This window comes from Phycodurus eques, chromosome 7 (assembly GCF_024500275.1).
Source record: "Phycodurus eques isolate BA_2022a chromosome 7, UOR_Pequ_1.1, whole genome shotgun sequence".
NCBI classification, from domain to species: Eukaryota; Metazoa; Chordata; class Actinopteri; order Syngnathiformes; family Syngnathidae; genus Phycodurus; species Phycodurus eques.
Window position 1 is genome coordinate 18,942,523 of NC_084531.1, and position 72,089 is coordinate 19,014,611.

At 40.1% G+C, this 72,089-nt stretch overlaps 1 protein-coding gene across 1 annotated transcript; it reads left to right on the forward strand.

Moving 5' to 3' along the window:
* Positions 1-7,054: 7,054 nt before the first annotated feature.
* ets1 (v-ets avian erythroblastosis virus E26 oncogene homolog 1) lies at positions 7,055-39,686 on the forward strand. The gene is made up of 8 exons (XM_061682012.1): positions 7,055-7,345; positions 26,373-26,492; positions 27,041-27,241; positions 27,504-27,581; positions 28,488-28,733; positions 30,577-30,837; positions 34,307-34,425; positions 35,806-39,686. Exons 1-8 carry the CDS (start codon positions 7,279-7,281, stop codon positions 36,019-36,021), a joined length of 1,308 nt encoding a protein of 435 aa, XP_061537996.1. The 5' UTR covers positions 7,055-7,278; the 3' UTR covers positions 36,022-39,686.
* Positions 39,687-72,089: the final 32,403 nt, after the last annotated feature.

A 72,089-nucleotide genomic window follows, 5' to 3' on the forward strand; every position in this document is an offset into this window, starting at 1 on the left:
GTTAAAAAACGTAAAATTTATAAGCAAAAAAACCCTTTTTTCCCCTTCAACTATATTATATTTCCCCTCATAATTGTACCCTTTTTGTCTTTTTAGTATGGCCTCAGTAATCTTTGTTCATGGTGATTTTCGTGGACGTTCAAAATGGACCCCACATGCTTCATTATGACGCATCAAGACCACTTTTTTTCCAGACAACCAGTACAAGTAAAAAATAATCATAACAATGGCTATAATGTCAAAGTGATGTCATTATAAAAGGAAACATTGCACAAAATGTCTTGTAATGGATACCAACAACTAAGGGTCAGGGGTAAAATTTTGAATTTAGTATTTCAGCGAGCGCCCTATTACAAAGTGTCACAAAAAAAAATCTAAAATAAGTGAGAAAAGGAAAGAAAAAAAAAGATTACGTGTTGTATGTTATATGTGGAAAATAATAAATAGTCTAAATATGTGCTGCTGAAGCAATGGTGAAGCCCTTTACTACCCAGCATGCTTTGCAGAACTCTATGAAAATAGCTGTACTAAATCAATCTAAATGTTGCGGTTCATTTAGATTTGTCATGCCCTTGTTGTCATGATCATAACAATATGGGCAGACACTCCAGTGTATGCCTTAGCTTACGTCGAGCAAGCTTGATACAGTTTGTGTGCATTTTATTTCATAAAACCCTGAATGTTGGTTGTGTGGTAAACAATTTGCCTTCCTGTCATGTTCTTTAATTTGCTAAGGGCAACCTGGCGATTTAGCAGCTCTGTACTGCCTGTTGCCCAGCCAGTGATGCAGCTGAATTCCAGATGAATTCAAAACATGCAATATAATGTTTCACGTTCCCGGGGTACTAGACTTACAGCCTTTAGAGTGCAGATGAGGAAACATGCTTAAGTCTTTGCCAGAATGCACGCTGGGAATGCCCACACTTCAGCGTTACTCCATTTAGAGTGCGTAAATGGCGAGAAGTTGCACAAATGACAGAATTAAGTAGACGGCAGAATGGGCGCTGTTAGAAAAGTTCGGAGCTGCTTTTCTGACTTAAGCACACAGGAGAATATGCCTTTTATTGCACTGGCAGATAATTTCACTTGTTTCTTGTCTGAAACCTCTCAAAACAAATATATATTTCTTATATTTAGACAGGCAATCTTTGCCGTGCAAAATCAAATAACACATTGGAAAACTGCTATTGCTGTTCAAAGGAGAGCATGATCAAAAGGTAGTTTTTGGTGGCGTGATGATTTATGGAAGGACTGTTAAATAAAGCTGACGTTGCTGTTTCCCTCTTGAGTGTGTCTACTCCCTCCAATGTGCAACCTTCATTCATTCAATGTGAACCAAATTAGAGCCGCAGACTGATGCATTTTCCCCTCCGCTGCTCCAGACGAGCTTTATCTGAGAGCATGTTGGCAACAATATGGGCTGGGTGGAGAGAGAGAGGGAGGGCAAGACGGCGAGAGGGAGGTCTGGGAGGCAAAAAGACTCAGAGGGGGGTGGGGATAATTGCATTATCTGCACAATGGAGTGATGGGGGGCACGTGGTGCCGCTAATGGAGGGAGAGATGTCCTTTTTAGCGAGGCTAATTGTTCAGAAAAGCCTTTATTCAGGGGGGCTCTTCTACTTTCCCAGTGCACTTACACTGCACACACACGCAAACTGAGTAGACTGTGGAATGTTGAGGCACAGGAACGCATCAAACACCATTGGAAAGTCACACACGCACACGCAAATAAACCCACTTTAAATAATGATGTGAGTCAGCCAGCTAAGCCTTAGATCTCAGCAGGGGGGGCATCAAGCCTGTGGCACCTTCAGACGGCATGCACCACTGATAGAGCTGCCACAGACCCACTAGACAGAAGCCACAAAGATCCTACTGTTTTACTGTTTCACTGTCTGCGCCCTGCGTGCGTGTTCGCGTGTCCATCTCCCATCTGTGCCGGCGTTGAGCTGCCTGAGAATGAGTGACTGATTGATTGCACGCTAAACGTCTATTCACACAGAGCACGCATTGTCAGTCACGTTCTACGCATTGATTTTTATTTGGTCTGAGCCATCGCATCACATTTGATACGTATGAATGCAGACAAAAACATGCATAGGGCGTCGCTACTCGAAATAAACAACCCAAGTCAGGCAGACAGGATTCTTCTGGCACCGTCTGGAAAACATTCCGTTTCTGTATGCATTGCCACAAACTGAATAACCTTTCAGTAAAGGCTGGTAAAAGGAGCAGGTGCACCATTTGAAGATTATAGACGTGCAGGAGACGCAGATGTGCCAGAGAAACCGCTACATCAGCTAGCTGTACCTGTCAAAACCATAGCAAGTGCCTTAAGCAGGTGAAGAAATCATAACATGCTCTCAGACTTTCAGTCCTCAAATGTACCCAGTGAACTTTTCAGGTTATTTATAGTGTACATCAATTTGCAATCCCTTTGTCAAAGCAGGAAATGACACTTCATCTTCCAACAATGGTTGTTTTCCGACTGTGCAGTACCATATTTGACATTGTTGCCACAGCTGACAATGACGCTGAATGTTTGAAGTTAAGATTTCATGGCCATCTTTGTGATCATGGAATGTATTTATTTATTTATTTAACCTTTATTTACCCAGGTAAGGCAATGTTCAACATTCTTTCCATTAAAAAAACAAGGTGGACAGAAACTTATCATTGACCATTTTGTAAAACAGCCAAGCAGTATAGTTCTGTTATGCTCCTCATAGTATGGTTAAAAATGTCTAAGCACTGTGTTTCCATTGCGGAGTTTTGGTTTTAGCCCTGTTTCAACCAAATCGTGGGATTAGGTTCAGTTCAGTATGGTATGGGTCTCTATTTATCCATTCCCTGGGTGCCAGTCTTCATGGTATGCTTCTGTACACAATGTATTTAACTAAATGGGGAAGAAAACAAAAATGAAACACACAGTACTGTACTCTGTTTCGTTTATTGCCTCGATTTAATTGCCTAATTATGTGCTGTCTCACTGGTACAGTATGCTATAATGTCAAAGCATTAACACAGGCTTGCCTACATACCCGCGGTTGGGTGTGTAGGCAAGCCCGATCAGGTTTACAGATATAATCTGTACTGAACTGCATTACTTGGTCGAAACACGCCTTACTGTATAAAAGTAACGTGACATCATAGTAACATGACACACTGCAATACACCAATAAATTTAGCACGGAAGAGAGACATATTTTGAATTTTGTTTATTACAAAACCAGAAACAGAAATATTCTTTGGTATGTCCCGTTCTCAGTTCTTTCATTTCATGTCACCCAGTCAACAGACTTTCAACGTTTTTAGCTCCAGACCACACAGTAACTTATCCATGGCAACAGTACTGTAAAAACGTGGACCAAAAAGCAATACTAGACTTTTATTCTGACACACTTCAGAACTTTTGACTGCGTGTCATACCAAACTGATCCAAGATCTACCCTTTGATGCCAGACCCTTCATTTGTGTCTTTTCTTTTTTTTAAATATTCTGCTATAAATATAAGATATAAACAAGGAAGAAAAATAGAGCCAGGCTAGTTTTGAGTTGAACCAGCCCAGGTATTAGTCAGCAGCACTGTAAAAACTCTAATTGCCACCGCAAGGCACAAATGTCCTTTTAAAAACAGATAAGAGGGAGTTCATTAACAGAAAACAAAGATGTCCACTCAGAGAGGCTGACTAAGATGAAGTAGAAGGCATTGTATCCCACCCTCATCCCTCAGTCCATTCCCCCTCTCTTCACCCCCCTTGTGAGACACCTCCCCTTGCCACAGAACCCACCAGCACTCTTCCCAAACGCGGCTCCTATCAGGGCAGTGAAACCTGACCCAGGCCTGCTAATGGAACCGGTGAAGTAGCGCTGGTTTGAAAATCCATAAGTGATCAATATCCTCGGCTCCTCTGCCTCCATTCACATCATCCCATTTAGAAATACACACATGCATTGCTTACAATGTCCTATGGATGTTCATACGCCTTAAGACGAAGTACAAACAAGGTTGTTCGTGGTGAGGGTTGATTGGAACAGAGGCTTTTATTTCAGGGGAAAGTATGAATATGCTCTTACAATACCTCCAGTGTTTCTGGAGACAGTCTTTTTCTCACAGCAGAGAAGAGATTTACTGCAGTATTTTGTAATCTTTCAATTGCCATGAACGGTGTTTCTTAATACTCGTGGTTAGCTCAGACCACACTCTTTTATTTATTTTTTGTTCTTCTTCTGTGGCATAGAAAAAGACTAGATTTTGTTTTCCAGGCATGCAGGCATGGTCTTTGTTCTTGATTATGGTCGATAAGGAAAGTACCCCACCAAAAAAACCTGAGAATTGGAACATAAATCGTTGTCTGGCGCAAACTGATTTTGATTGATTATTCATGGTCAGCAAGGCCCTACTTTGATTACTATCAATATTAGCATGACTAATCTGTTTGTAAAACCATGCAGCAGTCACGTTTCTTGTTATTTCTGTCAGTAGTTTACGCTGTACTCTTACACTGTACTTGTCATGTATTTTAAAATGTCCTCAGTTTCGATCCCATGAACAATGGATTGTATCTCAGGATTTAATATCTCCCCATTTGTTTGTTGAAGTGAAATATGCTTTTTCTCATTCATTGCTACAAGGTGAAGAGGAAATAATCAGTGTTTATGAGGCTTCAAGACATATAATGAGGACACAGGCTGATTCAATTTAGCACCTTCTTTGAACATAAGTACATCTCAACTTTTTTAAGATCTCCAAAGTCCCTGAAGGTAAATAGCTAAAACACATATAATACTGTATCCCTCCGGTAGAGGCTCACATTCAGATCCCATATTCCCAGCTATCATCGGGCAGGAGGCGGGGTACACCCTGAACTGGTTGCCAGCCAATCGCAGGATCCCATATTTCATAATTTCCAATCATTCGATGTTAATCATACATCATATTGATGAACTTAGTAATATAAAATGTTGTCCTATCAAAGAAGTGATGATGCAGATGCTCGCTGTCATGTTTGCACAGTCATTGTCTGGAAATGTAATTTCTGTCCGTACAAAAATGTTGATTGAAGTACGCTACAGTATACTGTTTATGTGGCCCTTCTAAACTCAACATGTTGTATATGTTTACAGTAATTACTTAGGGTAACTTTTATATTGATAAGCACGGTATACAAACTACTAAATTTGGCCAATGCTGCTTGGCTTATAATAACAGAAAATATATTGTTCAAGATTTATATTTACGATAGTGTTTTTTTTTTTTTAAACAAACTTCCCTCTTTGTATGTATGAAATATGATGTAATAAACTTTTTGCTTACTTACATGAGATGTGAATTCAGAGGTGGGTAATAACGCGTTACATTTACTCCGTTACATTTACTCAAGTAACATTTTCGATGAACTGTACTTGTCAAGAGTACTTTAAATGCACTGCACTTTTTACTTTTACTTGAGTATTTATGTGAAGAAGGATTGATACTTTTACTCTCTTACAATGATCAACATGCCATGCGCTACTTTTATTTATTAATTCTTGCGTGTGCGCGTCTATTTTTAGCCTCCATCTTCGACTTGTTTTTGACTCTAATTCACCAATCAGACGACACAAGGCTGTCACATGACTGGGCACGTAACCTTCGTGAGCCAATCAAAATGACTCATTTTGGGAAAATCAAACAACCGCGCGAGTGTGTTTATAGACCAAAAAACAACAGTTTTGTCATGCAGCTCTTCAATTGTGACTGCCTAAACTTGGACATTTCAGCCCACTTCTAACTTGAGAATACAACTTAAGTTGCAAAAGTTTTTGCTGTTGTTTTGGCAGTGGATGTGGCAAAATTAGCACATGCACACACACACACACAAAATCACTCAGTCTGTTAAGCAAACAGCTTCTTTATGAAGTCATTCAAGAGAATAAAGCAAATAATTTTTCTGTAGGGCCCAATGCATGTGTTGTTGGTTTTTGGACAGTTAAACATTTTAATTGGCAGGTGTGTGCCGACTCTCATATATTATTTAAACAATTTATTTGATGTTCATGCTCTGATTTAAAAACAAAATAATCAGACGTTACCCACAAATTACTCTTTACTTGAGTAGTTTTTTCATTGAGTACTTTCTTACTCTTACTCAAGTAAATATTTGGATGACTTCTTTTTATTTTTACTTGAGTCATATTATTCGAAAGTAACAGTACTCTTACTTTAGTACAAGTTTTGGCTACTCTACCCTCCTCAGTGTGAATTACAGTATTGTCTTCATACAGTAAAGAACCACTGAAAAATGTTGGTGAGAAATGGTTGCCACATGTCTGACTTAAAGGCAGACACAACTATGGTTCTGTCATGTCACCATTGGATTTCTCCCAACAAATTCAGTAAAGAAATAATGCGGTTTTAACTAATTATAATGAAAGAAATTTGCATCTATCCCTATAAGTAGGGATGTTCGACACCACTTTTTTTTTCAAACCGCTACCAGTACGAGTATTCACTCTTGATTACTCACCGATGCCGAAACACCATACCGATACCACTAGTAGTATTGATACATAAAATTTCACGTAACACAGTGCCATACAATTGTGAACAAAGAACTTTCTTTCTATCATACTGTACATGATGATTTGTTGATGTGTCACACCATCGCAGTGCATCACCAACTACTAGGCAGCAAGACATGTCACATTTTTTTGCCTCAAGCATGATACCTTGAAAGGCCAAACCCTACTTATAAGTACACTCATGATAAATAAAGTTGATGAGTGCCATTCTTCCACTTACAGTATTATTTTCTTGTTTAAAATCCCAATTCGGTCTACCAAAATGTTTTTTTTTTAAAGTATGAAAATAGTTCAAGAAGAGGAATCATTTGTGTACACTCACACACAGTGTTCTTTTGTGTGCGCGTGTTTGTGTGCGCGCGTGCGTGTGGTGCGCTCGTAATTGAATTGTGAATCAACCGGCACGCCGCTCCACCCTCCTCCTCGTCGTCCCGCCCCCCACCGCCCATCTGAGCTGCGGTCGCCGTGTCAATGCAACGCCCCTCGCCAGGGACGACAGAGCGGAAGGAGTGAGTGTGTGAGAAAGAACGAGGAAAAAGAGGAGTGTGGGCAGACTGAGTGCCGGGAGAGGCATAGAGGGAAAGAAAGCAAAGTCGGGAAGTGACAGAAACCAGAATTTTGGTTGAGTTGTAGCGACTTAGGAAAGAGGCTCCAGCTTCCCTCCCCAATATTGAGTGTTCGGAGCGGCTCGATCAAACGCGGCACACTGCTCTGATGATCATGACGGCAGCTGTCGATATGAAGCCGACGTTGACAATCATAAAGGCTGAAAAAATGGACGGTGAGTAGCTGTTCAAGTTTTGTTTGTTTGTTTGTGTGTGTTGTGCGGTCGGTAATCGTTTAGCGCGCCGCTCAGGAGCAGGAACATGACGTTCATATTTCGGTGCCACTGTTGCTCAATGTGGGACAACGCTTGAGAAAAAATGCAAGCACGCCTGCGGCTTTGATCGTGATGCAATCATAAACTGGGCTGCGTACTTGTGCTTTATGACTGAATGAATCATGCTGTGATCCGAAAGAGACCTGAAGCCGTGAAAAAAAAGTTAGCTCGTTCATTTGTACACAAGAATGAATTGAATTTTGTATCCTTAGTCACTAACTTCTTTTCCATGTTCATGTGTTGTGTTCACGCTCGCTTTGAACCCAATCTTTCCTCCATGTTTATCTTCCATCTAAACTCTCATCCTTGACCCCGCCAAGGCTGCTGTCAGCAAGGGAGGCTCGACCATCCCCTCCATCACCAACTCCCTGGTCCTGAGCCCCCTCCTCCCTCCTTTTTTTGTAGCCCCCTTCTCTTGACATTTTGAGTCAGGCTGAGGTGATGAATCTGCAGTGTTGAGGTTTGCCTCGTTACTGACCCTCCTGCCTGGAACTCTTGGCTTACTCCAGGGGCAATCCAGAGCTCATCCAGGGGAACGCCAGAACTGTTGTCAGCTGGGTTTCAAGTTTTGTGGGTTTCACTCATTTTGTGCGTGTTTATTTTTAGGTCATTGGATTATTTTCACTTATCTGCAGCTTTTAACTCTCTGTGCTTTTGCAGCTCAGGTGCTGTTCTTAAAAGCAGCATTTGTTTGTGTGCATCATGAGAAGTTGCGCCTGACTTACCACGTTAACCGGCATCTCATTGTCAAGACCTGTGTAGAGAACAGAAACACAAAGTCCCATCGCACAAGTTTTCATTGCAGTGCCGATGACAAAATTCAGCGCAATCTTCTCTTGAAAAAAAATATTCATGCCAAAAGTTGGTTGCAGTCAAGACGAGGCTTCCGAGTACTCCGTACTTGACATTACTGCTTCCCCTTGTGGACATATACTCGAGTTTAAACTAAGGTGTACAAACAAACAGTAAAAACGTCATGATATGATCGAGCCCTAAAGGCCAACATTTTAGAAGCTAAAGTAGAAGTAGAAAATAGCCTGATAGAGGCTTCCCTGTCCTCTGGACATAATTTCAAAGCTCATTTTAACAGTTTTAAAACAAAATATCATTGGTGGTGGTATTAACTTAACAAATGCACTTTTTAGATGCCTGAAAGGGACTTGTTCTGTGGCCACCTCGTTTCCCAGAACACCTGCAAGCACAAGCTGCATATCCATATCGCTAATGGGCTAAAGTGGTCTATAGGCCACCATGCTGCAATATATTTTTATTCCTTAATTTGACAAGTGTGAAGTTTCAGTTTAGCCAAGGTTGCTGAGCTCTCTCCAGGGGAGGTAACTCAAAAAGTGTCAGGATCAAAGGTGTGTCCAATGAAGGCCAACATTCCAATGAGTGTTTACTCCTCCATTGAGTGTTCATGTCATCAATTCCTTGTGAAGCAAAGTTGGAGTATAACCCAGCACAGATTTTGAAGGGCTTTACATTGGAACCTCTGAGGTCTAACACAATGTGCTCTGGTACACCTATTGAAAGACCTTACATTAAATTAATCCATTTAAAGGTCAAACTGTTACCATCACAAAAAACTTCATTAACTGTATGCAATGTTTTAAGTCACATTTTAACATCCTTAAACTTAATACAAATGTGAAACTACGTTCATTGTCATAGAATCCATTAATAAATACGACTCCTCATCCATAGGGAGTTATGCTAAGGTCTCGTCATTCTTTCACATGGTTAAGAAAAAGCTTCACTATATTGAAAGTTAAAAACAGTAAATATTTCATAGTGCATGACTGCATTTAGGATGAATGTCTAAAGACAAAACACCTCATTTTGTCATGTACATTTTATGTTAATCGATTTCTGCCATATTGTACTGAGCAGCCAGGACAAACATATGTAAGTTCCAGTTCTGGTTCTATATTAACCATCACACTTTTCCTCTTTGCCATCAACGGTACCTACCCTTCTGTGGAACATACCAACATGCTTCCCTCATTTGTGTTCAATATTCATTTAATGTATGTATATAAAGCATTATATGGTCTTGTTTAACTCATTCACTGCCAGCCTTCCCAGTTAACATGGATATTTGACTTCCAGAGCCGTCAATGGTAGCGAATGTGTTTTAAGCTACTGCTAGTGTAGATATGATATACAGTGGGTACGGAAAGTTTTCACAGACCCCCTTAATTTTTTTACTCTTTATATATTACAGCCATTTTCTAAAATCATTTAAGTTCATTTTTTTGCCACATTAATGTACACACAGCACCCCGCACCCCATATGACAGGAAAAAAATGGAATTGTTGAAATTTTTGCAGATTTATTAAAAAAGTAAAACTGCAATATCACACAGCCATAAGTATTCAGACCCTTTGCTCAGTATTTAGTAGAAGCACCCTTTTGAGCTAATACAGCCATGAGTCTTTTTGGGAATGATTCAACAAGTTTTTCACACGTGGATTCGGGGATCAACTGCCATTCCTCGCGGATCCTCTCCAGTTTTGTCAGGTTGGATGGTGAACATTGGTGGGCAGCCATTTTCAAGTCTCTCCAGAGATGCTCAATTGGGTTTAAGTCAGGGCTCTCAGTGGGCCATTCAAAAACAGTCACGGAGTTGTTCTGAAGCCTCTCCTTCGGTATTTTAGCTGTGTACTTTTTACAGTGAACCTTTGGCCCAGTCTGAGGTTCTGAGCACTCTGGAGATGGTTTTCGTCCAGGATATCCCTGTACTTGTCCGCATTCATCTTTTCTTCGATTGCAACCAGTCTCCCTGTCCCTGCAGCTGAAAAAACAACCCTACAGCATGATGCTGCCACCACCATGCTTCACTGTTGAGACTCTATTGGACAGGTGATGAGCAGTGTCTGGTTTTCTCCACACATGCCACTTAGAATTAAGGCCAACAATTTCTATCTTGGTCACATCAGACCAGAGAATCTTATTTCTCACCATCTTGGAGTCCTTCAGGTGTTTATTTTATTTAATTATTTTTTTTAACCAAACTCCATGGGGCTTTCATGTGTCTTGCACCGAGGAGAGTCTTCCGTCGGGCCACTCTGCCATAAAGCCCAGACTGTTGGAGGGCTGCAGTGATGGTTGACTTTCTAGAACCTGCTCCCATCTCCCGACTACATCTCTGGGGCTCAGCCACAGTGATCTTTGGGTTCTTCTTTACCTCTCTCACTTCTTTACCTCTCTCCCCCAATTGCTCAGTGTGACCGGACGGCCAGCTCTAGGAACGGTTCTGGTCGTCCCAAACGTCTTCCATTTCAGGATTATGGAGGCCACTGTGCTCTTAGGAACCTTAAGTCCAGCAGAATTTTTATTTTATTTTTTTTAACCTTTGCCAGATCTGTGCCTTGTCACAATTCTGTCTCTGAGCTCTTCAGGCAGTTCCTTTGACCTCATGATTCTCATTTGCTCTGACATGCACTGTGAGCTGTAAGGTCTTATATAGACAGTTGTGTGGCTTTCCTAATCAAGTCCAATCAGTATAATCAAACACAGCTGGACTCCAATGAAGGTGTAGAACCATTTTAAGGATGATCAGAAGAAATGGACACCACCTGAGTTAAATATGAGTGTCACAGCAAAGGGTCTGAATACTTATGCCTGTGTGATATTTCAGTTTTTCTTTTTTAATAAATCAGCAAAAATTTCAACAATAAATTTTTTTTCTCTCAAGATGGGATGCTGTGTGTACATTAATGAGGAAGAAAAATAACAAATGATTTTAACAAATGGCTGCAATATAACACTAGATTTTATTGCAGTAGTCTGACAATTGTGAAAGACCAAATTTGGCGCGTAGTCTGATCCAGGCATTACGTGTTGTCTGTCACACACTGCCAATGTGTTTTTTTTCCTTTTAAATAACTTTATTGGCGTTCATATATTTACAGTACAACGTCAAAAGACACGCGACAAGGCTAAAAATAAACTAGCTTTTGGATTAAAATATACTGTACACAATGGCGATGCAGAGTAAATGTCTTTTGCATAAACACTGTGAGGGCCGGTCAGACACTGTGGATGGGCCAGATGTGGCCCACGGGCCATATTTGGCCCATGTTAGCTTTCAATGCTCACTGAGCTGAAAACGTGTCTGTCATTCGTGTACTGCGGTTCAAACTCTGAAGTTTCATGCAAATTATACATTTGGGGTAATCAGACTGAGATTCCACTGTAGTCATAACATAACAAATATTTATGTTAAGATAAGGAGGGTATGTTTTAAAATGGAAGGCCTTTGATTTCTTCATTTTCTGTTATTCTCCAATCTAATATTGGTGAAAGTTGTCAATCCCAGTGTTCAGTCGGTTTCTCTTGGTTAGGCAGTAACATCAGGGTTTAGCGACAGAAAGGAATGCTCCTACTGATTATGCGACATGCATGGTGGAATAGAGGAGCAGTGACTCCAGACAGCAAACTTTTTATCTGATCAAAACGCAGTGTGTTATAAGTGGTGTGCCCGCTCATTCGTCTTGAGAGCTCAGCCTTCATAAGATGGCTGATTCTTCTGCTGTGACGTATGAACATAAAACCAGGAGGTGCTTCTCACTTTGGTACGGCCAGGAGAGTTTTGCCAGACCAGTGTGTTGCATAAGATTCAGTTTTGCTTTGTTGTCGTCGTGTCAGCACTTTTTGTAGCGTGTGCTTTGTAATATATGCCAACGTTGGCGGGTACATGGCCCGCCTGACAGCTGTGCAAACGTTTGTTCAATCAGGTTTTCTTTTGACGTGGTCCGTCAATGAATTGAGCCATTTAAAGGTAGCGAGTCTGTGTTTTTTTTTTTTTTTTTTTCTCTTATTCTTCTTCATTACCGCGTATGTTACAGTTTGTCAAAGTGGGAAATAATGGTTCACTGAATCAAAGCCTTTTAGTATAGGTCAGTATGTACCCTTTATGTCATGTCACCCACAATCAATCAATTTGTCGATCAGACAGTAACGCCAGTCAGTTGAGTGGGCAGGGTGAAGTGATGTAAAGGACACTTTAACTCTGTTTTCATTGCTGTCTCTAGGTATGTGCACAATTGATAATGTTAAGATCTGAAAGGGAAATATACCAACACACTTTCCTAATTTAGGCTATGTTCACACTGCAGGTCAGTTCCAATTTTTTTGCCAGAGTATCAGATTTGTCCATGTCAATTTCAACAGAACAATTTTTTCATATCCGAACAAGGCGACTTTCGTTTGTAGATATAATATGTGTCTATTGTGAATGCAGTGTGGACATGTAAGTCATGATCATCTGACCTATAAGTCATTAAAAGGCAACAAACGTCACAATTGTTTGACAAATCAGACACGTTACAAAAGCAATGACAGATGAAGGAGCAGAAAACAGTCTATGGTGAAAATAAGATGCTCTTGAACTGATACATAATTGAAAATATTGGCTCCGGTTGCACAAAATCCTTGAAATTGCCACAAATGCGTCATGACGAGACCTATACGAGGGGCTGTATTTATTTCCGTGAACACAACGCCTCATGTTTGTGCGCATTCACAATGTGAGGTTATGTTTTGTGCACGAGTGTGACGTCATGGGCTCATTCCTTCCACAATAGAAGACCCATTTGTTTTTGTAATGTGAATGACTACATAAAAAGGACAGCGTTAACAAAAAATCCAAATTGGACATCATGCTCGGCTGTGTGAACGTGTAGCCTTAATGTTGCAACCATTCATAATATTTTTCAAGATGTTAGTACCCGTTTTGCCCAATTATAACCACTTCTAAAGAAATGAGGGCAATTTTTTAAGAGGTTGAGATGGCATCATTGCTAGCTGGCAACAAAGAATAAAAACTCAGTTGTCCTTGTTTTGTAAGATGTGGTTATAAATTATATGAAACAACTACTATACATTACATTGTGATGTGCATGACCACTATGTTTAAAAATATGTATTCATGCAAATATAAATGGAAAATACCGGTTGTTTGCACAAAGACCCACCTTTATTTAAAGTTCAATGTTGCTGTTTTGTGGCATCAAGTTGGCATTTCCTTCATTGCGTCCTTATTCAGCCTGTCATCTGCCATATTGCCCGTATAAACATGTAATCATTACACTGAGTCTGCCCGATCTTACGTTTCTCTCATGACTACAAGACTTAATCATTGCTTATAAAACTTAGTCATAAAGCAAGGCGTGTTACGCCAACAGTTTGCTAAATAGCAAGCATATGGTGTGAGCCAATGGAAGGGGTTGCGGGGGTTGAAAGAGCCAAAGATCTTGCAAGGTGTGGCCAACTACAATGATTCTGACTGCTTATCAATATGCTAAACAATATAGCTTTTGCATGTTTGTCACACTTAGTTTGCCATCATCAATCAAATTTAAATATTAGTCAAAGACCACATTAGTAATCACAAAATGCAGTTTTTAAATGGTTTGTATTATTAAGGGAGAAAACAAATTCAAACCTACATGGCCCTATGTGGAAAAAGTGAATGCCCCCAGTATCAAAACATAATTGTGATTTATCATCCCTGAGTTCAATTTCTCTAGCCACACCCATGCCTGATCCTGCCACACCTGTTCTCAATCAAGAAATCACTTAAATAGGACCTGCCTGACAGTGAAGTAGACCAAAAAATACTCAAAAAATAGACATCATGCTGAGATCTAAAGAAATTCAGGAACAAATGAGAAAGATCTCAATTAGCAAAGGTTCTAAAACCATTTCTAAAGCTTTGGGTCTCCAGCGAACCACTGTGAGCACCATTATCCACAAATGGTGAAAACATTGAACAGTGGTGAACCGTCCCAGGAGTGGCCGGCCAACCAAAATTACCCAAAAAGCGCAGCGATGACTCACAAAAGGCCCCACAACAACATCCAAAGTACTACAGGCCTCATTTCATTTCCCTCGGTCAAGGTCAGTGTTCATGAATCCACCATAAGAATGAGACTGGGCAAAAATGGTTTGAATGGCAGAGTTCCAAGACGAAAACCACTGTTGAACAAAAAGAACATTAAGGCTCGTCTCAATTTTGCCAGAAGACATCTTGATGATCCCCAAGACTTTTGGAAAATACTCTGTGATCTGATTAGACAAAAGTTGAACTTTTGGAAGGGGTGTATCCCATTAAGTCTGGTGTAAAAGTAACACCGCATTTCAGAAAAAGACCATCATACCAACAGTAAAATATGGTGGTGGTAGTGTTATGGTCTGGGACTATTTTGCTGTTTTTCACGACCTGGAAGACTTGCTGTAATAAATTGAACCATGAATTCTGCTGTCTTCCAAAAAATCCTTAAGGAGACTATCTGGCCATCTGTTCGTTACCTCAAGCTGCAACGAACTTCGGTTCTGTAGCAGGACGATGATCGAAAACACACCAGCATATCCACCTCTGAATGGCTGAAGAAAAACAAAATGAAGACTTTGGAGTGGCTTAGTCAAAATCCTTACCTGAATCCTATTGAGATGCTGTGGCATGACCTTAAAAAGGCGGTTCATGCTCAAAATCCCTCCAATGTCGCTGAATTACAACAATTCTACAAAGATGAGTGGGCCAACATTCCTCCACAGTAAGGAGTTCCTCCTGTAAGAGACTCATTGCAAGTTATCCCAAACGCTTGATTGCAGTTTTTGGTGCTGAGGGTGGCCCAACCAATTATTAGGTTTAGGGGGCAATCACTTTTTCACACAGGGCCATGTAGGTTTGTATTTACAAACTGCATTTTGTTTTCACTTGTTGTCTTTGACTAATATTCAAATTTGATGATGAAACATTTAAGTGTGACAAAAAAATCAGGAAGGGGCAAACACTTTGACAGCACTGTATGCGCCTTGGAAGGCAAAATTAAACTAGCTTTTGATACTTTTTCCAATGGTATACACACCCACCCACTCAATCAGCTTGCTCCCTCGTGTTCCTCGGACTCCGTCGATTTCACAACCCATCTTCATGTAATTTGTAGTCAGTGCTTTGTCTCTTTACCAGGCATTGCTAGCTTGCAATCCCTGAGTCACGGCACACGTCTATTACACCTCACAGCAATTCAATGTGTCTGGCAGGTTTTTGTCCAACACGGGTGATATATCTTTTTATACAATAACAGTGAGCTGCAACCCAACATTGGTCTTTATGATTTTGTTGTTTCTGCTTCATGGCGCCACAATGAGGCACAGTTTATTCTATAATAAAGTCTTATTTGAGTGTTCACTATCTAGGAAGACAGCTGGTTTGTTTCACCACTTGGGTCCATGTTGCTCATTCTGTTCGCTGTATACATTCCAGATTTTGTTCGCTTGTTTCGTATTTTCTAAGTGCTTTCTGTACAACACTTGCTTCCAGAGTCTGCAAGCTTTTTCACAGAAGGTGAGCAAATGGGCTGATACAATGACAATTGTGCAAATGGTGCAGTCCTTAAGCATGTAAGTGGTCAGTAGTAAACAACAGCAGTTATGCAAATAAAGCAGAGTGACAAAGCTACAACAATGAGTATAGTAATAAGGAAGAAAATACTTTCACAGAGCCTTGGAGGTCAATAAATGGAAAGTGTTTTTCTATCCTTTTTTTAAGTACAGCATTGACATTTTGACAGAGGACATGCATGTGTGTGAAGTGTAAAGCCTCGGCTTGCACGCTTACCTTAAAAACACAAAAGGCAGAACGCATTGTGTAGCAAGTGTTTTTGTGTCATAACACTCCTCCAGTAATGTGTACTTGGTGCTATTTTTTGAAGTTCAGTCACATTACCTACCAAATACTTCTTTCAATTACTGTAATTTCTCGTGTATAATGCGCACCCCAAAGTTAACCTCAAAATTCTGGAAAACTCTCCTACCTATGTATAATGCATTTTTACAATGCATGATTTTGCTTCTACCCATATAATCAAAACATTAAGTATTTGATCAAAGAGTCATTCTTAAGTTAAGCACTTTATTTGAACATGAATTACTTTTTTTTATTTCCTTGCTCTTATTTTGAAATTCACAGCCTTTTATTTAGTAAATGAGAAAACACACAGTTGTGCTCATGTTTGATTACCAAGGCAGAATTTGTAAGATGGTTACGATTCTTTGAAGAAAACATGAAGGGCTAGGCTAAACACATTTGATTTGATTTTAATGGATTAAAATTAAACTGTCAAGCATTTCAGAAAAGCATTACCATTTAACAAAACAATAACCATAAAGAAATGGATGGTGGTTGTTTAAAAAAAAAAAAAAAAGAATATTTCACAAATTCTGCAAGGCTATGTAAACTAAAGAGCACAACCGCACATACAGTATATATGCAGTCATACGTACCCCTGTCATATTGGAATGAAAGTGTAGGCTACACCTTTTTCATAACCTCTAGGTGGCGGCATATTAGAATGAAAGTGTACACCTTTCTCCTAACCTCTAGGTGGCGGTGACATTGGAATGAAAGTGTACAGCTTTTTCCTAACCTCTAGATGGCGGCAAACATTTATAAAATGTGAATGCTTTTTAATTTTCCCCTATACCTATGTATAATGCGCACCGTTGACAATTTTTGGGGAGAAAAATGCGCATTACACACAATAAATTACGGTATCCCATATATGCCAGAAAAGGTTATTCAAAAGACATTTTTCTCTTGAGGCGTGTTTAATTGCTTTTTTACAAAGTGACATTGCCACCTAATGGCCTGGCATGCATATTACAGCTATTTCAGTCGTTTTCTGGGGGGTCTGTGTGAACAGGGATTGTTAGGACAATGTTGTCGTATGTCAATACCTAAAATGCTGCACAGAAATAAACTTCAATAGGTTGTAAATGTAAGACGGATTGACCTCTTCAGCAAGTTATGTTTATGAGCTGTTTGTCCACATACTGGGCAATACTCAGTCATTTCTGCTTGAGGAGAAAAGCCTTTGGCTTATCACCATGTGTTTGTTTAATGCATACTATGGTCAGGTGGTCATATTATGAGTAAACAGGCAACAATTTAACAAGACATGGTCATTTGTTTTCATCATGACCAATCACACTGATAGTTTTACGCTAATGTTACCCCCCTTCCCCCAACAAACACGTTTTGATGGGATGAGTCATAGAGAGAAAAGAAGAAGCAGATTTTATCTTCAATGATAAGTTCAAATCAAGCCCATCTCTGATTGCAAAACACAGAGTTGTAAATTTCCACTGATCTGGCGGACTTGTTTTTAAACTTTTATGAGCTCAGCTGGTCTGGTTCAAGAAAACTCAAATTAATCTTAAAGCAAGGCAAACTGAGAGATATTGCCAGATGTTTTAATGCTCTTAATAGCCACAGAGTGTACACCAAGCCTAAAATAGAAAAGTCGTTAATCATCTGGTGCTGAAGCCATTTTGCTACTTCGGCCACAAGTCACTTTTGGCCACATTAGAGGAATATAAGAAAGCTGGGTGATATACATTAGTGATTTTAAAACAGGTGGAATGTTAACCATGCAGGATGAAAACACTGTAGTATGGGGGAGGCATTTATCTATCAAGTATCCATCTGTAGCCCATAGCTTGCCTCCTGCACATGCATACTTTCCCACCAACCACTATGAGAAGGGCCTCGGTGGGACATACAAAAAACAGTTGAAAAATACATATTTTAAATGTCATCTTGGTTATGAAGACATTTCCACTGGTGATTAGCATTTGAGTATAATGTTTTTATTACTTATTACTTTATTACTGAGTTGAACAGCCCCTCTTTTGATGCAATTAATAAAAGCAACTTCAGTTGCTTTGATGCAATTAATAATCAGCTGAATTCTTCAATTAATTGAATAATTGATACATATCCCCAATTTTCAACAGTATTTTTTATGACAATGGCAAAATGGAGAGGTAAAGAAATTCAAAATTAAAGTTTCCTATAATTTGCTGCATGTTTAATTTACTTCCTCAAACAATGGTCCATCGAGCAGAGAAAATGATATGGCTGCCCCAAATAATACCCAGTTACATAAGGAACCCGGAATGTTTCATCTAAGATGGGGAAAAAAATGGGCCATTTTTTTCTGAGGAAAAAACTCAACATGCAGAGTAAACTGTTTGTCAGATGTGTCGTCTGTTTGGTTTAATGCCCAAACAGTTCCCACAGAGCATCCCCTGTTTGTTTACAACAGGGACCGAGCCTGGACTCGAACCACCTGCATTCTCCAGTGGAACACTTGAATGTCAGTTTAATTTTTTCCTGCTTAGTGTGGGAATATGCCTCAGGAGAATTCTTAGTATTGAATTCACAAGGGCGACATTGGTACTTGTACGAGACTCTGAGCTCTGTACTGTGGACAATTTGGTAACACACCGATTTTAACTTTTGTGTTTGTTAATCTATGCAACTGCCTGATTGAAGTTTTTAAAATACTTTTATTTTTTTTGTCTGATGTCCCCATTACATTAGTTTTTAATACCTATATTTTATATTTGATGAAGTCACCATTACATTTTGACCTGCCTTTATGACCTAAAATAACAACACGATTTCAAAATATCTCCAAAAACGTTGGATGTAATAACCTCTAAAACGTTTTTTGCTCTGTCTTTAAAGTTCCACTTAGAAAATCCCATTTAGCATTCAGCTATCTCTCACAAGTTGTAATTGATGGAAATACTGATTTTTGGGACATTTTATCATCTGATTTGGATAAAACTATTTACTTTTGGCAGTTAAGATAATTTGACTGTTCACCCATTAATTTTATACGTGACAAATGTCCGTGGTCTGCACTCTGGTTATTGTTGTGTTCTAACTTAAAGTAAAGAAAAAAAGAAGGGTGATGTACTGTGAAAAGACTTTACTGAAACTTGAGGCACACCTAAACCACAGGCCTTTTCACACATTGGAGACTCAGAACACTGCTCATAAGCAGTTACACAAGCAAATTGGCAACCTAATCATGCTGAAAGTATTTAGTTTCCCCACTTACCGCAAGAAAAAAGTACCTTTCAACTATTGGTGAAAATATGTTCAGCATCTTTTAGGGCTAAGGGCAGAGAGTTAAAAACCAACGGTAGTTTTACCACATCATAAGCTAATGTGATTTGAGAGCCTTAGGGAGAGGATAGAGGAAATAGAAGGACAGTATGGCAGCCGTGCTGTATTGGTCTCACTCATTGTCTACTTCAGTTGCCGGCGTGTCTGCGGTGATGAAGATTCGGGACAACTCCAGTTTCATTGCCAAAGACAGATGTCAGCAGGAGTGGCCTCATGCCGCATAGCCTCTGTACACCACCACAGGCTTGTGCTCCAACAGGGCAGCCAAAAGCCAGTGGTTGCTGTCTAAGAATAAAACTACTGTTTCAGCATCATGGTCTGCAGGAAGGATGGTCCTGGTTTGTGTATCAGATATTGCCAACACTGTCCTGCGTTAGGAGAATTCTGGCCTTCACGTTGGTTTGAGCTGGTTCTACACTTCTATTCCAGGTACTTGTAACTGAGATGGAAATCTAAACAGCTGTCTGAACAAGCAGCCCTCTCAAAACCAGACTGCCACACCGCTGTCCTACTCTCACTCCACTGCTGCCCTCAGCCAGCACTTCATCACTCTCTGGTGCTGTATGGGCCCTGTGCATATCTGGGGGGTGTATGGGCCCATGGTCTCAGACCAAGGGTCTTGATAGTATCTCTATCAAAGGTTCTCCCAGATAAAACTGTCACCTCCGGTAGGCTGTGTGGGTAGGCAGACATGCCTTAAAGTGCCAATTGTAAGGTTTTGGCATAAAGCCAAGGCGTCCGTTCCTTTTTTTCCTGCTTCAGCGAGAACTATATTCTTGGGATATATTCAGTAACACCTTAGTGGTGAATCTTAAGTATCTGACCTGTACCTGAACCCACAACTCTCCTGACTACCCACAGGAAGTGACCACTTGGCAACAGGAAATTGACTCTTAACATTTTTTTTTTAAAGACGAAAGAGGAGCATACAGAAGAAAAAAAATAGCCTTTTTGCATCGTTTCCTCATTTTTTTCCCCACGTCTGCTCCTCACACCAACCCACAGCCATTCACTGAATAAACTCTGCAGGGCTAATTATAGTGCAGTTGCATGATAAAAAGCATATTGTCCCTTTGTTTTGGGTTTGGTTTCATGCAATGCTTGTGTCATTGCATCACAAGAGTGGAGGCTGCAGTTTGGGCTTTATGAATGAAGCGAGTCTCCAACAGAGGCTGGGAGATGGCACTGATCCCACAGTGATGTCACACCACAGACACAGAAAAGTGAGGGAGCCTTGAGACCTCCCGTTCATGGGATCATATTACAGGCTGGTGACTCATCCCCCATACTTAGCGGTCCTGAAGCACCCACCTCCCCAGGATGTTCCCTGGTTATCCTATTCAACCTTGCCCTGCTCTTGCCTCTTGTAGACCCAAAGACTGAAAAAAAATCTAAATTTCACACCCACGCTCTGGTTCTCAGGCTAAGTTAGTTCAGGTGTGAATGTTTTTAGTTTAGCAGCTTTCAGTTCTTACCAGAACCTTCGTCAGTTGTTGGGAACGGGCTTGGTTGGTAAGGCTGGAACTATAAAGGTGCACAGCTTGTTTGTGAGACTCCCTTTGGGAAACCAGCACAGTCAGCAGCCTCTCCATTACTCATACTGAATATTGGTGAGAGGGGTGTGTTTATCAATGCCTAAACAACTGATTCACTTCTCAGAATAGCCAACATACAAAATGAGACCTTTCTATAGGTTCTACAGTGTATTTTCCACCCTGACAGAGCCACTCCTATGTTTTTTAAAGCTAAGTGGATAGAGTGGAAAGTGATGACTTGTGGATGCTGGAACTTGCTTGCCCATTGCGTTTCTAATGGGACTTGTAGGCATTGAAATCCTATCAGGGCATCATTTACTAGATACTGCCTAGAATGATGCTAGCTTTGCCTCTTTCACTAATGGATGTACAATGCACATTAGCTCTCTGCCGCAGATAAGTTTCAGATGGATCATTCCCAGAGATGATGGCGCTATTACCATTAGTCCTTTAGCATGGTGTATATTCTCTCTGCACTGGCGTGCCTGTCTATAGTGCAATTCACAAAAGTTCAACAAATCAATGTACATGTAGAAAATAATCGGTGGTGTTTTTTTCCCTTAAATTGCAACGTATCAACAACCAGTAACATCCATCAAAGTGTAACAATACAAATATGGATTACCGTAGTAGAAAGTTATGTCTTCATTCAGCTCAATTTTGTCATTCTAAGTTAGTTTATGATGTATACACTCAGAATTTAAGGGGAAATGCTGTATAAAAATGTGCGTAAATTGGCAACAGTTTGGAATGTGTGTGTCTGACACTTACAGTAAAATGTACACTGTAAGCACTTCAATTGTTAGTTTGACTTGAATTGTAAAATGCATGCCTACTTGCTTCATGAATGTCATGACTGACGGGTGAAAGTGGCCAGCATCCAATTGGAAAATTGCTGGTTTGACTCTGGCTTAAAGTTCGACCAAAGTCATTTTTGTGTTTTGTTTCTAAATACATTAAATATGTTTGAAGGTAAGTGCTAAAAACTGAGAACAATTTAGTCCTGAATTGTTGAGATATAGCTTAAAACTTTTGGGGGGGATTTTTTTTTTGGGCAGGGCTAAAAACTAGACCCATGATGACAGCGTGCTGGAGCGTATACTTTCTGGCATGAGGCCCTCCCCCACTATAAAACTTAACGAGCGTTGTCTATGGCTATTCCCTGGAATTGTGAGTTACCTGCACGTAATAATAGCTTGACTTGTTTCTAGTAGAACTACATTGTGCAGCTAGTCATCAGGCTATGCCTACCCCCCGAAAAATGCATCTTCCCTGAAGTGTTTTGTGTTATTTGGGCTATTGTCTGTTTTGTGGTGACCCACGTGCGGCTCACACAGCGAACCAGCGGCGAGTTGGACGGCTCCATTGCGAAGTGGTCTTCTACTAGGAGCGAGGCTTGTAGGTATTAGCTGCTACTGGAATCGTGGACTGGCATTGGCTCCGTCCACTACTCCACAGTCTTGCTCCATGCGCCTTACATCGAGCCACACAACTTAGGGGAAAATTAACTGGGGGAAAACACTTAGGGGAAAATTAACTGTTTATTATGTTTGCGAGCTAAGGAGCTCGCTCGACCATGGCAGGGTTGTCCAAAATGTTAGTGCCTAGCTCTGAGTTGTTGTGTGTGGGTCTCCCAACATAACAGCTACACAGGAAAGTTAACTATTTATTAACCAAAACCACAGCGGCACGCGGTTTTCAGCCAGTAGCTGACTACAGACACTTGAGCACACAGTGTATGAGCAAATGTACTTGATTGACAGTAGTGCCTTTAGTGGACACGCCCACACAGTCCTGCAGCTCAAGGGTGGACCTTTTTTTCTCTTCATGATTTTAGAAACTTATTTCACAAACATTGTGATTTTATTTTTTTTTGTTTGTTTTGTGTTTTTTAATTCATTCAAATTTGACTGGCCTGTTTTTTTTTTTTTTTTTATATAAATAAAAACACTCCTCTGTATCTAAACACTACAGACACTAAATCCCCAGTTGCTTATGATGCCATTATTTCCATTACTAATGTCATTATTTACTATGGGACTAATGAGGGATTGTCTTCTTCATTATCCAAATACAAACAAAATAAATCCTTGCAATTTGCCATTTACGATCACCATAGCTCATGTTTCTCTCATCAAAAAGTGTTTAATGGCAGCGCTTAGTGTTGTCTTTGATTGAGGATTTTGTGCCAAAGTGGGTTCAAGTCTTAAATGACAAGTTACAAGTTGTAAAGGCTGATAAAAGCGATAGCAAGGACAGGCTCAAGAAGTTGGAAAGTGCAGACCAACTCGACTCGATCCAGTTTAAATAAAACGGTCACACTTCGACATGGCCTTCACATCAAAGCACAGACTGTCTTAACCCCAGTCCCATCTCAACTTGCAGCAAATATAATGTAAACATTATTTTTTAAACAAATGGAGATGAGATAAGCACTTTTTTGTTTTTATTATTCTGAGACTACTTGTGTAGTTTTAATATGATAATTTATTCCCAAATGGATATATGGGTTGGGAAATGTGTGCGTCAGCTCATATAACTGTCTAACACCAGTGTTTACTCTATTTGCAGCAAATTATATATTATACTTTCAAAATTATGATCACCTACTTTGGCGTTCTATAGTGACATACCTTTTCAAGATACTACTAAATCACATACATAATGGAGTAAAATGACCACTTATTTTCTTTTTGACACATAGAGTATAGGAACATAGAGATATAAAGAAAAGAAAAAGGAAAACCTAATTTTACACAAGCTGACATGGGTTACATGGGCGAAATGAGGGAAAGCTGCTGAGAATTCCAGACTAGGTTGAGACGTCAGTGAGTGGTCATTGGCAGGAATGAAGCGTACGGTGCTTTAGTGTGCGCTGCTGTCACATAAAACCACCAGCCCAGTGGAGATGTCTGAATATGTGGGTTTGATGCTGTTGAGACACAACTTTATTTATTTATTTATTTTTTTCCCCTCCCCTCCCCCCACCAGTTTACCTTCTTGCTGGGCCTTCTATGAACTCAGACTTAAAGCAAGCAACAGTTATGAATAATTAGTTCTTTTTTAGTTACACTAACAATTTAGATAAATTGCATAGAATCTTTAAATATACATTGAGAAATTTATCATGTAATAGCGTTTGAACTTCGCACAATCCTAAAAAAATTTATTAATGGTGACATAAACATTAGCACAAACAGTACGACACCCACAAAACAGCTGAATTAATTTACTAATAGAATACTAGAAAAAAAATATTTGGCGGATATACAGTTATATACCATGTTTGGCAAGTTCAAGCATATTTGCCTGAAATAAGAAAATCATCTGTCCAATGAAAAGCTTGGAACACCAACACAAATGATTTTTGTTGTCCTCTCCCTCGCCGACCACTCCCCCCCCCCCCCACAAACCCTAACCCCAAATCTGCGGAATACAATTGCATTGATCAACAATGAAAATTGTTTTAGCAATCACAGCACACAACTGTCACAGTGCTAATGCTAACAACACAATGCTAGAGCTGTCCCATTCTGTAAACCAATGTTACAGATCCATAAAGTCAGGAAAACTATCCATCCATTTTCTTAACCGCTTATCCTCACTAGGGTCGCGGGCTGCAGGTGGCTATCCCAGCTATCTTCGGGCGGGAGGCGGGGTACCCTGAACTGGTTGCCACCCAATCGCAGGGCACATAGAACACATGCAAGCTCCACACAGGCGGGGCCGGGATTTGAACCCCGGTCCCCAGAACGTGAGGCAGATGCGCTAACCAGTCGTTCACCGTGCCGGCTCAGGAAAACTAATTAAAATCCATTCTTTCATCAAAATAACTGAAGCTAGAATTTTTACATGGTTGCTTTATCAATCATGAAATCAAACCACATACAGAACTGCACAAATGTAAACCTGTGAATTGATTATTCATCTTCAAAGCACTCAAAATCTACTTAAACTGTAACTCATATACTGACTTAAGCTTATCAGATAAGATAATGACTCGGTCTGACTGCCAGTAATAATGGACCACATTGTACCCGTCTTGGTTGTTAAAATAACTATGGCCACACTTTTGACATTAATTTGAACTTTTTTTTTTTTGTGACTGATTTGTCGAGTATTTGTCGAGTTAATTATTTGCAGTCTATCCTAGTAAACTTGATGGCCTCCGAGTCTTGCCCATTGTCCCTTTATCATCTCCCTTGTTGGCCTGTGTATTCCACACTTCTTTAGTCTGGTCAATCTAATTAGATGAGCGCGAGTCATCAGGCACTGTTTAAAGGCATCAAAGGGAGTTCTGTTCCATACTGGGTGCCCAGTGGCTGTGAGCAGAGAACAGTGAGCATAGTGTCTGACTGAGAGCCTCAAGACAGCTCACAACCCCCAAATTGGCTTGCCCTCGCCGACAGCCTAGATGACATCATCACCTCATCTCTTGACCCTTGATCCTTCTCAGGGTTTGACCCATTGCTTGGTCTGGCGACAGTAGGTCCACTGTGTCGGGGAAACATTGTAGGAGGGCTAAAACGGGGTCATGGTGTCACTGATGGGCACCAGGCATTACTCCCTCCCCACCCCACCCACATCTGAAGGTATGTGTGGTAGAGTTTAGCCTTTGGAGAAATGGAAAAAAAAACTTGTTTATTTCGAAGTGGGACACCAGGTGAAAAACATTTGCTTCAGGAGACATTTTGGGCATTGTGTGTCCTGACTAGAACAATGTTTCATCAAATTCAGTTCAGGTCTCTTCCTCGATAACGACCAAATAATACATTAATTTTCCATACGCTTATCCTCACTAGGGTCACGGGCATGCTGGAGCCGACCGATCCCAGCTGAGGCGGGGTACACCCCGGACTGGTCGCCAGCCAATCGCAAGGCACAATAAAGTAATTCATATTGAGAATCCTGTTGATTGTGTGAACGGTAGATTGAGTCGCAACTGGCATCATGCTGTGCGACAACTCCTCCAGGCAAATTTTTTTTCCTGCTCAATATGACAGTGGCATCAAAACAGGAGTTCAGAGCATTCAGAGACAGATTGTCCCATGACCCTTCCCATCAATTATTGACTTGCTAGTAAATGCCATGGGCGAAGGAAATGCTCAAATGCTCTTTCCAGTTCATGCCTATAATTTGACACATAAGATTATATTGATGTTACTGTGGCTTCAAATGTTTAAGATGGTGATGATGTAATATTGTTACAGTCAGACCTATGTTTGCAATGGATGTGTGTTCTTGTGTCTGTATGAGCGCAGTTTTTGACGTAAACTAACTGTATAACTGTTTCTTTTGCTATATCATGTGGTTACCATCCGCAAAAGAATACGTAACAATAATATGTAACAAATTTCACCGTAATATTCGCAAAATCATTCCTCCTCGTAATTTGTGCATTTGCAGATCCGGAGTGTGGAGATGTTCCCCTGCTAACTCCTGGAAGTAAAGAAATGATGTCCCAAGCTCTAAAGGCTACGTTCAGTGGCTTCACCAAAGAACAACAGCGACTGGGTATCCCCAAAGGTAGAGCTTGCTTGTACACCAATTAGTTGTTTTAATGGGGGGTTTCCATTTTAGCAAAAACTGAGCCCTCAAAACCACAATGTGCCTCATACAAAACATCAGATCCTTTAGTTGATAACAGGATATGCAAAAGATGGCGCGGCCTCACATGCGCTATGTTTCACTTCAGGCTGACTGCAGCATCCTGAGATTGTAGACAGCAAAGTAATTACATAGCTTCCTAATTGAGGCCAACTGCAGAGCATGTTCCTGCAGTTGGGTAACAGCAGGGCTGTCTGTATTTGTCAGTGGAATTGTACAGTCATAGCTCCTTTTAGCTTCTGCTTGTTTACATCTACTGATGCCTCACTGTGTGATTTAAATTGACTAATTATGGCAGGTTATATTCAGCGCATTTCTCAAAACACAACATAACACCATCATGTGCAGCAAGTTAATGCTGGAAAATTCAGTAACTTATGTTTGTGTAAAATGCAGCACACATGTATACGTAAGAGTCAAGCATGATTAAAATGTTAGTGCCAATCACTGCATCTGATCCTCTCCAGACCCCAGACAGTGGACAGAAAATCACGTCGCAGCGTGGCTAACGTGGACTGTGAACGAGTTCAGTCTGAAGAACGTAGACTTTGACAGATTCTGCATGAATGGTGGCAGCCTGTGCGCCATGGGCAAGGAGCGCTTCCTGGACTTAGCACCTGACTTTGTGGGCGACATCCTTTGGGAGCATTTAGAAATGCTTCAAAAAGGTAACACAGCCATTTTCTCACACAGTGGTTATAAGGTTGATGACTCTAAAATGTAATACGTGAGAAACCCACACGAGAGATGTGATCTTTGCTTGTACTCATTTACTCGATATTTGCTATAGTAACAAGAGCCGAACAGGAAAGCACACGTTAGCTGAGATCATTAATATTTCATAATGCTGTATGCAGTTACGTGATACATAAAATCAATGTCGAGGTCACTGACGCTCAGCAACTGATTCTTTATCTATTTTTCATGAAGAGGATACAAAGCATTACCCCAACAACGGACTGACCTCCAACTTCCAGGAATCCCGTTATACCTCAGACTACTTTGTCAGTAAGTACTTGCCACACAATTTCATCCATGTAATATTATAGGATGCTAGCTTAAAATAGGACAGGACATTCAAACTGTGAAGAAAACATTTTCCTATTTTTAATTTCCATTGACGCAAAGCATTATAGTATAAGTTTTTCAATGGTTGTGTGCTTATAAATTAGTAATCTTGCCTAAATCATGTTTCCTTTCAATCACAGTCTATTTGTTTTTGAATTTCTTTTCATGTATGAAAGCAAGAACCCTATAGAGTTTTAAAAATATTATCCAAAACAATTAGTCACAACATTTTGCTCGTCACAGTAACATCAGTCAATTCTATGGATTCGTCTGTATTTCTGATCTAATGTGGTTGCGCAATTCAAGCATCAGGATGGTTGGAAATTGTTTATATTAGAGTTCTTTCAGTCTTTGTTTTCTTCAACTTCCTGGGTTTTTAGGGCTGATTCCAAACAAGACTCATTTTGAATTATAAATGATACAAGATGATTATGTAGATGGGTAAAAAGCCAGAATGGTACACAGTGAATTGCTCCACTTGCAGGGTTTATTCTAATAAAAAAAAATAATCACGCAGATAGCGACAGGGATTATTGTGATGAACACGAGCAAGAATGATCTATACGAATTAAAGGAGATGTAAACGGTTGTCTTAAAGTTCACATTACTGCATGTTTATTTTTATTTTTTTATATTTTTTTTTGGTAGAGGTCTCGTGATTTTCCTCAATGGCTTATCAGTGAAGGGCTTGGCTGAGCCCACACAGTGTCCTCTGCCACAGTTGTTATAGTCTTCACAAGAGGGATGATGACTCTGCTTACTCAAAAGATTGATCTCACTCCTCTGTTTTGCTCTTCTCTTTCCTGCTCTGCTTTCCCTCCCATCTCTGCTCCCTCCCATCTCCAGGCTATGGCGTTGAGCATGCCCAGTGCGTTCCCCCCTCTGAATACTCGGAGCCCAGCTTCATCACAGAGTCCTACCAGACGCTTCACCCCATCAGCTCAGAGGAATTACTGACGCTCAAGTACGAGAGCGAATACCCCGCTGTCATCCTACGGGACACGCCCCTCAATCCCCTGCAGGGCGACTACTTCTCTGTCAAACAGGAGGTGGTATCCCCTGACAACATGTGTGTGGGACGTCTGAGCAGAGGTGAGGCGGTCACGCATCAAAGCATATGGAATAGATTTAAGATCGAAGCTCACAATAGTCTGCAGGGCTTTGTAGTGTGGAGATTCGTGTTTTGTTTGTATTGCGTGCTTTGTAAAATGTGCGTGGAGTGTTTGTGAGGCATGCCAGTGTTGTTTGTGTGTGTCATTGCTGTCTGAGTGCATGTGTTGTGTGTGCTGATGCCATCGGAAGAGGAAAAACGGGTCCTCTTGTTGGTTTGTGCTCTCTGCAAACCTGCTTTTCATATTCTAGGTCGAGGGAAAACATCAGCTTTTTTTATTGTCAAACTGATACATACAGACACACCATAACCTGCCTTTAAAGCCCAATACTAAAACATAAGTATGTTGTTTGGACAGCTGGACCAAAATAATAATACACATTTACATTGTCAGAATTTTTCGTAATGTTCCTTAATTTATCATGAGTCATTCAAAAAAACTTCACGCAACTGTAAGTTGTGGTTAATTGTTCTACTTTTGTAAATTTATCCTTTTATTTATCCAAGGATTGTCCCAATTGAGATACAAGAGCTCTTCTTCTAGGGAGTCTTGGCCGAGATGGCATACACAAAGTTTTCAACATAAAACGCAGGGCATGCTGTACACAATATACATGAAACAAAAAACAAACACAGTAGGCTACTAGTGCAGTGGCAAGAAGCATAATGGAGTCAGCTACAGTATCAGGTAAAACAGTTGTTTCCTATAGGGCTAGTTGACCTATCTTTAAAGACACTTAAAGTAGGGAGTACATCCTGACAAAAGTTTCTGTTGCAACTCATTCCATAAAAATTAGATGTGTGAGGTGTCATCTTTGATTAACAAGGGCAGGTTTTTTTTGTTTTTTGTTTTTTGCCTTCGATTTTCATGGTTATTTTCTCCCCCAGCCACCACGCGATTAGCAGTGATGATAACATTTATGTCTGGTAAAGCTTGGATTGTTTCCTCCACTTCCACATATGAACATGTGCCTTGCATTCTCTTCACCCAGTGCCATGTACGAGCTCCAATCCCTGTGCATCCCACGCACCACATGCGACTTTTCAGCTCCACATTGTGCTCTCGTGGGAAAGTATTTTCGCCCGTTGACTGATATCCACATGTGGCTCCAATTTGTCCAGTCAAAGATTTTGGCATCAATCGGGGTGCTGCATTATCTGTCATTTGTTAATAACTCACCAATGAAAGGCCTTATCTTTCCCAACACCAAAAATAGCCAGACAATTTGTATAAAACCATTTGAATCGAATCCAAATGGCGGTTATACAAGTGAATTGAGGTGTGAAATGCAGAGGTCCAACTATACAAAGGACTACTGTATAGAAAGTGAGAGGTGAGGTGTTGTTACTGTTTCATTAATAAAAGCCTAAAACTAGCTCAGTATGTATTAAGGTGAAGACACTTTTTAACAAGTTTATGTTGGTTTGGCCTGGTATGGTTTAGATTGTCACTGCTGATCAGGGTTCCCCCCCCTACATTGTGTAAGTGGCTTACCTCCATAAATATAAAGAACAGAAAGACATCATGGTACAGTGCCGCTTAGTGACATTATCCATAAATAAGTGATAAGTTTTCTTTTATCAAGAAAAAGTGTCAGACAAACACCATTTAATGCTCAATGGGTCAACACAGCATATAACATTTTTTTCTCTGTCCATCATTAAATTTCAACTGTAACATGGAAGTTGATTATTTTTATTAGTAGCGTTCAATAGTTAGCAGTGTCTCTACATTCAGGCATAGCTATAGGTATAGCTACAGATATACAATAGATTTTTTAGTATCTAATGGGACTTGCTTTTAAACTTCCCATTTCTGTTTAGGTAAGCTGGGTGGCCAGGACTCTTTTGAAAGTATCGAGAGCTTTGAAAGCTGCGACCGTCTGACACAGTCCTGGAGCAGCCAGTCGTCGTTCAGCAGCCTACAGCGGGTACCTTCGTACGACAGCTTCGACTCGGAGGATTACCCCACGGCCTTGCACAGCCACAAGCCCAAGGGCACCTTTAAAGACTATGTGAGGGAACGTTCGGACCTCAGCAAAGACAAACCTGTCATTCCAGCCGCGGCACTGGCAGGATACACAGGTGAGCAGGAATTAGTTTGAAAGGTTAAACACTGTATTTTATATTCACAGTGCACCTATGAGCAGATCCTTACAACCCGGCCAAAAAGGAGAGTCATGTTGCTTCCACAAACATTACCTTCGTGCTGCACTGAAAACACCGCCATCTATAAGAAAACATTTTGGCTTAATTTCTGAACTGTTGGTCGTTAGGAAAATGTGTATTACCGGAGTAATATTGAATCACTTTGAAATACTTATTTTAATAACAGCACATTTCATTTGCACAGGACCCAATTTATTGTGGTCAAAGAAAGCTTTTTCCAAGACTACCCATATTTATCGTCATACACTAGTTAATGCTCTGCAAAACCTCAGATGCAGTTCATCTCCCCCTTTTCAACCAAGAAATACAAGTAATCCAATTCATGCACATTACAAGGCACAAAATACATGGTGCTTGTGCAGTCGTTTTCTATTTGTGTCTTGCTTTTTCTTGTCTCTTTGTTCGCTTCAAATCTTCCTCTTTATAATCTGTCGCCCGCATCTCAACCTACATTTTCCAGATCGTCTTAGCAACGCTGCTGAAACTGAAATTATGCCTGCCCTTGCACACAACCAGCCAGAGTCAAATGATCGCTTCATCTCGTGTGGCATTTTCAGAGACAGAGAATGTACATTTTCAACCTTCCTCTGATGCAAATGTAGTTCAAACCTGCCAGCTTTTACCAACAGTCAGCCACATGTCCTACATGTGGTATAATAGTATCCAATCCGAGAAAACTGTTAACAAATGTTTTGAGGTTGTATAATTTCCATGCTTTAGTTAATTATGGTATTTGTCACATATTCATATCATGTATTATCTATAGATTAATTACTAACTAAACAAGCAACTTAAAACCCAGTCTATTTTTATAGAAATGTAAAGAGCTGCTAACCTGACTAAAGCATTTTTAAGAGTGGAAAATGTCAGCACTGAAAGGGATACATCAGCAGTAACTCTTTATTGTCAATTAACATGATAGCATCAGAATTTAGCATTTACGAGGTAATTGGTCATCAGTTTCAAAAGAGTCAATAATAGTTAGGAGAATATGTTTTGAGGAAGGCATTGTTAGATAATGAAGAGTGGGGTCACGCTATTCAGGGTAAAAACACAAATCCAGTATATAAAAAAGCTACACTGTCCTTAATAAGATGTCCACCAAACCCCACTATTTATTTATTTAACCCATCTTGCCCAACACCTTGTCATGGTACAACAAGCAAGTACAGTGTGATCATCTCCCAATCGGACACAGATGGAAGGATGACTGCTAAGATGTGTAAAAGCCTGGGCGAATGTTACATGTTTACAGTGCTTAGTGAGCTTTAGCATTATTGGAATGAAGGTGATGACTCTCAGCTGGGTGCAATGCAGCACCAAACCACTGCATACTCCAACCACAGCAATACCCACATCATATCTGTTGAAATGTCATGTCAAAAGTGAGCGTTATTAGGCTTTATTTTGATACAGCACTTGCATTGTAACTTGCATTGTGTTTTTGTGTGGATTTAAAAAAAAAAAAAGAAGAGCAACAAGGTAAAGTGCAAGCTTGGGACAGGCTTGTTGTTCAAATCGGCTTCTTATCACAGTGATTATGTTGATGAAGTGACTTCGTCAACATCTCCGTGGTTTCCTCTGACTAACCAACATTGAAACAACCATCTGCATGAATATCTGTCAGCCTTGCATCATCTTCAACTCCATCTATTCTGATATTGTAATGCTCACAAATGTAGCTGACCCAGTGGCGCTTTCGATGAAAAAAAAATAAAAAATGCAGCATGCCAGGAAGTCTACAGCTTGCTTTGATTCCAATTTATCGTTGAACTGCAATGTTATAAATAGCGCAAGCACAATAATAATTTTTCATTAATTGTAAACTCCACACTTGAAGACTATCTTGCAGACAGCAATACTGATGACTGCCTTTGAGGTTTAATCACCACAAATTATGAGGATTTTTTTTTTTTTTTTAACTAAATATTACACCTTTTTTTAATTGATTGTCCTTCATATCATCATAATCGCCTCATTGGCCATTTTGCAGCCCGCTAGCCTGTTTGCCAGTTATAATTTCGTGGTTCAAATTTTCCATTTGGGTGGGTCACATACTGAGAGAGTGCTGCTAATGTGAAGCCCTACTGTACACTTATTCACTACAAGGCCATTGTATGATATTTTTGGAAACATTTTTCTTTTCATGAAAATGTAGTCTGCGTTTTAAGCACGAGAGTGCCCGTCACTGGTGAAGGGCCTCACTGTTGCAGTGGCAGACGTTGGAATGTAAGTCAAAGCTGTGAAAGAGAGTCTGTTACACCCATATGCATTCTCTGCACTCAAACACATGCCGCATGCTCAGAAATGTCATGTCAAGTGTGTAACCCGCAAGCTTTGTTTCCCCGAACGCTTTTGCTTACATTATACAAAGATGCGACTTTCGCTTCTTTTTTTTTTTTGGAGGAGGGGGTGCTTTTTGCTGGGGCGGTTTGCTGCATAGGCAGGTGTAATTTCAACTCACACGCCTCAGCAGCAGGTGGGTTAGTGTATATGCTGAAAAGCCACAACATCAAAGTGTGCTGCAGTCAATCTAGCACAGACACGAAATCACTTTTTTTTTTTTTTTTTTTTTTTTTTTTTTTTTATATATATATATATATATATATAAGAACTGTCCTTGTTCTGCTTTCACTCCTTTTTTTTTTTTTTTTTTTGTCATTGTAAGCTGTCGGCCCAAAATTGGTTATTACGTTACTGTATTAAACAATAAATTTCATTCTGTTTGTATTCTGTGAGTGGATGAGTTTTACAGGCCGGTAATTTAAAATTAGTGATTTCATAAGTGTGAAACGCTCTACAGAAACTAATAAGTTTAAATAACAACAGGGCCACCACCAGATGAATGAATACACCATGGACATTTTAGGGAGGACATAGGTAGTGTGTTCCACTAACATGTGCATGTGTTCACTGTGATGGGTTAAATGCAGAGAACAAATTTCATGTGCATATATGCATGTTCATGACAATAAAAGATGATTATTATTCTTCTTCTTACTTTAACACCCTTCCGACCTATATGAATATTAAACAATCAGGCATGAAAAAGCACAATGTAATGCATTGTACGCCATCCTCCCTTTGACATGGGTTATATTGTAAATTTATGAATTTCTTTCGTAAAATGTATCCAGGCTTAGATGTTTTTCTTAAGGAAAGACGTTGCTCTTGTCGCCTACCCCCATAGCCCAAATGTATGAAGAATACAGGCGATTGTTGTCACATGTAGGAGGCAGCCAGTACTAGCTATTAATGTTATAGTGGTCAAAATACAAGGATTTCATTGAGTAAGACTGATAAAATTGCTCTCCAGCAACACTGCACATTTTTTTTGATCCACCGATCCAAAAATTGAACACCTTGTCTTTCATGTGGTCTGCAGGCACGGGCCCCATCCAGCTGTGGCAGTTTCTCCTGGAGCTGCTGACCGATAAGTCTTGCCAGTCCTTCATCAGCTGGACAGGCGACGGCTGGGAGTTCAAGCTTTCCGACCCAGATGAGGTGAGAGGTTGTGACCCCACCGGTCATCGGCACACGTGCTGGGAGGTCCTAAGTAGTTAAGCACATGAACAAACGCTGCTTTCACTTTGAAACAATTCTTGTTTGTTTCCATGACTGTAATTGGAAAAGATCTGTATACCTGTTTCCTACCCATCCTGCAAGACGTGAAAAGTACTTTCTTCTGAAAGCGCCAGTTAATTGATCTTAAAAAAAGTGACGTTATTCAAACTCATTTTGATGGTACATTTGCCTGTAAATGTAATGATCAATCATTGCTCCGATGATCCTGGTTGACCTACTTTAGTGGGTCAACCAGGGGGTTTTGTCCGAGTTTTGTCCGAGTACTCCGGTTTCCTCCCACATCCCAAAAAACGTGTGGTAGGTTGATTGAAAGACTCTAAATTGCCCATAGGTGTGAATGTGAGTGTGAATGGTTGTCTGTTCATATGTGCTCTGCGATTGGCTGGTGACCAGTTCAGGGTGTACCCTACCTCTCGCCCGAAGATAGCTGGGATAGGCTCCAGCACCCCTGCGTGAGAAAATGGATGGATTGATATTTTTGCTTAGTTTGCAATTATGAATACAAGAAAACACAAGCCATTTCACTTAAAATTAATGACCAATTATTTTTCTTTTTGGAGATAACGGTTTTATTTCTTAAACTCACATTGAGCAGCAAACTGTATTGTCTAGAAATATTTTCAGTGAGGCAATTGCAAACATACATAAAACATACATTTCAGTATTTAGCATTTTTTCTTCTTAGCATTTCTTGTAAGTATAAAAAACATAAGCTATTAATTACAAAAAGGCACAAGGAGCCTACAAGTGGGTCATATAATATTTTATTTCAAAGAACTGTTTCAACCCTTAAATATTAAATGAGAGCGACTCAACAGGACCAATGCTGGTTGAAGCAAAGTACAGTAGTACTACGTTTTGTGACTAGGAACAAATAGCGTAGTCTATCACTCGTGTACGCTCACGTTTTAGTGAAGTCACAATTACAGTAAATATTAGAATGAAAAAACTTTTACGAGATTAATAGACAAAATGCGAACAAAAAAGGACACACAATGGGAATAATCTGAATGATCAATTAAACAACTAATTAAATCCATCGTTGGTGTACAGACCATTTATACCTACATATGCTACCTTGTTCACGGTTTGTCTAGAAAGTCTTGTGCAGATTTAGTTGGCCTTCATGTTGTAGTCTTAATGCTAATGCTGATAGCATAACATAAGATTACATCATTCCAGATTGTATCCACTGATGATACTACCCTGACTACAAAACATACGTCGTCGTCATGATTTCATCATCTGATTTGCAAATCCTAATCCCATTTTTTCTGTCTTATTCCCGTGGCGCTTTAGGTCGCTCGCAGATGGGGAAAGAGGAAAAACAAGCCCAAGATGAACTACGAGAAGCTGAGCCGTGGCCTACGCTACTACTACGATAAGAACATCATCCACAAGACGTCGGGGAAGCGCTACGTGTACCGCTTTGTTTGTGACTTAAAAAGCTTGCTGGGCTACACTCCTGAGGAGCTGCACGCCATGTTGGACGTAAAGCCTGACACGGACGAGTGAAAATCCACAAAAACAAAACAAAAAAGACAATGAAGCCACATGGACTGGCATTCATTAAGTGGTCTTAATGAACCTATATTTGTGGGGAGGGGGAAGGGGCAAAAATGTTTTTCATGACTAACTGGGTTTGTCACGTTTGCGCTTTCGTATGGGGTTTTAAAAGAGGACGCAAAGTCAAAAGCCTGTATTCATACCCTGTTGCGTTGGAGGTGTGATATATATTCTGCTCGTACTTTTGCGGATGTAGGTTCCACCGTGCTGGTGGAGCACAAGGCAAGAGGACCAAGACAAAACAATTGTTAGTTCTTTTTTTTTTTTTTTTTTTTTTTTTTTTTTTTAAGCTTGGACCAAAAAGCGTTAAGGTGATAAGTATTATTTTACTGATGCTGGCAGCAGCCCATGCGACCCCAGCAGCAGGCATACTGTATATGTTGTAAAATGTATCGAAAATGAAGGTATAACAGTGGAACCAAACAAGTATAACTGTAGAAGCCTTAAAGAGGAGCATACTGATGGGATTGGATGGTGCGAGATTACTCACACCAAGAGTGTCTGCGAGACAACTGAAAGTAGCCGTTGCTTCTGAAACTCCTTTTTACGTGCTTGCTTTCTTGTCTGAGACACATTGACTGAACTTGTCTTTTTTTTTTTTTGCATATACCAGCAGTATTAGCAAACGGTAGACAATCATGGCGGGGAATTCTATGGTTGTTTTAAAGTGTACAAAAAGTTGTCGGTTCACTGTCGTTTTCAGCAGTGTTTAGTCTTAAAAGTCACTAGTGAAGTGTAGTCGAGGAAAGAATTCTCCGAATGTCTGAAGGCAGATATAGGATTGAGTGTTTGTTGCGGAAATTGGTAACTGATAGAAAGGAAGCTGCATGTTGGAGAGAAGTTGAAGGAAATCAATGTGCTCTCGTGAGAATTTAGTTGGAAATTGTATTAAAAGTTAATCACAGTCCACAAACAAAATGTGTCATTTTGGGAAATATTATTTTCATTAATGTGATCCAGGATTTTCCAAACTTAGACCCAAAACGAGTGTCCTGTCCCTTGTTATTGGGCTGCCATAAAATGGTGTAAATTGTATTTATTGATTGTCAAGCAAGCACTCGATTCTTGGTAAAGGGCTCTTTGAATCACATTTTTTGTAACACATTTTGTCATTAGTTTATTTGTCAAATAGGGATGGGTATTTGACTAAATATCGACTATGATGAAAATGAACAATTATTATTTTGTAATGGTCAGATTAGAACAGTTCTTTACCGTGTGGAATTATTATTCATCATCCATCCATCCATTTTCTGAGCCGCTTCTCCTCACAAGGGTCGCGGGCGTGCTGGAGCCTATCCCAGCTATCATGGGGCAGGAGGCGCTGTACACCTTGAACTGGTTGCCAGCCAATCGCAGGGCACATTCAACAAACAACCATTCGCACTCACATTCACACCTACGGGCAATTTAGAGGTGTCAATTAACCTACCATGCATGTTTTTGGGATGTGGGAGGAAACCGGAGTGCCCGGAGAAAACCCACGGAGGGACGGGAGAACATAGAAACTCCACACATGCGCGGCCGGGGATTGCACCCCGGTCCTCAGAACTGTGGGGCAGACGCTCTAACCAGTCGTCCATCGTGCCACCTTAATAATAATCTAAAGTATTATTTTTTTTTAGAATTTGATGTCTCTTTGAATGTACTGGACTCCCTTGTTCGATGCCAGTGGCATATTGCTCAGCATAATGGAGTCGCCGTAGCGTGGATGTAGCTCAACGGCAGCCAGAGCTGACTTCACCAGATGTCATGTTGCTCCAAGTGGTCGAGCCAAATCGTGCACTCCATTTTGCCTCAATTTACGATTAATCAACAACCAATTCCACACAATCACCTCTTAACGATCAGTTACTTATTGTTGTGTCCATATCTAAAGGTATCATGGCATTCATGATGTACTTTACTAAGTTTGGCTTTAATTCTACCCTAAATTTTAATCTTTTCTTATTTACCCATTAAATATATAAATTTCACTGAATTGCAGCGCATTACTTTTTGTAGGAAATCCTACTAAATTCTCATGAGAACCTGCTCAGGAAATATGTGTATACTCTGAAAATGAAAGTGTAGAGGGAGCATATGATTCCATCCATGTATGTTCGTGCATAAAGATTCACTGGTTCCAGATGAGATTGGCAACGATTGGCAAGCGGGCTGTACACTGGCTTTATGGGAAATGCCAAAGTTGAGCATCATCTTATAAATACAATGTTATTGTTTACAGTAGCTGAATGTTACCCATATTGATGAAAATAGCTTTGGAGATGTCTATTTGTACAGATTGTGTTTCATAAAGCATCACTGAGATCCGGATTACGCAAACAAGCAAGCAACAAAGCCGGAATAATAACCAAAAAGCCTTGTGAGGTCTTTTGGATGTAATGCTTTGTGCATCGAACCAAAAGATGGGAGGACGGGGACCGCGATTCTCTCACACCCGGCTTTAGCACAAAGAAATAATGTATTTAGCTGATAGGGGTCTCCCACTAACTGTTTCAATTGATGTTTCATTGGGAAGATTTTTGTCCAGCCATCATCTATAGCACTGACTCATAAACAGACGACACCAATTCGGGCCGCAACTGTTTGTTTATCATTAGCTACACTTATTTTTTTTCCCTCCTAAATGTTTAAAATATTTTTTTCATATCAGCTCCCATGTTAAGTAAGAAGAGGAACTTCACCGTTGACAAGCGGTTTCAGCATTTTCAGAGAACAGTTGGCTTTTTAAGTTTCAAATGCTGGGAGTAAATCTCTTGAAATTTTTACATTTTACAGCAATTTTTGGTCTCACAGATCTACTGTATGTCTTAAGAGAACATTAGCGTACCCTCACCCTTAGTTTGTTGCATATGCATATCTCCCCAAAAAGGATTCAGAAGGAAAACCTTTTTGGTTTTTTGTTGGGTTTTTTTGGTATGTTTTATAGTATTTTTGTTATGAGATCCTTTTTTTTTTTATTGTATTTAGTTCACAAACATTTGAATATTTTTTCAATAATTTATATTTTATATAAAAAGATTTGCAGACATCTGGTGCTTTCATGGGATATTAAAGGTAGCACAAGATTGAACAATGTAGCGATTTTTTTCTTTGTTTTTAATTTCATTTTTTTGTTTTTTTTTGTTTAGTTTTTTGTTAAATATAAAATAGATCTGTCTGCACGAGAAAAAGGCTGATGCTGGCCCATCAATGATTTCTGCTGGAAAGGTTTTATAAACTGTAGCCTCTATTTCTAAAATGTACTTATTGTACTTCAAAAATGTTATAAAATATATGTGAACAATTTATTGTTTGATTGTGTATGTTTGCATGGATGGATGAACGTGACGATAACCTTAGAACCTGGAACTAATCTTATTTGACGTAAGAGAGCGGTATACGCATTTGTCCTGGCTGCTCATTACAATACAGTGGACGCATACTTGGTAGCTATTCATCCCCACTTATTGTATAATGTTTAGCGTTTAAAAAAAAAAATTGAAATTAAAATATTCTTTTGTGCAGTTATGGTTGCTGTCAATTATCCGCGGATTGTCACTATTCGTGGTCTGGCCCGGTCCTTATCCCCCGTGAAGAGCAGGAGTCCACTTTAGTGATTAAAGGTGGTTGTCTTTTTTACACCCACCCATCCATTTTCTACACCGCTTCTCCTCACAAGGGTCACGGGTATGCTGGAGCCTATCCCAGCTAACTGCAGGCATGAGGCAGGGTACACCCTGAACTGGTTGCCAGCCAATCACAGGGCACATTTCTTTTACACTTGTATGAAAATTTAGAATGTTAAAATCTTCCTTAAAAGTACCTCACTAGATTAAATAAATCTCAATTTCCTATGGGAAAATTTGCTATATTCGATATCCGAAGATATCGCAGAGAAACGCATTGTGTTCGACCTCAGAGGTTCCGCTGTACATTGACACTTTTTTAAAAAAAAAATGTTGATTGAGGTCACATTTGAGAGAAGACAAGTGGTGTTGGCTCTAATTAGTGCAAGCAAGTTATAAAACAAAGTGAGAACTATGTTTCAGCAATGTGCTCTGTTCAAGTTGGTCACAAATATTGTTGTTGTTTTTTTTTTTTCCAGATAAATGCAAGCAAGTTATAAAACAAAGTGAGAAAGAACTATGTGGTCAGCAATGTGCTCTGTTCAAGTTGGTCACAAATATTGTTTTTTTTTTTTTCCCCAGATAAATGCAAGCAAGTTACAAAACAAAGTGAGAACTATGTGGAACATCGAACACAATGCGTTTCTCTGCTCATGATATTGTTTCAGCAATGTGCTCTGTTCAAGTTGGTCACAAATATTGTTGGTTAATTTTTTTTTCCAGATAAATGCAAGCAAGTTATAAAACAAAGTGAGAACTATGTGGAACACCACATAGTTGAGAACTATGAGAACTATGTGGTGTTCCACATAACTTGCTTGCATTTATCTGGAAAAAAAAAAACAACAACAATATGGCATTCATTAAGTGGTCTTAACGAACCTATATTGACCAACTTGAACAGAGCACATTGCTGAAACAATGTCAGGAGCAGAGAAACGCATTGTGTTCGACCTCAGAGGTTCCGCTGTACATTGACACTTTTTAAAAAAAAAATGTTGATTGAGGTCACATTTGAGAGAAGACAAGTGGTGTTGGCTCTAATTAGCCATGTTTCTTCACCTGTTTCATGATCCACACCAGACATGAATACTCGGCATGTCTGAGGAAATTCCCCAACAATTCATGATACCACTCACACTTGCGTATTTCACACGCAAACCCGTACCACGCTTGTTTTCAGGCTATTTACCCCCACGCTCCACTTTTAGTGCCTCAATCTAAGGTCATTTAAAAGCTGTGTTTTCACATCAACACACCAAGAGGAAGTCTGTGCAGAAATGAGAGAAATTTCACACGCAGCAGTTTCAAAAAGATGATTTCTGCATCCTCCTGACAAAGTGTTGCCGCCAGCTTACAGCATCGCATTTATCAGGCCTCAAACCTAAATATGTGTGAAAGGGTCACTGCGTGCTGCATTTGTCTCCCACACGCACTCCTAACGTTGCTATGCAAGACAAGACAAGTGATCAAACCATGTACAGTATCCGTGACATCCTAGAAGATTTCCATTCATGTAATATGTATTGTTGGACATGTTGGCTGTGTGGGAGTGCAAAGAATGAGACAAGTGGAAAGGACACGGATTCATAAATGATGATTGCAACGCAGCAAACTGTGCCTGTGAGTGAATTCATCATACTTTAAAAAAATATATATTTCTTTTAATTATTTATTATTATTATAATTATTAATAATAATAATATTATTATTCAAGACTGTTTCCAATTTTGAGGCTCACTAACATTGTGTTCCAGACATGCATGCAACACTTGCCACAGATCAAACCTTTATAATGCGAATGACATTGAAATGAATTGATTTGGCAACACTGCCAAATTGTTTGTCTTCATATTAAAGTACACTAGAATCAATAGCACCATGAAGTCGAACATGTACAGTACTTCCATATCAAGTGGTTTGTGAGGTTCAGCGTTCAAATCTCAGCTCTTGCTTTTGCATGTTACGAGAGGCTACTTCCCACAATCCAACAATATGCATGTTAAATTAAATTAAGACTATACCTTGTCCATAGTTTTGAATGTCAGCGTGAATAGTTGTTTGTTTATACTGCCGTGTGATCGGTTGAGGACCAACCCGGGGTGTATCTCGCCTTTTGCCTGAAGTCAGCTGGAATAGCTTTCAGCTCGCCCTAATGAGGACATTATGAGATGTATTACAGTCCTTACTTAATTTCTTTATTTGATGTGACTGGATGGATGGGGCAACTTCTCGATACTGTAGACCAGTGTTGAAACGGATCTTTACAGGACAAAGTTACACTAAACATACAGTATGGCGCAAAACTTGAAAAATGTCTACTGCGTGTACTCCAAAAAGGTAATGATCAGCTGTACGGATGTATGAAACTAGTCCAGAATGTGCCTAACCCCACCCTTGTGGCACAGTATAAAATGGAGTCGATATACGTACACTACTTCAAGGTACAAAAAAAAAAAAAAACAGGGTTGGCGATACAGTGCTGCACCAGGACTAAGTCCTACATGGTCCCATCTTGTCTGGGTCCTGCATTCATGTCAATGCAGCGGGGCTGATATACAGTATTAACAGCTAATATTCAATTTAGAAGTACAGTAAGACGAGAACTGCTTCAAACTTTTTTTTTCTCAATCTGAAATCCATATAAATATTATTACTGTGTCCTCTTACTTTCACTCTTTAAACAGCTTCTGGACTTAAGATCTTACAGATGTTCAAAAACCTAAATATATCCTCACTGGAGATCCCTATGAAAGAAACTGTGACGCACAAAGGGCCGTGGAAGACGTTCCATTACGTAGAGGAGGAGTGAAATATGATCAGTGTGTCCCCCATGACCACGAATGCCTTACTTAGAAACACTCGCCCGAGGACACAAGCTCATCTTAATGTCCTTCATGCGCTTTGGTTAATGTGTCCTCTCCAACATGACCCTTCTCATGCTTTTTCAAGCATTTGGGTTGATGACGGTGAAAGATTTCATTTTGGTTTACTGCATTGCTCCAACTGCAGAAACATCAAGTTGGTCAACTTCACTTGGGTAACAATGGAATTGAATGCAACATCCCTTTTATTGATAGTCATCGTGAAGGGTTCATTTGAAACTGGATGAACTAGTGCTGGCCCTTATTTTAATGTGTTTCATGAGACATGACAGTCACAATCATTTTAGCATGACAACGGTGAAAGAGGTTTTCTTCATTTAAACAGTAAGGTCGTACTTTCACTTCCAAATGCAAATGTTTTGCCAAAGATGAGTAACTACCACTAAACTGAGAGGTTCACTCCTGGTGCAATGTGTTACAAAAGAAGCACTGTCGTCTTTACACAAGTCCAGATTGCTCACAAGACTTAAGTGCAAGAATTAAATGAATGAAATTGTCCTTTTCTAAGCTCAGTTACCACAATGTTTGGCCATTGCTCAAGGATATAAATTATCTTTAAAGATACCATCCAATCCATATTGTTTCTATTCTGTTTATGTCTGTTCAGCATCACATGGGGCCTGGAGCCTTTCCCAGCTGACTTGAAGCAGGGTTAGCACTCTACTGATCACCTGTCAAGCCACAATTCCATGGTTCAATTGCCGTTCAGAAGAGTAAACCATGATCTGGCTTGTGCATTGAACGAGACACAGTGTTCACTGTGTGTGCTTATGGATAAACAGACTGCTCTGTGTTGATAGTTAAGTTTGTCATGTATTTTACAGCAGCACGCCATTCATCCAAGGAGTCATGTCCACATTGCCTTATTTCTTGATCTATCTAAAAGGGAAAAAAAACTTAATACAGACCTTCATGACATGCTCACTCACTCACAAAAATGGAATATGGAAACAGACATCCATCCATTTTCCATATCGCTTGTCCTCATGGTCACGGGTGAGCTAAAGCCTATCCCCACAGACTTTGGGCAAGAGGTGGGGTACATCCTGGACTGCTCACTTTATAATCGCAGGGCCAGAGGGGGGTAGGAACACAATACATTTACTCCGCTATATTTACTCAATAGTTTGACAAAAATGGACTTGTCAGAGTAGTTTTAATGAAGCATACTTTTTACTCGAGTATTTATGTTAAGAAGAAATGGCATTTTTACTCCGTTACAATAATGTACATGTCATTCGCAAGTTTCATTTATCTCTAATTGCGTGTGTAATCTATTTTCAGACTTTCATTTTCGACTTCCGTGTCGGGCGCCGTTGCCACAGTGATGTTTGACTTAAATACGCCAATCAAACGACACTAGAAAGTCACATGTCCGCACACAAAGTCTTCTATTGGGCTTCGCGGGCCAACCAAAGTGAGTCGTGACAGCCGCGTGCGAATAATGTTGACATTACAGACTACAGAAAAACAACAACTTTAACATGCAGCGTAGTTTTGTCATTGCCCAAGCTTGGAAATTTCAGCCCACTTCTAACTTGAGAAAACACCTTGCAATAAGTTGCAGATGTTTTTGCTGTGCATATGGGAACATTAGTACTATTTTATGGTCATAGGTAACTGTAAAATATGCATCTTCTGTGCTCTCTCCCTCTCTCTCTCTCTCACACACACACACACACACACTTTCTCAATAGTAATACTCCCATTGAACAATTGAACATAAGTTTAAATGTGATCTGTTACTTCTGAACACAACCGCATGCTAGTTATAAGAGGGAGTGCATCCTTCTGCAACCAGATTTATTTGTATTTATTTTATTTAAGCTTTATTTAACCAGGTAAAAGACCAGTTAAAACATACCATCTCTTTTGCAGTGGTGACGTGGCCAAGAAGGCAGCAAGCTATACATCAAGTCCAAGTCAATCACATTCAAGTTTATTTCCATTTTTTATTTTTACCCCCCCTCTTAAAATGATACAAAAACAAATGTGTTTGGTTGTACAAATTCTAGATCAAGTTTTCAAATGATTTGTCTTGGTTAAAATTCTTTTACAACACAAAAAACTGGCATTTGAACAGGGGTGTGTATACTTTTTATATCCACTGCAACCTTGTTCCTGTTCTTGTAATTTTCCTGGTGAGCCTGCTGTATTGTGCTTTTTTAACAAGTGGAAACAATATAGTATAAGACCTTTTCTTGGAGCTGAATTTGCCTTAATTTGTTATTTTACAAAGATTTTGTTTACCTAAAATTCAGATTATATTTTAGATTAAGTGATATTGTGAGTAGTTTTTTCACTGAATACTTTTTTAGGCTTACTCAAGTGATTATTTGGAGGACGACGTTTTACTTTTACGTGAGTCATATTATTCTAAAGTAACAGTACTCTTACTTGAGTACAATAGTTGGTTACCCTACCCATCTCTGTGCGGGGCAGAAACAGACATAAATTCCCATTTACAATTTAGAGCATTCAACTAATGTTTTTTGATTAAAGTATTTAGCAGAAGTACCTCTACAGAACCCACAGAAGTGTATAAACAGATTCTGAAATTCTTGAGAACCTTTTGTAGTGACGCTCCTGAGATGCAATTTAAATCTGTCCATCCATTTTCTGTAGCAGTTGTCCTTATTAGGGTCGCAGGTGAGCTAAAGCCTATCCCAGCTGACTTTGGGCAAAAGGTACATAAAGAAATGTTGAATCTGGATTTCCTGACTATGACACAGACATGCTAACCACCATGTTACCTTGCTGCCCACCATTTAAATCGATCCATCCATCCTTCCATCAATTTTCTATTTCTAGTTTCAGGGTGGCAATCAGTCACAGTGTACACACAGTCACACTCACATTCACATCTATGGCCTTATTTAAGTCTTCAATAAACCTAACATCAATGGGAGGAGGCAGGAGTACTCAGAGACAACCTATACAAGCACAAGGAAATAGATTTGAACACTGAACCTCAGAACTGTGATACAGATGTGGTAACCACTAGGCAACCGCACTGTCCAATTTAAATCCTTAAGCTTTAAAATTAATGTATGGGGTTGTAAATAGAAAATAAAGCAATGCGACATTCTCGTGGTGTGACAGCAAATCGAATTACTGGGAGGTAAATCACCGAAATGTACTGTACATTAAGTACTGCTACGGTCTCAAGGTTGGCAACACATTCAACATTTTTTCCTGTATTCTTTCATTCATCATATATTGTGGCTGAGACGTGTTGAACCACATCTCAGCAGGAGTAGCGACTGTATTATCCCGTCTTCTGAAGGGCAGATCAGGGCCATCCCCTGCTTTGGCTGTTAATTTGCATTTTTATTGCCGCTGTCGCATCCCGAGTTAATACACCATTGACTCCGGCTGCCACCCCTAGACTGGGCGCCATCACCTTGCTATCCCGCCTGAAATGAGAGTGCCTGCTAGCCCTTGAGGTCAACATTGGCTCGAGCTCAGGTACCAGACGACCTGGCATTCCGTGGCGGAAATGGAGTGTCTTCACAGGCTAATGTGGACTTTCCATTAAGAAAGATGATTGATTTGCGCCGTGCCTTTGCTGTGAATAGACAATAGGCTGGCACAATGAAAGACTAAAATGGGGCTTTGTTTGCAGGTGAGGCCGCATGTGAACTGGAGTGTGACAGCGGAGACGAGAGATCGCGAGGAAGGAAGAAAATGAGAAGGTGAAGGGGTGAAAAAGGGCAATGCAAGATGAGAGTGGGAGATGGCAAAGGTGTTGGAAGCTTTTCATTCATTTTAAATGCCTCTGGAAGTCAACTTTCTTTTCCTATCATGATGCAATTGAATCATAAATCGTTGGATTGTTCACGTATAGCATCTGTGAGATTCAAAAGGCTCTCTAAGCGCTTGCGTTAGAAGAAATAAAGTGGGAGGGGGGATTTGAACACATGTTGGTAACGCTCCAGTTGAACAAGAACCGTTCTTGCTTTTCTTCTGCCGAGAGTCAACTGGGACACAGAAACTTTCCCAGGGCATCTGCTCCAAACGCCCACGTCTGAGTCCTCATCCAATAGGAGGGCTTCTTTCACCCTCGAGTCTCGCCGTTGCTGAGCAGTCATTGGCTGCCTGGGCCAGGGCCCAGAAAGGGAAGGCGAGGCCCTGAGAATTTTCCCAAACATGTTCTTCTCTTGCTCGCCTTTTAGCCAACATCTGCTTTCAATCAGTGTTAGTCAAAAGACCGTTTCTCTGCTATTGGGGTTAAATACACACGCACGCATAAACACACACGCACCACCACATTCAGATTGAAGTAGAAGAACAAGTATTCTCTGCTGCTAGTCACAATTTTAAATGTTTTAATGTGTGACACTTTAATGGAGTAAATAATTGAAGTTATTGACATCATCCCTCTGTTCATCACGACTGACCATAGATACCTATTTACCTCTCTACCTGATTATCCATCCATCTTAATTGGCAAAATGCCTGCATGTTTGAACACAGAAACGTGCTGCTGATAGTTGGTGTTGCTCTAGTACTACTATAAAACACTATAACAAAATATACATTTAGGACATACACACAAAAATACAAAGTATGGAGAGTCATTCATTAATTTAAAGTGAGCAATAGTCAAGTATTATAATACTGATTATCAATAGAAGTGTGCAAACAGATGGCCAAATGTCAATGCTAAAGGGACAAATGCATTAATCGTGATACAGTACTGTACTTAATGTTTACAAAGTGTCGCGGTGAACTTAGGAGTCAACAATTTCAAGTTAACAACCGGGGGAAAGAAGCTGTTGAAATGCTGGTTTTAGTGATAGGCAATCAATGCCATCGATCCATTCATTTTATAAATACTTGAGAACAAGGCATATTATTGCAATGTCATGAGAGAATCTAACTGTGTTAGGGGAAACATTTCTATGATGTTTGTCTGGTGTGCTGCAGCTTGACTTGGCATTTTTTCACCCAATCCCATGCTGTGAATGTCAATGTGCTTAAGTACAAATGTGCGCTACTAGAGTTTTGAACTTGGAGTGTATTTATTGTGGGATCATCTTGACTTGCGTTACAACCATTTGCACTGTCAAAATCTGGCTGTGAGGCTGTGTAAGCATATAGATGTCCACAGTGTGTGTGTGTGTATGTGTGTGTTTCTGGGGTGGGGCAAAGCACAAATGGTTTGTGGTTTCATGAGCAAACACGTCTTGGCACATCATCTTATGAATTCATTGTTTCAATGTGGAAAACCGTGTTGCTGCTGCACAGTCTCAGTTAACACATGCTTGCATGGCAACCGCACAGTGGTTTTGCAGCCAATTAGATGAAAATGCATACATAAGATTACATTTTTAAAATACAGTTGTGTTCATATTGACATACCCTGGCATAATTTGTAATAACTGTAGCATTAAAAAAAAAACAAAATATGAATAATCAGGCAAAACGCAGTTATTTAATCTTTAACCGGATTCAAATTAAACTAGGACACTTTTCAGAATAGCTCATCAAAAAACAGCAATAAAGAAAACAATGAGATGGTCCCCGTTCAAGGGTTTGCATAACCTTCGTTCTTAAAGCTGTGGCTTTCCCCCAAGAGCGTCAATGATGGCTTTGCAGTCTTTTGTAATGGTGGGTGAGGCCCTGTATTTTCTCAGGTGGTAAAACTGCTCATTCGTTTTGGCAAAAAGCCTCCAGGTCTCGAGAATTATTGGGTTGTCTTCCACGAACTGCACGTTTGCGCTCTCTCGAGGGTGCATCGATGAAATTGATGTCAGGAGACTGTGATGCCCACTCCGGAACCTTCACTTTTTTCTGCTATAACCACTGAAGGGTTGACTTGGGCTTGTGCTTTGGATCATTGTGATGTTGGAAAGTCCAAGTGCGTCCCATGTGCAACTTCCGGGCTGATGAATGCTAATTGTAGCAGTATTTCCTGATAACATGGTGCATTCATCTTGTCATGACGATATTCCCTGTGCTATTGCAGCTTGCATCCACCCCAAAATATCAGAGAGTCTCCTCAGTGTTTCACAGTAGGGATCGTATACTTTTCGTCATAAGCCTTGTTGAGTCCTCTCCAAACATATGGCTCTAATTTCGGAGACAGCACATCTATCGCGAGGCGCAAATGCAAGCGGAATTTGATTTTCATCCAAGTGCAAGGCTCGCTAAGCGTTTGTTAATTTGGCAGACCGCTCTGCGCCAAGCTGGGCATTCGACACGTTTAGCAAGGGCGTGTCGTTGGAGATGCGCCAAACGGAGTGGCAATTTGTTGACAGAAAGTTGGTCTAAACTCATGGCTGCTCAGAACACGTCTAATTCTTGGTGCAAGGTAGACCACGCCGGCTAAGAGCAGTGACAATGCTTTACTCACGCACAGATCACTACGATTAAGCATCGTCCTCTTCTGTTTCTCTGTCAAGATTGCCATTGCGCTACATTTAAAGGAAATAAGAAGAGCCGCTTTGATTGGCGGTGAATGAAGTCTGCTACAAACACACACACACACACAGCCCACCACTGTTGGATCTGCCGGCCTGCGCCAGTCTACGTAATTACCAACACAGGTCTGACCTTCCCCTGGCGCACAGTTGCGCTGCCCATCGTGTCGGATTTATGCTGGTCGCGATAATAAGGCCAATAATATTTATGATTGTGACCATAAAGTCAAATTTTGGTCGAATCACTCCAAATAAAATTTGTTCCAGAAGTCTTGAGGCTTCTCTCGATTTAGCATATTGTAAGCGGGCAGTTTTGTGGCATTGGCGCAGTAACAGCTTTGTCAACATGTGTGTATATTATTAGGCCAAACACTAATGATATGTAAACTAATGATCGGGAGTATTTGCATTGTTTCAGTTGTCATTAGGCTTTTTAAAAGGCAAACATCCTTCTTGTTTTAAATTGACACCTTTGATGATTTAAGTATGACTAGGGTCATTATCATTAAAGACACTTTATTCATGTAATAGGTTTCACATGTTGCATCGCAATAAAATTATACCAGAATGCAAAACACTACTAGAATATGATCATTGCCTCTAAAAATAAAATTAACACGGTTAGCTTGGGCCATTTAAGCGTGTTGTTACGGTAACATCATTAAATGACTCTGACAAAGAAGAAGAATTAAAGGAATACTTATTTGCTATATTTGAAAACAACAACAACATTATCATCACCTGTGTATAGCTGTCACACTACTGCTGATAATATTGCTGCTTAATATTGCTGGTTTTATTCCCAAGGTATACTATATGTATCGTATTCATGATTCATGTCATCAACACGTTCACTGCCGCTGCCTATTCTTAATGGTTTTATTCACATTCCCATCTGCATAATATAGTATGCATGGTGTAATATAGCATTGTGTTTATATATTATGTATGTATGTATCATGTATAGTTGCTATTGCACTGCTCATAGTATTGCTGGTGTATATTTAATTCTCAACTGCTTAGACTCTTTACTGATGCATGTATATATATTTTTTGGGCTACGTACAATGCTGCTGACCATTCGCTTCACTTTTGTTTATACGTCAGCTATTCATTCATGTACAGTTTATCATTCACATCTGCTTATGATGAGCTTTTTTTTCAAAACCAGATAAAAGTCAAGCTTTGTGATTTTTTGCTGAGCATGTTCCGACATTTTACAATTAAATACAATTTGCTGGTCTGGGTAAATAAATGGCAGTTTCCTCAGACGAATCAAAATGGATTCATAGCATTTTGGTATCATATAATATAGTATAGTATAGTTATTTGTGCAGTTGCCGCATTTACTCTATAGCTGCTCTCATTCTGCTTAGTCTCATTGTCTGATGTTGTACATATGCACATTGCAATCATTTTTGACTAATTGATATCACCATCCTTGTGTTCTGCCTGACACTGTCCCCTTTGTCGCTGTAAAACCGGAATTTCCCCAATGCGGAACTACTAACTTTTCTATCATCCCCAAATGAATTTAATTAATTAATTAAGGTGACCTAAACAAGATAAAAAATACAATTACGAGAGAAATACAATAACCTGGCTTTCAGTCGAAAGTGAAAGGTATGATGAGATGACAAATGAAGTTACATTAAACTATACATAATGCAATGTGGATGCTGAATCCAAAATGTTATTGACCTTTGTCTTATTTAGCCTCCATCCATCCATCCATCCATTTTCTGAGCCGCTTATCCTCACGAGGGTCGCGGGTGTGCTGGAGCCTATCCCAGCTGTCATCGGGCAGGAGGCGGGGTACACCCTGAACTGGTTGCCAGCCAATCGCAGGGCACATACAAACAAACAACCATTCGCACTCACAGTCACACCTACGGGCAATTTAGAGTCTTCAATTCATGCATGTTTTTGGGATGTGGGAGGAAACCGGAGTGCTCGGAAAAAAAACGCGCAGGCACGGGGAGAACATGCAAACTCCACACAGGCGGGGCCGCAATTAATATTACATTTAGAAACTCCCAAACCTCTGAATGTATGCTCCAGAGTATTCACAATGAAATGTATTTTATACTATTTTCCACAAAAAGTAATCCTGTTTTTCTTTTTCAATTTTTAAAAAAACAATTTAATTAAAGTAACATCTGTAACATTTTTTATAACATTTTGAAACGGAGGGTGGCTCAAGTGTTCCTTTTTGCTGACAGTTGTCTTTTATTTTTGCCCTGTTTTAAAGTTAGCTGTCCAATGGTTTACATTAAGACCTTGGTATGTAACTACAGTATGCTGCCTTGCCTGGGTTCACCATAAGATTTAAACATGGGTCACAGTTGGGTAAGAGCTGAATTGCACTTCTCCTTAATTGCATTGAGCAGGAAAACCCCAAAGTTAAAAATAAGACAATGTGTCTCCATTCTTATGATACTGTATGCACAGTTCAGTGTTTTGGTCAACATTGAGTCTCTTCCTGTTGACCTGTCCACTTGTGTGCCCACTCCCCCGGTGACAGCAGCCTTCTCCCTGCGTGGCCTTAAAACCTCTCCCTCCCTGCATGCCTGTTTCTCCAAGCTTCAAAAATGAATTTTTACATTTAGTGTTTTTGCAACAAAAATAGCTCATTCATGCTGTGCAAGCCTTCACGCAAAGCCCTGCATCTTTCTGTCCTTTCCCACCAAACTTTAACCCCCTGAGCGGCAAAGGTTAACACAGCTTACTTGGAGAGAAGGGGCTGCTCTCTAATTCCCTGTGGGAGACAAATATTTGCTAGCGCTCCACTTATCAAGAAAAGTTATAGTTGTGTATATCTTTTTTTTAATTAAATGGTCAAAGAACAGTTGGAGGGCCATGAATTGTAAGCCACAATGCAACTTATCATCCGCGTGTCCTACCTTCAAAAACATAACATTGCTGTAGCTGTATTATTAATATTTATATTGTTTACTTAATTTGGAAATTGACTATGCACAAATACTGACTTTGGCAAACTTAACCTTCTCTTGGACTTGCACACTTGAGATTTATGAGCTCACTCTGACCCAGGATTACTCCTGAAAACGAGTCAGCAGTGTTGAACAGTAAATCAGAGCAAACAGCAGGAGCTGGGCCACAAAGCCAAGAGTGGTCAAGGGCAGAGGTCAATGGGAAGGAAGCTCAAAATCAGGCTATTGCTACTATCTAGTTCTTCTCTGGAAGCTACTGCTTTTACACCTACCACTTGCCAATAGCATCTTAATTGAAAAAGTGCTGTTGAGGTAAATGTCCAAATTCTGCACACAATTAATGAGCTATGTGGGCATTTAGCTGCAGCTAATCATAACCTAAACTCAAACCTAGCTGATTTTAAAGAGGCCAAAAAACAAAGCATATAACCATAAAATTATTATTTGATTTGATTATTTCTAACATTAGCTCTGCATTGACACTAAAGCACTTTTAATCCCTATTGGAGATTCACCTCCTTGACTTGATTTTTTAACACAAACTGAGCTCATCCTCTATTTGTCGTGTTTGTCGTAGTGAATCTATTGTATTTTGACATATATTTTGTTCCATATAACATCTACGTGCGGCACGTTGAGCGACTGGTTAGAGCGTCTGCCTCACAGTTCTGAGGACCGGGGTTCAATCCCCGGCTCCGCCTGTGTGGAGTTTGCATGTTCTCCCCGTGCCTGCATGGGTTTTCTCCAGCCACTCCGGTTTCCTCCCACATCCCAAAAACATGCATTAATTGGAGACTCTAAATTGCCTGTAGGTGTGAATGTGAGTGCGAATGGTTGTTTGTTTGTATGTGCCCTGCGATTGGCTGGCAACCAGTTCAGGGTGTACCCCGCTTCCTGCCCGATGATAGCTGGGATAGGCTCCAGCACGCCCGCGACCCTAGTGAGGAGAAGGGGCTCAGGAAATGGATGGATAACATTTATGTGATTATTATTTTAATTATACAGCAGCACAAATTGTGAAAAATGTGCTAAATAAATAAAACTGACCTTGACCTAAAAGTGCTTAGGGGGCACTTCCAACAAAGAGGTTAACCATGCTCAAAAATGAAATCCACATCATTGATTTCAAAGATAGGAATGCTTTCATCCATTAACATAATGTAGCAGATACAACTAAATGTAGCAACCACATAAATGTGTGAGTTTTATTATGCTACACAAAACTGTTTCGAAGAACAATTGTATATCATTGAATTAACCAGGTAAACAGACATTGTCATGAAAATCTACTGAGCACAAAAGACAGCAGAGAAAAAGAAAAAGAATACTCATGGGTAAAGTTTTGTCATAAAATCGATTTAAATTTCCTGATACAATGCATAACTATGCTACTGATGAGCAACATATGCTCAGATAAGCACCACCCAGTGCAATAAATAAGGGGTGTGAAAACATACGTGATAAAAGGAGCAGAGAGTAGATCAAAAGCAGTTCAAAAAATTGGGGATGGGCGCATGCCCTCAGTGCCCTCCTGGTTCCGCCTGCCCTGACTAACCCTTCCCAAACCTGACCTGAACCCTAACCCCTCAACAATAAACCTAAACATGACCCTTACCAGCCACCCATACCCCTAATATCCTAATAAGACTACTCGAACCTGCCCTAATCCTAACCCTAAACCAATAAAAGGACAGTGTCAAAACTTATTAGTATAGTTGTCCCAGACTGCCAGGACCATTCCCCACATTTTGGAGTTTCCCTTAGTAAGAACTACATAGAAACCTTGCAGGTTGAACACTATGTATTCCAGTCACTGTTGCACTTCCAATGTGTTTTTCTTTCTCTAATATAAATGACAAAGAAAAGACACAAAAAGCCAAAGAAAAAGTAAAAACCCCAATTCCAATTAAGTTGGGATGTTGTGTAAAACAAATAAAAACAGAACACAATCATTTGCAAATCCTTTTCATTTTATATTAAATTGAATACACTACAAAGACAAAACATTTAATGTTCAAACTGATGAATGTTACTGTGCTTTTGCAATTATTCTCTCAGCTTGAATTTGATGCTTGCCACACATTCCCAGAAAGCTGGGACAGGGGCAACTTTGAAAGTGGAGGGATGCTCAAAAAACACCTGTTTGGAACATTCTACAGGTGAAGAGGTTAATTGGAAACAGGTGACTGTCATGATTGAGTATTTAAAGAACATCACCGAAAGGCTCAGTTGTTCAAAAGCAACGATGGGGTGGGATTCATCACTTTGTGAACCACTACGTGAGCAAATAGTCCAAGAGTTTAAAAACATTTCTCCATGTACAATTGCAAGAAATGTAGCATTTCATTATCTACGGTCCCTAATATCATCAAAAGATAAAAGAAAATCTGGAGAGCAAGACCGAAAATTAATCAATGTGCTTCCCTCTGTCTGTCTCCTAAAACCTTTCTGTCCAGTTGCATTTTCAATAAACATCAGAATAATTACAAAATAAGCAGAGGGAGTATTTCAAAGTCCCCTGTTGCACAGCAAAACTGTTCTAGCACAAAATACATACAGATCCACCATTCTGCATGGCCATGCAGCAGAACAGGCCAAGTTAAAAAAAAAAAAAAAGAGAAACCAAGTGATACAAAGTAAGTCATAGCATAGCATTTGCATCGAATAACTGAAAATGTATTATCGATCAGTTTTAAAGGGGATTTGTTTTGGGAATGTATTGCAGGCATTACATTTAAAGTGAGTGAATATTTGCAAAAAAAAAAAGAACATTAAATATCTTAGATTGAATATAGATTGAAAAGGATGTGCAAATCATTTTATTCTGTTTATATTTACATTTTACACAATGTCCCAACTTCTTTGGAATTGGGGTTTGTAAAATACTTGCTATGCAGGGGTCTTACACAATATGCTAACATCTCGCATGAACGCTGCTTCAACTGTCTTGTTAAGTGCAACTTTATAGGTATATTTTGAAGAATCACAAATGGGTCAATTGACCGTAGAGGTTCCACTGTAACTCCTTAAACATGGGAACTGAACTGATGCAAAAGGTTAGAAAAGTACTCTCAGTTGAGCAAGTAGTGTGTATGTAAACATTTTGCAGTCATGCATTAGCTTTCTTTGTATGTTCAGAGGAGCTTCAGAGGAATTTTTGCTGTACTTCACATACAAGAAAACATTTTGACAGAAGAGCTACAAGATGTGATACAATCCTCATTCTCATCCCCCAAGAAACAAGCTGGAGATTTCGTGTGAGGATCTTGCAATAATAATAATGCTTTCTTTAGTTCACTTTTTTTTTGGGGGGGGGGAGGGGGGGGGGGATACATTTTGCACTCTCTCCACTGGTGAGACGACGTCTTAACTGTGCACGTGGAAGTGCAATACCGGCATGTGTTTGGCTTGTTATAGGATTTGACAGAACACAGATCTCCTGCTCTCTATCAGTTTAACACACAGAGACGAGCCAGGGATTACTCACCATGACACTTCACTTTGCCAATGTTTAGTTCCCAAATGTGACTGTGGTACTGGGGTGGCAGTAGGCCTTGATGTGGTACTTGGTGTTGTAATTATTGCCAAAGAAGTCACTAAGAAACTGGTGTGGTATGTTTGAAGGAGAAAAGATCAAATCAGAAACTGACTGTTAAGCTAGACATTATCATGGGCATGAGTAGCAAGTTGTCACACTCTATCTACTTTCAATTCACTAGAGTATAAATTGAAATGTTATCTTATTTTAATCTTGTTTGTTTGATTCTCTTTTTAATTCACAACATCATTTGGTACACCTGCACCACCCAATGATATTTAACATAGAAGCTGACATTTTTTTGACCGACATGTTAGAGTAAGATTATTGCCACTAATATATCTTGTCGCCAGAATATAAGAAAAACAGAAGAATAAACAAAAGTCAATGAGACTCACAATACCATCGTATTAGAGGTTCACAAAAAATGGGCTACAACTAATATTTTTAGTCATAATCATGGGACTAAAGTTAAATTACAAGATTAGCTAAACATTGCGAAACAGAATATACATTTGAAAAAAATGATGATTTTTTTTTACTATCTTCTCATAATATAACAATCTATTTACAATCTTTCATTAATATTTGCTTTTTTCGTAACATTTGACTTGTCCTCTGTCGTTTTAGAGATTTATTGTTCCATAGTAGGTGGCATGGTGGACGACTGGTTCGAGCATCTGCCTCACAGTTCTGAGGACCGGGCACTCCGGTTTTCCTCCCACATCTCAAAAACATGTATGGTAGGTTAATTGAGGACTACATTGCCCGTAGGTGTGAATGTGAGTGCGAATGGTTGTTTGTTTGTATGTGCCCTGCGATTGGCTGGCAACCAGTTCAGGGTGTACCCCGCCTCCTGCCCGATGACAGCTGGGATAGGCTCCAGCACGCCCGCGACCCTTGTGAGGAGAAGCGGCTCAGTAAATGGATGGATGGATGGATGTTCCAGAGTAGATATTTTTCTTGAAATATTACAACCTTGTTTTCTTGAAAATAAAGTATTGCAACTTAATTCTCATAAATTCAATTTTTTCCTCATATTACAACTTTATTGTCGTACCTTTAGAAGTTTTTGTCGAAATTGTCTTTTTTTTCAGTGTTAGTCCTTGGTGATTCTGACTGAAGGTGCTCCAAAAGTTGTTCTTTTTATCATTAAACTGAGGATTGTTGTAGTGCTTTGCGGCAGCATAATTTTTCTATCTCAAACTGTATTGTTATTAAATTGTGCAGGTGTGCCTAATGAAGGGTCCAATGATTGGATTCCACTGTTCAATAGTTACATCAAATTCCTTATAAAAGCTCAGAACAAATAGCAAAGAACAAAAGCAAAATACAGACAACTTCAGTTTTTTTCCCTTATATTAACATGTTCTTTGTCACATGACACCGCAACAGAAGTCAAAAGTGCTTCTTGCAAATCAACCTCAGTGAGTCCGCCTTCATCTTGTGTGGCGATGCCTGTTTAGTCAAAGCCAAGGTGAAACAACATGCAAAGAAAACACGAGTGGGCCAAGCTGCGTTTCACAAGCTGGGCCTGGCCTGACGAATGTTGCAGCGCTACGTTTGGAGCCTCAGCACGCTCACACAGACGCCCTCCCAGGCTTTTCCCACATCACTAAGGGGCCGAGGTGGGCTCTTTGCTCCACAGCAATCTTCTGGGCTTTGGCTGGGAAAGGCTACACCCCACTGTTCTCACCATTCCCCCCTCTTGTTGCTGGAGAAGGAGAAGGAGAAGGAGAAGAACAAGGAAACATTTCAGAGGCCAAAGTGTGGTCAGGGGTTTGTCCTAGAATGCTGAGTCATTGGGTAGCTGATTTTCTCTGTCAGGTGATAACAAATTGAAATAAAGCAGAACAGACAGAGTGACTTGCAAAAAAAAAAAAAAAAGGACACTGGAGCTTTACTTGGAAAAACAAATATTGATGTTTCAGGCATACCAGCGAAATTGCATTAACAATGTTTATACCAGAGCTGTTCAACTAAACTGTTCAGGGGGCCACACGTTTAAGCTCATGACTTCTCCCTTTTACTATTATTTTTTTTAACATAAGGCACTGCCACCACATTCAACTTTTACTTCCCCCAAATGGTAAACATAGTTACTGAATAAAGTGATAGGTCATAACGTCATAATAGGTAATAAAGCCATAATTGAAAACACAGTCAAAATAGATCAGTACACAATATCATCATTGATTACCATCACAACTCGAGAGACAATGTAAAAAAAAAAGAAAAAAAAAGAAAAAAAAAGAAAAAAAAAAGCCAAGCGAAGTGAGATTATCACAATATCGATTAAATAAAGCTAAACTGTTCCAACACAGGTGAAAATTGATACTTTTTTTTATTAACTGTGATTTTATTTTGTATCAGCATTTATTTTTGGCAACTTTTTATAGTGGCAATTTTCCATATCAATGCTCATCAGAAATGCACAAGGTTTACATTCCTTACATTCGTTACTACACAACATCAAACATCTTTTATATGAGCGGACCACTGTGCTGCAAAACCACTCGTCAAGTTTTTTCCCGATTTGATTGTCTGGGCGAGTCTCATGTCAGCGACCGGGCCAAAGTTGGCCACCCGTCAAACACTCATGGCTGATACCATTTCCCAAGACAAACCGGTGCATCCTGCATAAAACTGTCAGCAAGGGCTTAATATTTGAAGATCAACTATATATTTTGGCAAAAACAACATTGAGTTTTGACAACAGGAGAAAAACAGATAAGATTGCTCAATTTGTAGTGCAAAGCCGAAAAATAAAGTTGTCAGACCTTAAGACAAGACTCAACAATATGACACATTTGCCATGTGTCACTGTCAATTGCTATATTTTCCAGCAATTTCAGAATTTTTTTTCTCTTTTTAAAGTCATGACTAATAATTTCTTTACTGCCACCAAAGATGCTAAGTGATATTTTCAGTTTGTTTGTTTTTATGAATTTCATTAATGAATTCATTTTAAACAAAAACTATGCAAAAACTTACTCACCGACGCATTTTCTTTTCCTTTCGTAGAGAATAACGCGTGAAGGACTAAATCTGGCACAGGGAGGCTCAATGGTGGATATCTATGGCTATGTTCACACTGCAGGTCAATTCTGATCGTTTTGCCCAATGTGACATGTACAGTACAATTCCGATCGTTTTCATATCCGACCCAGCCCTCTTTCATATGTGGATTTAAATGGGTTGCAATATGGACGCTCACGACGAACTCATCCGATCGAAACACCATTAAAAGGCCACAAACATCACAATCGTTTGACAAAACAGACATGCGACAAAAGCAAATGGGAGACAAAGGAGCAGAAAACACCCTGTGGTGAAAGATCTTTACAATTGATAAATACTGTATAAGAAAATGTTGGCTCCGGTTGCACAAAATCCTTGAAATTGCCACAAATGCGTCATGACGAGACCTCGTCGAAGGGCCACATTCCCATCCGTCAACACAGCGCCTCGCGATGGTGCGCCTGTGTGTGACGTCAAAGACACATTCCGTCCAAATCGCATTTGTTTTTGTAATGTCAACGACTACATAAAAAGATCGGATTGAACAAAAAAATCCAAATTGGGCATCATGCCCTGCGGTATGAACGTAGCCAATAATAATAATCCAAATTAGAATCGTTTGGCCCTGGCTGAGGTCTACATTTACAGTACATTTCACTCAAATTCTATTTCTATCCCTCAGAGTGATACATTGCATATCAACCATTGGGCAGCCTAGGTTCAAGACCCTGACTGGACCATCCGCCAACATCCCACGGACTCACAGCTGTGGTGTCCTTGAGCAAGACACTGATACCCCGAAATGCTCCTCGGGGACTTCAGCTGGCCCCTGCTCCAGTGTGTTCCACTAACATGTGTACGTGTTCACTGTGATGGCTAAAATGCAGAGAACAAATTTCATGTACATGCATGCATCCATCCATCCATTTTCTGAGCCGCTTCTCCTCACGAGGGTCGCAGGCGTGCTGGGGCCTATCCCAGCTGTCATCGGGCAGGAGGCGGCGTACACCCTGAACTGGTTGCCAGCCAATCGCTGGGCACATACAAACAAACAACCATCCGCGCTCACATTCACACTTACGGGCAATTTATAGTCTCTAATTCATGCATGTTTTTGGGATGTGGGATGAAACCGGAGTGCCCGGAGAAAACCCACGCAGGCACGGGGACAACATGCAAACTCCACACAGGCGGGGCCGGGGATTGAACCCAGGTCCTCAGAACTGTGAGGCAGACGCTCTAACCAGTTGCATGCATGCATGTTCATGACAGTAAAAGGTGATTCTTCTAAAAACAGAAATCGTAATTCACGAATGTCACTCGGTCCCAACAACAAGTATAATATATTGGTACTTTTGTCCAGATGTCCGCCAGGATACCTTGTGGTTGACCATGCATATCTATTGTAGTTTCCACAGGTCTCACAGCGCAGAGGTGTCTATGAAAGCGCGCTTATCATTTTTTTCTCAAACATCCCATAAAAATTACTTGCTTGACGTGTATTTCTTGGATCAGCTTTTTACAATCGTTGAAGTTATTCAAACATTGCAGAAATATTTATGTACATATTTGTTAAACATATCAATAAACAGTTTGGAGTTGACCCCGCTTAACACTAGGCGAACAAACGGGACGATAAAAGGAATGTGCGTGTGCAGTCTAACTGACGACAGCAACACTTTTGTTTTCTGCACACTTAGTCACCACTCATTGTTTGTAGATGAGGATGAGTGGGCGGCAGTGGTGGTGATAAGAAGGTGCAAGCGGTCGGACACAGAGAGGAGGCAGTATGTGTGTGGCGGGTCAGTGACCGGGCAACTATAGCAACTTGTCCTCGAAGTCATAAACACAATGCATTAGCAAGTGGCAATGACTGAGAGGTTGCACACTATATTGCTGAGCTGACAAATATATGTTTTGTTAAATGTTAAATGATATGTTATTGGAAAATATCTATTTTGAAATGTAATATGTTTACGCTGCAAGAGCACACGTGAGTTGAAAATTATTAGCCCAATAGCATAATTGTCCAAGTGATTTTTAACTTACTGTTTCCAGAATGGGTGGCACGGTGGGCGACTGGTGGTTAGAGCGTCTGCCTCACAGTTCTGAGGACCGGGGTTCAATCCCAGGCTCCGCCTATGTGGAGTTTGCATGTTCCCCCCGTTTTCTCCGGGCACTCCTGTTTCCTCCCACATCCCAAAAAACATGCATGGTAGGTTAATTGACAACTCTAAATTGCCCGTAGGTGTGTATGTGAGTTCGAATGGTTGTTTGTTTGTATGTGCCCTGCGATTGGCTGGCAACCAGTTCAGGGTATACCCCGCCTCCTGCCTGATGACAGCTGGGATAGGCTCCAGCATGCCCGCGACCCTAGTGAGGAGAAGCGGCTCAGAAAATGGATGGATGGATGGATGGATGTTTCCTGAATGATAAATAACAAAATACCTTATGGGCTTGCTGAAAATATTTTCTTTCTTGTTTTCTAAAAAATAGTATGATTTAGTCAACGACACTATTAGGCTAATGAAATTTGTAACACAATGAACAAAGTGCTGCACTCTGTATTGTGGAAATAGTCCTTCCTGTATGAAATTTGTATGCTTTCCCAGTGCTTGTGTGTGTTTTTTTTTTTTTTTTTTTTTACCCAGGTTACCTCTCACAGTCCCAAAACATGCATGTTAATGACTCTAAATTGTGGTATGGATGAGTAAAGGCACACCCATCTCTCTGTGGGGGGGTGGGGGGGGGGCCGCCTCGCCCCATCAAATACTTGTGCTCCCCACTTCTCTAAAAACAAATTTTTCTCCGCATTTAATTTTATTGTATTTTATCATTGTAGTTATTCTTGTGTTAAAACATATTAATGTTGAATTCTTTATCACTAAGACATTAAAAAGATGAAGAAATAATGGAGTGATTTGTTTGGATTGATGGAAATCTACCCTGCAAAAGCCGATCACTGCCTCATGGCCTTTGTGATGTCGCCTACGTCTACAGAGAACCTGATGTCATCCGACTAGTTTTGTTTACACCGCCATGGTGGCAGGAGAAGCAGCAGCTAAAATAAACTAGACCTTACAATTAGTAAGAAATTGGATGAACACTTTAATTTGCCTATTTATGAGTGTTGCACCACGTTCCTTAAACATGGCAATTTGTAGATATATATTTTTGAAGCTGTTATTGAATGGAATATTATTTGATTAACATTTGCAATAAAAGAACAATAGAAGTGACCCAAAAATATCAGTTTTACAATGCATGGGTTTTCATGCAACATCATACTAAATTCGCACATGAATGGGCTTTACTGTCTTACATTGCAAATGAGACTACAGGCACTTGCCAGTTAATGGTGCCATTTATGTGAATTCACCTATAATGACTTACAATGTAAATGTGCAAGTGTGTGCATGCATGTACAGCATATGGACTACTGAATGTGAGATTAGAAAAAAAAAAAAACATTTGGTAAGTTAAAGACCGAGTATGAGAAGGTGTTGCAAAATAAAAAGCAGCCACAGCTGGAAATGACCCTGTTGGGTTTTCCCAATGAAGTCACAGAACACCACATAGTTCTCACTTTGTTTTATAACTTGCTTGCATTTATCTGGAAAAAAAAAAAAAAACAACAATATTTGTGACCAACTTGAACAGAGCACATTGCTGAAACAATGTCATGATTGCTTAACATTGATGACTAATAGTTGCAGCAACTATAAGTGGCTGTCTGATAGTCATTGCTAAATAAGCCTCAACGTTGGTGGCTGGTCGGAATATACTTCTTTATATTCTGTCTGATACCAACAGCTGTGTTACACCACACATTTTAACTTGTTTTTTTAATGTTGTTAAGAAAGAAACAAGGATTGTAAAGGAGAATCTTTAAAGTCAAATGCCTCTGATGTGGTATAATTTGGTCTTGAACCAAAATTTTCTGTCAAAACTAGGCCCCTAAAATTGCAAGGTGTCACACAAGCAGCATATCTTGTCCAACTTCAATTTGACCAAATGTTCACCCAAACATTATGGCACGAATGTCCCACTGAAGCCGATGTTTGTAGTGTTGTCAGCATGATGTCATGCTGGAAAACTTCAGACTTCCGAATTTTTTGTGAGACTTCAGCCCAGTAAACATCTAAAAGATTAATTTCACGATTGGGTTTTGCATGCAACTGCAGTGACGATATGCCAGCTCCCAGGAGAGTTACATGTAGAAGCAGTTCATAAATTATTATGCTACACTGGGGCACCAAGGCATTAATGCAGAGCATCTGGGGTTCTCAAGGTCTAGATCGGTGACTTTCCGAGCTTGGCCATGTTATTTTATTTATTTATTTATTTACTTATTTTTTACCTGTGGATGGACGCAGATGTTATTTATCAATTCACCTCTCCGCGTCTCCCCACCCACCTCTCCTATGGGGAATTAATCAGGTGTCTGACAAAGGAAGAGAAGTGTTTTGGAGCTGGTGGAGGTAAGGCAGAGAGGAATAAGGATGTCACTGGTCAAATTGGAAACAGTTCTGTTCAACATGTCCGATTGGAATTCGGGTGGTAGTTCACATAACTGACCAGTCATTGACTGATGGCCACTCCAGGGTCTGATCTGTGTTTCACCCTAATTCAGATGGGATAGGCTCCAGCTTCCATTTAACCATGATGAGGATAGTTAATGGATGGCTGGTTACACAAATTTTCATTCTCCACAGCACATGTGTCAAACTGGAGGCCCGCAGGCCTAGTCTGGCCTGCCACATAATTTTATGTGGCCCGCGAAAGCAAATCAGGTGCAACTTCCATGATTCTTGCTAAAATCTTCACCAAAATTTCAAACACTTTTTGCTTACCAAACCCCTCTTTACGGTAACTTGAACAATAGATGAACAAACTATTGTCCTTGAATTCTGATTGAATAACTAGTTATCCATCAATTTGTCGTGTCTATGTAATAATATGAGGAGGCAATGAAACATTTGTATGGTTAAATGGCCCTCTGAGAGAAACCGCAACTACAATGTGGCCCGCAATAAAAATGAGTTTGGCACCCCTGTTCAAATGTAGACGCATGCTGAAGTCTCAAGCAGCTACCAGCGCATAAAGTATATTGCCGGTGTGCCTATAAACTCAGTCCTATTTTTATCTTGGGCCCTATTGCTTACAGATCACCTCATTCCTTCAATCACCGGGTCCCGAGAATCCTGAACTTGGATATGACCCTTTCAATGACAGCCGCACTTGAACCTTCTGGAGATGAAGCGGGAAGCTGGGAACTGAATATCTTGGCTTGAGTGACTCACACATTTGTTCAAGTAGTCGCACTACTCTATAATAGATGCTCCTTCTCCCAACATCAAACAACACTATTACTTTTAGTTATACTGCAGCAGTGATAGCAGAATATTTCCATTGATAATAGACTATTGAATCATATATCAGCCATTCTCATATACCCATTCTCTGTCCCACATCTTCTTACAAGGGTGGTGGGTGTGCCGGAACTTATCCAAGCTGACTTTAGGTGAGAGACCGGGTACACCCTGAACTGGTGGCCAGCGTATCGCAGGGCACATATCAACAAACTACCATTCAGACCTACAGACAATTTATACTCTTAAATGAACCCTACCATGCGTGTTTTTGGAATGTGGGAGGAAACCAGAGTACCTGAAAAAAAAAAAAAAAAACCTGCAGCCACAGAGAGAACATGCAAACTGAACAGGAAGGCTGCAGTCCGGATTTGAACCCACAACCTCTGAAATGGGAGGCGGATGTGCGAATCAGTCATCCATTGTGCTGCTGTACCATATCATATTGTGTATATTTATGTCATATCATATTATACAGGTATATGGGTCATCTGATATGTTTTCTTCCCCTAATATCTATCGCTCACTCTCTGAGCCCTATTTTTGTGAATGGCGTGAACGCACGGCAGGCGGCGCAACTGTACACCAGTGTTGGTTAGACCAGTGTTGGTAATTTCGTAGACCAGCGCAGCGCGGCAGACATACAATGTGAGCGTGTACACAGCGTCAGCTGGTGATAACCGCTGGGGACTTAAATACAGTATGTCCAGCCACCTCAGTATCGGTCTGCGTGTGCTCCAATCAAATTCACCAAAATCGCATTGAATCAGCGGTCTACCTTGCGCCAGGATTTAGACATGGTCTGAGCAGGCGTGAATTTAGACTGACTTTCTGCCACCAAATTGCCACTCTGCCAGGTGCATCTCAAAGGTTTAACCCTCGCTACGACATAACCCACAACTTGTTGCAGACCGGTCTGCCAAATTGACAAACATGCACAGCGAGCCTTGTGCTTGCACGAAAATCAGAATCTGCCGGGATTTGTGCCCCGCTGCAGATCTGCTGTCAATCAGAATAGAACCCTTTGTGTCTGTCTTGATCTCTCTCGCCTCACTATCGACCCGGTCAAGGCAGATGGCCACCTCATACTGAGCCTTGGTTCTGTTTAGAGGTTTCTTCCTTTGAAATGAATTTTTTCTTGGCTCGCCAGTGTGCTTGTTCATGGTCTTTCTCAAACTGTTCCCCAAAGTTGGAAGCATAGCATTGTCAAAATGTTTTAGATAAACAATTAAGATTCATTATACGCTCTTGTCCAACCATTGATTCAATGAATAACATATCATGTCCTTAACCTTAGTCTGTAAAGTATTTCTTAGATTATGCTCATGTGAATGTGCATTCCGGTCTTATTCAATTTCCTAAGTGTTAAGCCAAGAGGTGGTCTTACACTCAGCTGGTAGGGTCGAATAGCCCAGACCCAATGGGTTAACCTAACAGGAAGCCTGGAGGATACACTCTATGAGACCTGTACTTCCTGTTACTTTGAGGCACGTACAATTTATTAGCCCAGTGGTATACAGTGCACCACTGCAGAGCTGATGGAGTTACTTTTTGTTCTCGAAAAAAAGACTGAGCCAATGCACCTAATGAAAGTAACATTTGTCTGGGGTGAAAAAAAGGCTGATAAGGTGAATAAAAGACCCATCTGCAAGGCGCTCTGCAAAGCTTTGTGCCAAATGGTCTGGAAAGAATCGAACATCTTGGCAGTATTTCCGATGAATATGCTCTGATCCTTATAATTCAGATAAAAACGCAGGTGGATATTAAATAGATTCCATTGCCTGAAAGTCAGTGCATGTCATTGCCGACAGTAAAAGTGCAGTAACTCTTCAATACATTAATTCACTCATCTTCCATTCCGCTTATCCTCACTAGGTTCGAGGGCGTGCTGGAGCCTATGCCAGCTATCTTCGGGCGTACACCCTGAACTGGTCGCCAGCCAATCGCAGTCTTCAATAGATTGTACAGAATAAAAAATTTAAAAGTTTATCATTTATAAAGAAGGCAGACATTCTAAAGGACAATCCCAAACATCTTTGTCACAGTGAATTTGAACCAATTGTCGATGGGGTGGGTTGGGATTTGGGATTCCCACTCAAACCCGTTTAGATGCCCCCCTGGTGGATGCAGGGGACCACTGCCCCCTCCGCTCCCCCATTTGCATGCCACCGGTTCCACTTCAGATATACCTCCTTGCGACCCCCACCCCTTGTCCCTGCACTGTCTCACGCACACATTGCGCTGCACTCATCCTCACTTCAATTTCAGTTTATGCTTGCCATAATTTCTTCTCTCTTATTATTGCTACAACTTTCCTTATTTGAACAATGTAGTGTTTTAGTCTTCTGTATATTTCTATTGTGCAAGGAGGCTGGTATCATTGAACAAATATCAGGACAAACTATCGGTCAGATGCGAAGAGTTGTTTGCAGGTTATTTAGTTGCCGATCGAGAGTGCCACGCTGGCTTCCACTTTCGACAAACCAAGACAAGATTACTGGGGTAAAAAAGAAACAAGTCACAAAAAGTAAAACTTTGACAACCCAAATACACATGATCTCACATCTCTAATACAAGCGCAAACCTGTGATGTAACCAGAGTACTCATGCTTGTCTGCACAATTCACGATGTTTTAATAATACGTGACATGAAACACGTGAAACATTTAATTTACCACTTAGTCACGTCTGCATGTTTATGTATGGTTTATGCCAAGACTGGTAAAAAGTAAGTATTGAAGAGACATACAACATTGACAATGACTGCCAGTTTTTTTTCTTTCTGTGCATTTGAGTGTGATGACCTCTCCCTGCCCTCTGTAACCATAAAATACAAAACAAACAAAAACATTTACAAACCCCTTTTATTTTGTATTATGTGAAGCTAAATCCTATCACATCAAGAAAGGGGGTGATGCGCCACCTGTAGAACATCCCAAGACAGACAGGCAAAAACAAAGGCAAACATTTGGGCTGAAGACTGTAATGTACTAATGTACTACACGCATCCCCTGCTAGGGTTGCATGGTATACTATAGTATTGGTAGTACCACGATACCTCAAAAATGAAAAATAAAATAAAAGATGACTGCTTTCTTGATCGAACCAAGAGTAAAAGGACACAAAAACAGAAACTGCTAATGTGACTGTTACATATTCCAGTCAATAGACAGCAACGTGCGGCACGGTGGACGACTGGTTAGAGCGTCAGCCTCACAGTTCTGAGGACCAGGATTCAATCCCCGGCCCCGCTTGTGTGGAGTTTGCATGTTCTCCCTGTGCCTGTGTGGGTTTTCTCTGGCACTCCGGTTTCCTCCCACATCCCAAAAACATGCATTAATTGGAGACTCTAAATTGCCCGTAGGTGTGACTGTGAGTGCGAATGGTTGTTTGTTTGGATGTGCCCTGCGATTGGCTGGCAACCAGTTCAGGGTGTACCCCGCCCCCTGCCCGATGACAGCTGGGATAGGCTCCAGCACGCCCGCAACCCTAGTGAGGAGAAGCGGCTCAGAAAATGGATGGATGTATGGACAGCAACGTGTCTAGCGCCACCTTTCCACAAGCATTTGTACAAATATAGTGTGGTTTTTCCTGCAGTTCTGTAAATAAATGACTGACTATTTTAGGAATTACTGTAGTTTGTATGTTTTGGGCTGACAAATGTCCACAATGTCCTTGTAGGGCTAAGGCACATGGTGTCATACGGTCTGTGCTACTTGACTTTTGCCAGAAGCCCGGTACCTGTTAATCATGTGATGTTGTTTACAGCACACACTCACAACATACGGGTGTGCTAAGGAAGGGCTAACTGTTCTTAATTTGTATGGGAAGGTGTAACATGGTAAAGAAACAAACACAAAATATGTACTACTGTAACAACAGAAATGATATTGCAAATTTTACCATCGCTGGCTCAGACAGCAGGATGAGCAGGGAAAAAGGCAACAGAGAAAAATGGGAGAAAGTGAGAAAGTACAGGAGGAGTTGGGTAAGACTAAGTTCAGGGTTGGTTCAGGAAGGAGAATGGTGAGACAGCACTTCTGAACAAGAGGATCAGGATGAGATGTGAGATAGGCGACCCGTCTCCACGGCTGTCACGATGATAGACTGTATAAGCCAGCGTTGTCTCCAGCTATTATCACGCTGCAGTAAAACACTGATGCCAGTTCAAAGCTAAGGGCCGTCCTTGCGCAGACACTTTAAATTGTTTCGTGTTCATCACAAGCACCGATTCAGATATGCAAAGGACTGAATAGTATCACAAAATGTGCATGCTTCTTAAAAAGAAGAAGCAGTAAAATGCTGTGAAATATGTGAAGAAAGACTAAAAGGCAACTGTCCTTTGCAACAGCATGATGTACTGTGCAGCGGATGGCCACAATATTATGAGCACCTGAAAAATATAATGATATCCAGTACAAGTGCTGTGTGAGATATTCTGTCTTTACAGAGATAATATTCATGTTTGATTGATACTGCCAGAGAGGCAGCCACTTAAAAATGTGTTTGCTATTGTGGCTGTCATTTGCACTGGTGTACAACTGTACTACAGACAGTACAAAGCTGTTCCTAATATTTTCTATTCTTTTATACAAGATTGAAGTAACTAAAATATTAGACATCTTATTTCGTTGCCAAACTAAATACTCACCCTTAAGCTTATTGGCCAATAATTATTTTTCACCTTGAGACACCGTTGTGTGAGCGAGCTCGTCTGCATTTCCGCACCATTGTTTCGAAACAGTGGGGCTAATTAAAATAACAACAAACTCATTTTGTTGTGGGCCACCTTGTAGTTATGTTTATCCTCGGAGTGTCATTATGACTGTGAACCCATATGAATGTATGATCGTCTCATATTATTACTTATAAACAACATATAGATGGATAACTAGTGGAAATCAGAATCCAGTAATTTTTTTTGTTCAACTATTATTCAAGTTCTTTTATATTTACAATTTTAGAATTTTAGCAAAAAACTTTGAGTTGATGCAAATGATTTGCTTTCGTGGGCCACATAAAATAATGTGGTGGTCCGGATCTGGCCCCTGGGCCTTGAGTTTGACACCTGTGAGCAAGGCCATCCTAAGAATCAAAGCGAAATAACCATTTTGATGTGGCGCCGAAGCTTTATCACATCAAAGCCAAAATGTAAGCATATCAGCGTAGCTTCTGAAAATAATTTTTTTAATAATGCATGGGAAGGTTATTTACATGCAGGTGTGTGTGTGTGTGGGGGGGGGGGGGGGGGGGGTTGATGATTTCATTCACGCGTTGCACCACGACACTCAATGACGAGGTATGCCTGTGAAGATTTTCATTCATCCAGGTCATTTCATATTGTCAGGGCATTGAATCGATTGCAACTGGCCTCTTCTGCTTGTCTTAGAAGACTTTTCGCCTCTCATCCGAGCAGGCTTCATCAGTTAAGTGTGTCCTAAGCCTTGTTGCATCCGCTTCTATTCGGATGAGAGACGAAACATCCTTTAAGACAACCAGAACAGTTCAGATGCGATCCATTCAATGCCCTGAGAACTAAATGATGAGGGTAATTTGGTGGCTTGGGAATGAAATGCTTCAGTGATTGTGCAGTTAAATCTCTATGGACCCCTTGCTTGAAGTGTGAGGGCCGGCACACTGTATGAGGAAGATCTGTCACTAAAATAACATTTCACTATGGCAAGAAATAAGCTGTAAAGATACACTACTCACAGAAAGTTAGGTATTCAGGATGAACCTAAAATGTATTTGAACCTTTACAGGTGAACTTAACACCTGTTGTGAAATTTGCTCTTCGGCTCCTTGTTAGAGAACAACAAGTTCTGAAAAAAGTACTGGAACATGGAACAGTTGAAAATGTGTATTCAGAAGTTCAGAGAAGGTCAAGTCAAGTTGACCTGTAAAGGTCATTTTAGGTTCATCCTGAAATGACACCCAAAAGCCTAATATCTCTAAGTTTTTGTGACTACAAGGCATTATACAGTGTAAAATATGTGATTGTTGATCTTTGGGATAGTTCAAAGAAAGCATGCCACAAACATGTTCTTAGGATACCGGGGTACTCTTTTAAATTCAGAAAAAATACAATATCATTGTTTCCAAGTGGAACAAGAAGCTCACCAATGCAAAACACAAAGTGACTTTCGAAGCTCATCCTTCTGTTGGAATGTCACATAAAAAAAGCAAAGAATTAATCCATCGATGCTCGCTGAACTGAACTCAAATTAGGTCTTGCAAAACATTTGTGTAAAGCATGTTGACAATCTGGCCAATATTTTTTAATCTGACTTTTTATTTTCCCCCAAATATAAAGGTTAAATTCCTAATTGGGGCATTGGACTTTTCAGGTACTATTTCGTAATGCTATTGTTCATTTTAGGCTGACCCCGAGCAACATCAAATTCCTCATTGTTGGAATGAAAGGTGAATGGAGTCACGTAGGCTTGAATGACTTCTTCGCATTTGCCTCCTTATCACATTTGATTGACTATTCTAGCTGTGTCTGTAAACACAGAAGACAATTACACAACATCCTGTGCGTAAGAAAGTCCTCAACTACTCGCTTTTTTTTTGTCTCTTGACGGCCAAATACTTTAACAAACCCGAAACCATTAGCAGATGATGGCATTTGGAATATGATTTAGCCTTATTGCCAAGTTACTATCAGCATGCAGCTATGGGTAAACAAAATGGATGGGACCCAGAGGTCTAACACAAACGCGAGGCTAGTGTGAGGGCCCTTGTCCGTGCTAAGAATCAGCAGAAGCTCTGCAGGAAACATCTGGAGGTGGCTGTCTGTGCAAACAGATGTCGGAATGAGATAAGAGCCTTGTGAGTGAGGACTCAGCCTCCCACCTCACTGTGATGGGGGTTTGGAACAACCAGGTGGGCTGCAGCCTTGGCTTGAGAAGCTCAAAGGTCCAAATAATCAAACCACAGCTCTTTTTTTCCCTCACACAACCATCTGCTTGAATTGACGCTGTAACCTGTGTTCCATTGTTTCTGCTCTCATTTTGATCCATTGTCAGTCAAACCCTCCAGAGACCCTCGTCATACAATGTTTTTACCTCTCCAGGTCACCATTCACATCATTTCCTGCCATAGTTTGAACGTCACTTGGGTAACAAATGGCAGTATGCATCAGTGTGCGGCCATTGACCACTCTTGCTTGTATTGAAGTTCTTTGCTGTTTAATATTTAATTGTAGTATAACTGTATTACTGATAAGGTTCAATTTCATACTCATTTGACATAATCGTTTCAGATAACCAAAATAATAACAAATCCAATAAAACATTGAGCCCATGAATTAGTATCAGAGACCCCCCCCCACACCCACCAAAAAAAAAGAAAAAGAAAAATCAGTAAAGTCGTTAAATAATTAAAATTCCATTGAAAATGTCCACATTTGTGCAAGAGTAAAGTCATAATATTGCATCGTATTACAGGGAAAAAATCTAATTATTTTACAAGAGTAAAGTTATATAATAACAATCAAAAATTTGTAATATTACGTGTAAAGAAGTTGAAATTTTAGGAGCATAAAGTCCTCATAATACAGTTACAGTAAAGTACAATAATAACACAATACAATAAAGTTTAAATATTAAATTGAAAAAACTAAAATACCGGACCAAAGTTCTAATATTACAAAAATAAATTAATAAATCTAATGAGGCTGAAAAGATAACATTTAATGATCATTTACATTCTATTCAAGAAAATTGCAATATTGCGAGAAGAAGGTTGTAATACACAGGAAAATCTATTTGAAGGTATAGGGTTAGGGACCTTTTTTTTTTTTTTTTAAGACCCTGTAAGTAAAAATAAATACAGCATGTAAATAGCTCGCAATTGCGCTGGATAACCACTGATATGTAAACCAAGGGGCTCAGTTATTAAATAGTGGGAGAGGGGTGACTCATGCTGGAAGTCCAAATGCGTCACTCGGTGCGGTTTTAGCCATGGCCCCAAAATCGGGAAAACTGAAGTGGTGAAAAATAGTTTAACGCTACAGCTGCACAGTTCAGTAAGCAGTAGCCGTTGCACGTTTTCAGCCATTACATTCACACATGTAGAATGTATTTAGAAATAAATCCTAATTGTATGCGGTAAAAGTCAGAATATCGGAAGAATGAGAGAATAGCTTTAATTTTATGAGGATAAAGAAATACTGACTGAATAAAGTCATAATTTAATAAATATAACTAG

Excerpts from the sequence above, each read along its gene's own strand:
- ets1 (XM_061682012.1), top strand. The coding sequence starts at position 7,279 with ATGATCATGACGGCAGCTGTCGATATGAAGCCGACGTTGACAATCATA. Across the intron at positions 27,242-27,503 it reads TTTAGAAATGCTTCAAAAAG|AGGATACAAAGCATTACCCC; the intron begins GTAACACAGCCA and ends TTTTTCATGAAG. Across the intron at positions 34,426-35,805 it reads AGCTTTCCGACCCAGATGAG|GTCGCTCGCAGATGGGGAAA; the intron begins GTGAGAGGTTGT and ends GTGGCGCTTTAG.